This window comes from Danio rerio, chromosome 22 (genome assembly GCF_052040795.2).
Source record: "Danio rerio strain M-AB ecotype USA chromosome 22, GRCz13ab, whole genome shotgun sequence".
Lineage (NCBI taxonomy): Eukaryota > Metazoa > Chordata > Actinopteri > Cypriniformes > Danionidae > Danio > Danio rerio.
In genome coordinates this window covers 16,777,501-16,845,000 of record NC_141042.1, presented here as the reverse complement: position 1 = coordinate 16,845,000, position 67,500 = coordinate 16,777,501, and the positions used below count along the sequence as shown (strand labels likewise).

The following is a 67,500-nucleotide window of genomic DNA, read 5'->3' as shown; positions in this document are numbered from 1 at the left end:
GTTTTATAGTAAGAGGTGTTTTGCAGCACAAACACTGAGTAGGGTTTTTGTCGAAATAAACAAGAGCACTGAAACAAGGGGCTATATGCACAGCTAGTGTTTTTCAAACTTCTGGTGAAAGCTTTATGTGACTGTTTTTAATTTCATAAGGTTCCTTTGACAGTATTGATGTTGTAATGTAATTAAAATATAATCAGTTAAATAGACTTAAGCATCCATTTGGTTGCTTAAAAAAAAACGTTTAATATATAACCGCAGACTAGTGCAGCAATTTCACTGAAAATACTGAGGTAAAATTAATTTCCATATTTTAAAGACATGGTGCGGAAAGATAGAACTGAATGCAGTGCTTCTTGTTTGGTCTGATACCCACTTTATATTGTCAGCTAGGCAGTGAAGATCAATGTTTTTTTAAAGAAATCAGATCTTAAATGTGGCGATTTGTATGGGATCACAATTAACTGGAAGCCCTGGGGCTGACTGACTGTTTGAATGAAAAGTCCATGCGCATATAACCCATTGCTGATGAGAGATGTGCAAGACGCGGCACAAAAGCAGCAGAGTTTTTATTATGGCACAGACAACCGCATCTGGTTCTCATGACCACATGGAGAAGACGCAGCGCTCTTTTATCATACTAAACACACTTTAGGGGTCTGTTTTAACGTTGCTCTTGCTTAAATAATACATGTATATTAAAGCATCATTGGCATTTCTATGTTTAATATAAATCAAAAACAGAAATTTAAGGTGTATGACATCATTAGCAGGTCACTAGTTAAAATTGCTTATTTCTCAAGCTCTGGATTTGACTATTCTTCAAAACATTCAGGATAATGCAGGTATGTATGTCAGCAAATAAGCCACTTTTCTAATGTTTTGGATAGTTAAAAAAAAACAGACATTTTGTGTTTCTATATTAAGTAACGTTATAAATGTCCAATGCATGAAAAACATGTACTGAGCCTTATCATTTCAGCCATTAGTTTAGTTCCTCTCAGACATACACACCAGACAGAGCATCATAGAACTCGTCATCGCTGAGGACACTACGCGGCGATGAGCCTTTGACCACCGACTGCTCCAGCTCATGATGTTCAGTGGCCAGAGTCTGCAGAGCCTCCGACAGGATTTTATTCTTCTCCACCTCCTGCTCCAGTTTCACACTGCGCGCCTGTATATAAACAGACACACTCTATTAATAATAAAATCAAGTAGATCTCATCAAATCTGACCTGACAAAAGACTGAAAGGACTGGGCGATTAATCAAAGGGGGTATTTATTGGTGTTTTGTCAGTAAAGCTAGTTTTATAAAACCTTTCATATTGAGCAGCATTTACTTCACTGAGTTGAAGTTCACTAACAAGCAACACAATATCACGATCAACATCGAAATCGATTTAATCAAACTATAATGATAATTGTTTTATGATAGCAACAACTGCTTCTCAGCAAACAATAGCTGTGTAGTAAACGCTGCACGTTAAAAATACAACATAAAAACAGGTTTTTATTCCAAACTCACTTTAGAACTTTTGGTTAATGTTTAAAATTAATCCTCATGTGAGATGATTCAGTAGTCGTGTGATTATTAGTCACGCTGAAATCAATGACAGCAGTTAAATCGTCTGTTTACAACACAATGCTATGGTAATTGTCCTGGGTTTCTTTTTCATTTCGTTTGGAGTTTCCACACAAGAGCGCCCTCTGCTGTTCTTTGGAGATTTACAACTGATCACAGAACCATGTTTTCCTGACAAGATGTGCATGACACTACCAGTTTTTAAAAATTAGTTTCGATTAATAGCTCAGCCCTCAATTAGGTTACGGTAACTTTTTATACGTTTTACATTTACAGTATGTCGACATTACAAAACTTATCAAATTATTCTGTTAATGTTATCTTGGGTGTCTGTTTTCAGAAATTCACTCACAAACCACATTATCCAGTTCATCTCCTCACATCATAAATAGGTATTTTACCCAAAATCTAAGTAATCTAAGTTCATGCATCATTCGAGCTGAAGGTCAGCCAAGTAGTTGTCCATGCACTCAGCAGCTGCCCGCATTTTAAGAAATATACAAAAACAAACCAATCTACGATGGCTCAGTAGTGCACAGCACAACAACATTTCAAAAACCAAACTTTAATCTCACAAAACAAAGACATTAAGATGAAATTGTAACAATATTTCAATAAGCAAACATTAAGCTTACAACACAATGGAAATTCTCTCATTTACTAGGTGGCAGCGAAACACCAACTACTACTTCTTGTTCTGTTTGAATGGCGAGTTACAGTGATTACCCAATGACGCCACAAGAAATGTGTCACAATACATTGCTACCAAGGTGTAAGAAGCGGGTTTTTACCCCTGGGCATACCCATCTGCAATGTTCACAAAATGAAAAAAAAAATATTTGTGAGATGCGCGTACAACTGTCCGTTTGTGGACTAACAGACACCTAGTGGTTGGGAGCACTTCCATTTTGTTATGAGCTTAATGTCTTTGTGTTGTGAGATTAATATTTGCTTTTTGGACTGTTTAATCCACTTTATAAAACATGCGTTAACTCTGGCCAAAGAGCTTAGAATCACCAAGAGGCGACATTCAATAGAACGCTACATTGCAACAGCAGCGCCCAGCAACAGCCCTGCGATTCCGCCATTTTGGAGTGAAAGCGATCGGCCGTTTATTGGATCTTATTGCTGTCGCAATGGCAAGCAGCTGCTTTGTTTTAAAATTATTTATTTAAAAAGCCCATTAAAGCTGAGTTACATGACAATACAACACTTACTATTACAATCATCAGCACTTTCAATAGTTTATTTTATAGACTTATAATATGCTGTTTTTCTTTTAGAATTTTTATTCCAAAATGGCCGCCGCGTGACACTAGCGGCATCTAGTGGCTGTTTCAAAATCGCACTAGAATGTCGCCTCTTGGTGAATCTATGCTTTTTGCTTTGGCTTAGTTTTACGTTGGATTTGTGCGCTTTTGGATGCTTCAAAATAAACACCACTGTCCAACACAATTATACAGTGTGGAGGAGCCAGGATAAACATTAAAACTACTCTGACTGTGTTCCTCTTACAGAAGAACATTATATACTGTATACAAGGATGGCTTGAGGGTGTGTAAATTATGGAAAATTTTTCACTTTTGAGTGAACTGTCCCTTTAACCACTCAACATATCAATGTATGCGTCCAGTGAAATGAACACGCACTCCTTCTTGTCTGGAAAAGAGCTCCAGACACCGGTGCAGTGAGGAGCAGCTTTCACTGGAGGCTTCACAGACATCCTTCAGCTTCTGAATGACCGTCACAGGGATTTCTGTAAGAATATAAAAAAAAACACTGCAGCTTTAAAAATGTTGATTTTTTGGTTTCAGCCAATCAGATGCTGTGGATGATTTAAGGTCTTACTTTCCGCCAGGCCGTCTTCTTTTACCATGGACAGGAGACTCAACACCTCCTTCTCCAGTCTCTGGTGACAGGACTCGGCCCGCTGCCAAACAAAAGAGGAACAAAACAACAGAAAAACATAAATAGGATGTTGTGGAGCAGAAAGTGTATGACTGCAAGAAAGGGTCAGGGTTAGTCAACTTCCTAGTTGCCACTTCCTGCGGTTAAAAAGCGAAAAGGGAAGCTAAGTGAATCTTGTTTTTACAGTAGAAATATTTAGACATGAGACATAACCGTGTCTATTTATAGCACATTTTTGTGCGGGATAGAATTTTAGTTGCTATGATTATGAAATGTAATTAATTAATGTAATCATGGCTAATTAATATAGTTAATTTATATTATAGTACTGTTATTAAGATAATTATTACTAGTTAATTTACTTTAAATGTTTTACACGGTAACAGCCATTTTTAAATAAAATCTGTACTGTATTCAATTTAAGTCCTATAAATATTGAATAAAATGAAAGCAAAATTTTAAAATACATTAAACATTTTTTTTTATTTAAAACTTTTAACATTTATATTTCATTCAAATTTTTAATTATTATTATTAAGTAATTTACTTTGAGTCATTTTAAAATAGCATCTACAGTGCATCTGGAAAGTATTCTTAGCGCTTCGCTTTTTCCATATTTTTTTGTTACAGCCTTATTCCAATATAGATTTAATTAATTTATTTCCTCTTTCTACACAAAATACCCCATAATGACAATGCGAAAAAAAGATTTTTGAAATGGTTGCAAATTTATTTAAAAAAAAAATACAAAAAAATTAAAAATTCACATGTACATAAGTATTCACAGCCTTTGCCGTGAAGCTCTAAATTGAGTTTAGGTACATTCTGTTTCCACTGATCATTTTTGAGATGTTTCATCAGCTTAATTGGAGTTCACCTGTGGTAAATTCATTTGATTGCTTGATTGGTTGATTTATTTGAAAAGGCATACACTTGTCTATATAAGGTCCTAGGGTTAACGGTGCATGTCAAAGCACAAACCAAGCATGAAGACAAAGGAATTGTCTGTAGACCTCAGAGACGGGATTGTCGAGGCACAAGGCTGGGGAAGGTTACAGAAAAACTTCTGCTGCTCTGAAAGTTCCAATGAGCACAGTGGCCTCCCTCATCCGTAAGTGGAAGATGTTTGGAACCACCAGGACTCTTCCTAGAGCTGGCTGGCCATCTAAGCTAAATAATCTGGGGAGAAGGGCCTTAGCCAGGGGTAATCAATAGCCAGATGATCACTCTGTCTGAGCTTCAGCGTTGTCCTGTGAAGAGAGGAGAACCTTACAGAAAGTCAACCATCTGTGCAGCAATCCATCAATCAAGCCTGTGAGGTAGAGTGGCCAGAGGAAAGCCACTTTCCACCTGAAATTTGCCAAAAGGCATCTGAAGGACTTTCAGACCATAAGAAACCAAATGCTCTGGTCTGATGAGGCTAAAATTGAACTCTTTGGAGTGAATGCCAGACATTAGGTTTGGAGGAAACCAGGCTAATACCATCCCTACAGTGAAGCATGATGGTGGCAGCATTATGCTGTGGAGACGTTTTTCAGCAGCATGAACTTGAAGACTAGTCAGGACAGAAGGAACGATGAACACAGTAATGTGCAGAGACATCCTGAATGAAAGCCTGCTTCAGAGTGCTCTTGACCTCCAAAATATCAATGGAGTGGCTTCACAACAACTCAGTGAATGTCATTGAGGGGCCCAGCCAGAGCCCAGATGTAAATCCTATTGAACATCTCTGGAGAAATCTGAAAATGGCTGTACACTGTGGCTTACCATCCAACCTGATAGAGCTTGAGAGGTACTGCAAAGAGGAATGGAATTCCCAAAGACAGGTGTGCCAAGCTTGTGGCATCATATTCAAAAAGACTTGAGGCTGTAAATGCTGCCAAAGGTGCATCAACAAAGTATTGAGTGAAGGCTGTGAATACTTCTGTACAAGTGGTTTTTCAGCTTTTTTGTTTTTATTAAATTTGCAACAACAAAAATCTTTTTTTACATTGTCATTCTGGGGTATTGTGTGTAGAATTTGTACTCAACTAAATATTAAAATTGTTGAAGTAAATTAAGTTCAGTTTCAGCCAGACTCAAAAATCTACAAATTAATCATACTATTTAATTCACAGTGCTGAAAGTAGTAATAATAGTAGTGTGAAATATAGAACGTAAAACCATTACCAATGGCAAAAAGTCACCTCAGAAAACAAAGATAATAAACTCAAAGCGTCGCATGATTAAGCTTTCAAATCAACATCTACATCTTTTCACAGAAGAGAAAGGAAAAACAGCCGTATGCGTATTTAATCAGCTGATGTGTTGATTTATCTGGACTAATGTGATTTCTCACCTGAAGTGACTCAGAAAGCTCATTCACAGACACAGCATTGTCCTCCTCTTCCTCGCTGTCAGGCTCCTGTGAGCAGTAATGAGTGCTGAAGGCCGAATGCTCCTCGATGGCCTCCAGCCACATCTGAAAAACACAACACACATTATTGAGCATGTTTTTTTACATGCACACTAATACACTTATAACTTAAAAAAACAGATTAATGAAATAACATGTTGTCACAATTTACATGCAGACTAATAACCTCCTAATGCAAGTAAATCACACATACAATACTTCATTAGGGAGAGTCTAGAATCGTAGGTACAACTGTTTTGTATAATAACACAATCTAGTCATGTCTTAAACATTTTTTATAAGTGTATTTAGCAACATTTCGTTTTAAAAATATTAACTAAAAGACTTCCAAAAAATGGTTAAAAGTCAGTAACAGAATCAAATGTTTTGCCTTATTTTGCATTGAAAATGAATTCAGTTTACCATCATTTTTATATATATATTATTCAAGATTAAATAAAATGATGGAAAATACTTGAAATGTCTGGAATCTGGACAAATCTGGAATAAGTCAATAACAAAATGAATTATTATGCCATAATTAAATGTCATCTACCTTTATTTGCTATATCAGTTGTCATTTTTAATAAATAATTTAATGTATTTACATTTACATAAGCTGATCATGCTTTGTAAGCTGATAATGCATGTGTTCATTCCATTTTAGCTAGATTTGTCCCTTACATTAATTTTTCCTAGCATATAAAAGTGTTTATCTGCTTTCTGTACATTAATGTGTGTCAAATGGGACCGAATACGTTGCATTACCTCACCATTTACTAACACTAAAGTGGTTGTAAACTTTCTTTCTTTTGTTGAACACAAAACAAGATATTCTGAAGAATGTTGGGGGGAAAATGCCACTGACATCCACAGTACAAACTCAAAGAGTCAATTTTTCCCAAACATTCTTCAAAACATCTTCCTCAACTGGTTTGCATATTTTTGGGTGAACTGTCCCTTTAATCGGGTTCAGAATGTGCAATCATACACACTCATTTTTTCCAAACGGACACAATACAGACTGTTCTGGACAAAATAAACAGGCCGGGAGGAATCTCACTTTTCTGCTTTCTTCAGGGTTGTTCTTCTGGGTCACTTTGAAATGGTGAACGCTGTCGTCAAAGCATTTGACCGTGAAATAGCAGTTATCTTTCGCTTTAATCTGAAAGTTGCACAAATTTAAAAAGAGCAGATGCGTTAAAACAACAAAACAAAAATGACTAATTTATAATTGACACAGATGATTAAGTGAGTCTTACCATGCAGTGTGCTTGTGTTAGTGGTTTACAACCTTGCCGGCGTGTGTTTGAATCCGCATCCGTCCTTGAGGAGATAAATTGAAACAAAAAAAACAGCAGTTTATTGAAAAAAACAAAAAAAACAATAGTAGTATAATTTACACATATTTATTTATAATTGATTAATATAATTAATATAATTATTTTTATAAAAAATAATAGTATAATTTTAGCAATATAGGTATTATCTATTCAGAAGTAGATGCGTAAAAAAGATTATAACATTACAATGATAATTAGTAGTTTATAAGTGTAATTACTTTTTATTATTATTACATTTCATCATTACATTTTCAGAAATGTGTTTTATTTTGTATTTATTGTGACGTTAATGCATTAGAAAGAATCAAACACTGCAATTAAACCATTTTTAGACGGTATCTTCTGTAAATGTTTTGTCTTTAACTGCCATCATTAAATGCTATTTTCTTCTAAGATCTTGATGCAAAAACAGGATGAAACAAACAAAAATTAGTTTTAAATATTTTTTTAGCACATTTTGCAATTTTTCTATACAGCTTAAAGTGACATTTAAAGGCTTAACTGGGTTAATTAAGCTAACTAGGCAGGTTGTATAATGATGATTTGTTCTGTAGACTATAATAAAAATATATAGCTTAAATAGATTAATAATTTTGAAAATGATCTCAAAATGGCTTTAAAAAAATGTTAAAACTAATTTTATTCTAGCCAAAATAAAACAAATAAGAGTTTCTCCAGAAGAAAAAAAATATTATTAGACATACTGTGAAAATTTCAATGGTCTGTTAAATAATATTTTAAAAATATAATAATAATAATAATAATAACCTTGATGTTTTTACAAAATACAACTGAAGGAAAATACGCACTGTTTAGGGTACCATGACAAGACCCCGTCTTGAAGAACCACCCAGTAGGAGCGCCAGCCAAAAAACCTTGAACTCTGGAAAACAAAAAAGAAAAATTACACAATAAAAAATAATATAAAAAATACATAGCCATACTATAGATAAACACTTTAAATACCTTCCAAAGAGGCCCTTCAAACATTTTAACATGCCGTGTCATGCCCTGCCAGATTCAAATATCACAAAAAAACAAATTCATTGAAAAAAGCAGTCAAATTCGCAAAACAAAGAATGTTTTAGTATGATATGAGAAGGACAATGGTGTTTTAAAAGTGCACAACATGCATCACATACATTTGTGACACTGAGACAGAGCTCCCTAGCTTAATCAACCTACTTTCACAACATTTCCTGCAATGATCTGCTTCATTTCTGCATCGTTAGTCAAGTCAAAAACAGTCTGATCTGAAAACAACAAGTGCATGAATTAGCTTCAGCTCAGCTTCAACCCAATCAAAAGTGAGTCACAATAAATAGTAATTACAGATGTAAACAAAATCTAAAACATCTGGAGCTTTTCCACTATAGCTCTGTTTACACCTAGTATTAAAATGCATTTTAGTAAATCCAATTACAGCAATTGCAGGTATTAACAGTGTATATAACATTTGGAGTCGGTAAACATTTGAACACTACAGCCCTGTTTTTAATTAGTATAAGATGCACCTCAGTAAATCCAATCACAAGTGAATGACACCAAACACCTGGGGCCTGTTTCAGTAAGGAGGTTCAAACAACTCGGAGTTTAAACTTGAACTCTGAGTTGATTTACCGAGAGAATAAAAACTCTGAGTTTTCGGTTTCAGAATAGCTGATCTGAGTTGGGTCAATCAACTTTGAGTAGACCAACTCAGAGTTAAGCGCGCACACTGTGACTATAAAAAGGCATTATCAATGGAGCGCAGATATTATGAGTGACCATGGCAAGATCTTAAAAAAAGAGATCAGCATTTCTTTCCCCAGCTGAACTTGATCTGCTCATGCAAAGTTTTAGCAAATATGAGTGTATATACTTAAAAAGAAACAACCATCAGTGAAACAGAGACAGTTAGCCTGGGAAAACAGCTGCTCAAGTTAATGCGTAATTTTTTATTTAAATTATTTAAACATTTAAGTATAATAAAATAAGTAATATAATGTGTGACGTTTATACTTTTTTCTAAACTTTTATACACGTTTATCAGTTTTAATATTTTAACAGTGCACTTGTGTGTCTGCCTTTTTATTGATCAAGTGTTAGAGGTTGATATAACATTAAGAACCTAAGCAGTGCTAAAAATAATTTTTAGACAGAATAATAATCCCATTAATCTAGTAACAGTACATGTCGAAGGTTAAGCTAAATATTTATGAAAAAAGACAAGCCTTGTACGTGACTTTGTTCTGTGTGTGACAAAAATGTAGGCAATAGCTGTGTTTCCATCAAAATATAGGCTATTACATAAATTTGTGCAAAACTGGAATAATGCCTAAAAGATGCGAATAAAGCAGCGTTTTTATCCAACGAGTCGAAGAGAACACAATCGTCACTTCCTGATTAACTTGCGCCAAATATCAACAGTAAAAACAGAATTTACTGCGGTAGAACAAGCTGCGTTAATGATTTTTTATTTAATACTTGCGCCTCAGAAGACACAATGAACACGTGGGGGCGTTTGAAGCCAGACGCGGTGATCTTGACACGCTCCAGACGCTCGGAGGTAATTAATAATAGACACTAATACTGAAACAGTTAGGGCATTTTAGAATGACTAAAACAACATTTAAGATGTTCTGCAGTGTGCTCAGTCTGCTGGTTTGTCCATTTACACACATTTTCATCATCATCTCTAACAAACTTTTTTTAATGTAAATACTGTAATTTGTTAAGTGCACTTCGTAGTTTATGCGCATCTTTTCTTATCAAATAAAAGTTTAACCAACTCAGTTATGCAAATGTTTTATTATGAATATTTTCAAAAGTTATGTGAATCATGACGTTTCCATCAATCGTTTTTATAGCCATCTCCAAAATGAGCTCTAAAATAGGTGTGTGGAAATGTAAGGCTAATGCGAGAAATACGCTTCAACTTTAAAAAAGGGGAGGAGACCGACAGAAACTCAGAGTTTAGAGAATAAAACCTGCTCCAGACCAGGTTAGATTCACAGAGTAAGTTACCACAGTAACTGACTCTAAGTTAAAGTTACCTTTATTTCAGAAACAGGCTTGACTTATGATTTTTATGACCCTGATTTGAGTTTAACAAACCTGCTATTTTGAAACCGAAAACCCAGAGTTTCTCTCATTTCAGGGTTAAAATACTCTGAGTTTTCACTTAACCTCCTTTCTGAAACAGGCCCCTGGTGACAAAAATATCCAAAACATTGAGTTTGTCCACTTTTGACCACCCCTGCCCTGTTTTCAATTGGTGTTAATATGCATTCTGTCAGTCCAATCATAAGTGAATGATACTAAATACAGATGATATAGGATTTAAACCATTGTGAGCTTGTCCAATTCTAACCAATTCTACAGCTAGTCAAAAAGGTAGACACACGTTACCGTTTTTATTCTTGACGTTAGGATTGGCCTTGTGCTGCAGAAGTTTGACAGCGCACTGTTTCTGGCCTCTGTAAGCGGCGCAATGCAGTGGTGTGTTTCCCAGCAGATCCGTGCAGTTTATATTTGGAGGTTTCTTCAAGTTCAGCTACACAAATAAACAAGAGTTACAGTATGCAGGTCATACCGAATTATTGCTAAATGACGGGTAGAATGATAACAGATTAGAACAGGATAGTTTTAATTCAATATTTATTTATGTATTTAGGTTTTAATGCCATGTCAGGCTATATTCATGGTAAAACCTATACTAAATAAACAATATAACATGCAATCATATCGGCTTATTAATAAACATCCACTGTACAAACAAAAACACTAAAAAGAGTCAAATACAATATTTTAGTTGGATTAATGATAAATATTCTACAATTCCTCCAGAAAATACCTTTTTATTTCCCTTAAAATATTTCCTGAATAAAAACGTTCTCTAATTTCCTTTAAAAACACACATTCTATTAAAATATGTTTTATCCACAAAATAATCGTACACAAGTTACAATTAGGTTTTTCTTCCCCTTTTAACAAGTATGATAAGTCTTGAGTGGCCGATTCTACATCTCGTACGTACATCCTGATCATGTCTATTTTCAAAGTGGTAATTATTTCTCAGTTGTTTTGAGTCAATAAATGCCATGCGTGTGTAAATAAAATATTACTATCAACATTTACAGCTGATTTGATCATTTTTCTATTTCAAACTATACATGTATATGTTCTGAAATAAAACTTGAACCAAATCACGTCTAACTGTTAAATGTTGATAGTAGGGATTGGATTGCACCTAAATGGAAATGAAAATGATCAATAGACTTGACCAAAAGCCAAACTAAAAAATGCTTTGTAATAATTGATTTAATGACTTTTTATTATTATTCTTTTAAAAACACAAGCCAATAAAACAGTTGCATCATTTTACCCACGTTGGCATGGCAGCACAGTAGCACTATTGCAAACAACAATAAAAATTACAACATAGAATTGTTTTGTAAGTGCAATATTTGAGAAGAGTTTTTTTTCCCGGTGTGTGTCAACACAACTTTCTGAACTTAAAAAGATTTTCTGAACCCAGAAACCATCCACCCAAAAAAAAAGTTCATGCATAGATATGTGCTTGTGTGTGTGTGTACATATATACAAACACTATTATTTTGCAATATAGCAATTGAAAAACTACACATAATAAAGTTAGTAAGGTTACCAGTCTTGTGAGTGTAGATACGGCTCCTTCTCGCGCCGCTTCCAGCAGCTGCTCCTCCAGTTTCCTCTCTTCTGTCCTCTCAGTAGCTAGTAAGTTTACATTTAATAGTTTAGCAACAAAGGTAGATTCCACAGCACTGTCATTCTTTGTGTTGTTCAAGCTTACCCTCCAGCATGCTTTTAATCTCGGCACTCTGTGTAATGTCTTTAGGAATCTGCGCCATCCCATTGATAACCGAAGCACAAGCGTCATGCTGAAGGAGCAACATCACAACCTCCTAAACAGCACAATCAGCATTCAGTTAGTATTCTCAGTCCAATCAGTGTTCAGGATTCAGCATCCAATCAGTGTTTAACATCAAATTAATGTTAAGCATTCAGTAAATGTTCAGCATTCTAGGTATATAGGTTAAACAAGTCATTCCCATTATGAATATTATATTACTATTTAATGACTACTATGATTCTAAGAAGAGAAAAATATTACTGATTAATAAACTACGGCAATTAATTTTGTACAACAACAATAAAAAAAAAAATTTTAAATAATAATTATAATAATGATAATAATAATAATGATAATGATAATATTAATAATAAATGTGCAAAGTATGTATGTATGTATAAAGTATTAAGAGTATTTTACTAAAAGTATTTTTACACTAATAATTGCAATATTATGAACAATATTATGATATTTATTACTATACTAATTTAGTTTTCACTATAAGTATACAAAACAAGTAGTTGTCAATAAGTCTGCAAAACTATTCTTATACCTGTAATATTATGATTTCCATAATAATAATAATAATATTAGAAGTTTTGTAGTTGTTATTACATTATAGTTGCTATATTTATGTTTAATCAAATTAAGATTGATATGATATGATGCTAGTTTATTTCTATGCCCATTGTTTTGTGTAACCTATATTGTATGGTTGATTTTTTTCATGATAATAATTTAAAACATTATTAATAATTAATATTACCAATATTATATTAATAAAGCTCAATTCCACTGTTGAATGTTTATAAGAAACCCTCCAAATGGGACCATACATCTCCATTAAACAATATTATAAAACATATAATGATATATGACGCCATAAATACACACTTTTCTCCCTGTGAATGCTGCTTTATGGAGTGGTGTATCTCCAACATTATTTGGCAAATTGGCATCAGCTCCAGCCTGTAGGACATGCAGATGAGCTTAAATTAGACAATAAGTTCATCTTCAATTCATAAACCAACACATATATAAGAAAGCGTCTTAATATCAAAAGCCTGAGACGATCACACCTTCAGTAATGCTTCAACAACATCTCTGTGTCCAAAATAACAGGCCAGATGAAGCGGTGTCCAGCCATGATTTGATTTGCTCTTGCCTGAAATGCAATACAATGCTTTTAGAGGTGCTCTAAAACATCTGGTACATTATGAATGGTCAATTAAACCTAAGGATGTGTTTTACCCTTGCAGTTGATGTCGATGTTGGCCTCCTCCTTTATCTTGCACATGAGAAGCCTCTGGATGCCTTCTAGGTTCCCGTTCCTGGCATCCCTGAGGAACTGCTCCTCCGGATCCAGCTCCTCCATGACTGCAGAGATTAAATGTGACAGCATTCAAACTAAAGACCTGAGCCCAGAGTTAATTAAATGAAGAACAGGGGTCATGGATTACTCAATTAGCTGGATTTAATTATTGACTATTTGACATGATCCAGAATTGTTTCGTTCTTCAACACTCATTCGAGAGCTGTTGTCATAAAAACAGGTCCGGTAGCTCAAACCTGCTCGGGAGCAGGCTCATTTCATATACAGGATATATATAGTTTAAAACTATATATTAATAAAACCTATGCAATCTGCGCTCCAAAAAAAAAGAACAATGAGAAAGGTAGTTTAAAGATACGAATGTGTACAATCGCTTTCGTACAATTTGTGTATGATAATATCCACAATATTCTACTTTTTTTAAGCAATAATACACTTATGCAGTCATGAACATGTTTTGACACCTAAGATGGTGATTTGATGTTTCACAAAAGTTGCAGACACCTTTACCAACATAAAAATGCTTTTGTGATGCTAAAAAAATTTAAATATACAGTTATTCTTTACACCGATTAAGAAAGCAGCTACTCTATACTACTATGGCTACAATAATAAAGAACATCCGCTCTAACTGTAAAACTTAATAATTTGCTAAATACTCGACGGATGCAAGTGCAAAGCCTGCAGCCCACAACAAAGGTGGAAAGTTATTGCGTATCATATTTAACAAACCGTTTCCTATGAATTTTATGTTATTTTGCTCACATGGATAATTGAATATTAATCAGATGATGTCATTACGCTGATGTGCTGTCAGCCAATCGTTGCAATGCTGATCATGATTTCAGGGATGGATAGATCTGTCCTTCATAACACACGGAGCGATCCCAGATCAGTTCATCCAGACATTTTAATCTGATTCACAACTTGTTTGAAGAACCAAAATTAGCCAGAGATCAGTTATCAAGATGAACAGATCCAGGATCTGCCAAATCATCTTACATCAGGGGTGTCAAACTCAATTCCTGGAGGGCCGAAGCCCTGCACAGTTTAGTTCCAACCCTGCTCCAACACACTTACCTGTAGGTTTTAAACAAGCCTGAAGGACTCAATAAGTTTGATCAGGTGTGTTTAATTAGGGTTGGAACTAAACTGTGCAGAGCTGCGGCCCTTTTGGAACCGAGTTTGACACCTGTGTCTTAGATCATTTAAGCGAGGTACGCAGAATGAACCTCAGGACTGCAAGGACACCCTAGCAAGTTAGCAACTTCATAGCAACATGCTAAATAACGGTCATAACAAGTCAATAGCATCACACACAAAAAAATCCCTTACTTCTTAGAAACTACACAGAAATGTGTTACATTACATTTTAACAGCTACATAGCAACGCAATTAAAAAACAAACACTCAAAACACCTTAAATTCATTGCTACAAAAACAACTGTAATCCAGCATGGTAATAGCCACATTTATACATTCTGTCTGGTTCTTGAATTGGCTGATAGCCGTGCAATATTCTCCCAGTAACAGCACTCGACAAGCCTCTTCAACTTTTACCCTTGTGTAATACTCCGCCCACATACAGCAACAAGCAGAGGACACTCTACAGTTTTGACAAATATTGCAGCTTTTGGACAACACAATGTACATTTGAGGCTTTTTTTAGTTAAGAATTTAGTTGTTTAGATTGACGCTTTGCAGTTTATTCATAAGGATAGTGCCTATTTTAAAATATTTATATATTTTGAGAGAGAGCACATTGCCTGTCTTTGAGAAAAAACGGTTGTTGATGTTCATCCACAAGATAGCGACAAACTGCATAATAAGCCCTAAGAGAAAACCAGCGTAATTTCAAACTACAACTGATCAAATCAATATTAAACACACACCTCCTTACTGTAAGAACACCCCAATAACCACTGAGAATAACATAGCAACTCCATAGCACCCCAAAAGAATAACAACATGCTGAGAATTAGTTTTTTTAACAACTGCATAGCAACGACACTAAAAATCCTCCAGAACACCTTAGTAACTCCCCTGTAATAAGGAAAAATACATGTACAGCACCCTAGCAACCACATCGCAAAAAGCTAAAACATTTCAAAACATAATCTGCATCTGAATGTCATTAATACTCCAATTTATTTGCCTTTCACTTTTTAACAGGAGCAATTAAACTAAAACACGAAGACAAATTCAAATTCTTTGAAGCAGCTGCCATGTGATTTCCTTGTTTAAATAGGAGGGAAAAGGAGAGCAGCACATGACACAGCCTTGCTATGCAGGAATGTTCTGTAGAAAATGCTCTGTGCTAGCATCAGGAACCCCCTTGTAATATATGAACCACCAGAGAAAACCTCTATGACATTTTAGCTAATCCTAAGAGCTCAAGAAGCCAGCTTGTTCAACCAAGCAGGGAAAAAAAGGCTGGATATGCAGATTAACCACGTCCCTTTTAACGCAATAGCAGTTTATTAAAACATAAAGCTTTCTTTGTGTTAAATTTAGGTCAACACCCTAAAGCTAACACTTATTTACATGCCAAACCGAGTCTTAAGCACAACTTAACTGTGTGAAACGGTTCATTTATGCACACCAGTGTTTCCAATATCAATAGAATACATCAAATTCCTACATCTGAACTAGGTATGGCTGTCGATTATTTCCTGAAGGAAGTTACACTACAAGTTTTGCAAGCTTGTAACGGCTGAAACTAATAGACAATAAGCTGGTAATGATTACAAAACTAATTACATGTAGGAATATGTGGAATCATCATAACTGTCATGTGACATTCTAGACATCTCAAGCCTTCCTTCAAGCACATCTGAACATCGCTAAATATTCTGAACAATTTAATTAAAATGTTTTTATTTAATGCCTAACGTTTGAGTAGAATGAGATAAAAGCCATTAAATAGAGGCTTAGGTTTCAAGTTCATAAATGTCTTGTCACCAGGATGTGGGTTTATCACTCATGACTTCAGAGTTTAGTCTCATGAACTGAGCTAAACTTGGTTTTATATTCGCACATTCAGACATTCTCCTTAATAATATAATTTCAGACAAGCATTCTTTGCAATATCTGAATAGGGAACTCATATGATCAGCCAGTGACTATCACAATAGTCAATTAAATAGTGCTAATGTTGCTTTAAAGTCATACTTAGATGGGATTTCAAACCCAATATTCAAATTACCCTGGTAAACAATATAGGGAGAGTACAATAAACGAAAATAGGAGTAAAAAAAACAACTTTATCTTAATGACTTATGAGCGGCTGGAGTCAAATATGTATGCATGAATGTAGCATCAGTAGAAATTAATACAAAAACTATGAATATGTATATTATAGATCAATTATATGGTTCTTAAATCATATAAACCTGAGCAAATTTAAAGTAATATTCAGAAATTTCAAATATAACTTAATAAAAATTTAAATAAAAAGAATTTTAAACTTTTTAAGGCAAATATAGTTATATATTTTAGTTTAAAATAATAATAGAACATGTAAAAGATTTATTATACAATATATTATGATGTTTTGACATTTTAGAAATATAAATATGAAAAACACTTGCCTGACTTTGGAAGTTAAAGCATGGCTCATATTATCAGCCAGTGACTATTACAGTACAACATAGTCAATTAAATAGTGCTAATGTAAACGATATAATAATGTAATGTTAACAATATAGGGACTGTAAAATGAAGGAATATTGGAATATAACTGAATGACTCATGAGCGGCTGCAGTCAAATATGTCTGCATGAATGTAGCTTTAGTAAATAAATAAAAATGCATATTATAGATCAATTATTATGTTCCAAGATCATATAAACCTGAGCAAATTTCAAGTAATATTCAGAAATTTCAAACATAACTTGATAAAAAAAATGTAATAAAAATAAAATAAGAAACATTTTGAACTGTATCAAGCAAATAAAGTTATATATTTTAGCTAAAAATAATAATAGAACATGTAAAATATATTCAATAATACATGTATAATGATGTTTTGACATTTTTTAAATGTAAACCTGAATATCACTTGCCTGACTTTGGAAGTTAAAGCATGACTAATATGATCATCATTAATAAAAGATTTTAGACCCAATATTCAAATTACCCTGGTAAACAATATAGGGAGAGTACAATGAACGAAAATGGGAGTATAACTCAAAGACTCATGAGTCATGAGTGGCTGAAGTCAAATGAATACAACTAATGTAATAAAATTTAAAAAGAACTTAACTGTATACGGTAAATATAATTATATATTTAAGTTTAAAATTGTAATAAAAAAAAAACATGTAAAACATATATTAAAAAATAGACGTATAATGATGTTTTGACATTTTTAAAACGTAAATATAAATAACACTTGCCTGATTTTGAACGTTAAAGCATGACTCGGTCCTCCAAAAGATGTGTTACCACCCCTTGTCAAGAATCACTCCGGAACAAATAAATAATAATAATAATAAATACATCACAAAGTTCCATAAAACTGTGCTTTTATCAGAGATTTGACAAAGCATGTGATGAACTCTTCCCGTCTGTGTAACTCACACATTTGAGGCTTTCCTAACAGAGCAAAGTTCTTTAAAAGCATCTTCCGCAAACATCTTTTAAGACTGTTGTGCAACTTTCTTGTTGCTCGTGAACTGAACGCACACACAAACTATCATACGGCAGCATGTAAATGACCAGCTGACTGACATAACACATGATGACGGTGCACTTCCGGTTTCGTTAAAGACCGTAAACAACTACAATAAAAGTCAACTACTACTTCTACTACTACTACAACTACTACTACTGCAACTACTACTACTACTAATACTACTACTACTACTACTACTACTACTACTACTACTACTACTAATAATAATAATAATAATAATAAATGGCTTATTAATGATAATAATAATAATAACAACAACAGTGTGTTTGTTTGTATTAGAAGTACCCAAACTTTTTGTTATGAAGGGCCAAAAAGCAAACTTGATTGAGGCTAACGCTAGTGGGCCGAAGATAAATATAGTTGCCATGGGTAATTAATTTCCTAATTTATTTAATAATATTTAAACATGGTTAGGATGATATATACTAACCTTAATAATATACTAATCCTTAATATAGGATTAACATAAACACTGCTTTATATTAACTAATACTGTTTTTCTTACATTTTATAATCAACTTATTACAGTAAAAACAAAACACATCTCATTTATAACACAATTACACAGTCCTCTGTCCTTTGAGTGACAGCATTTTTAAAAATCTGATTCTACCTTTTACTGAATCCATCTTTTTTTAATAGGATTGATAAGGATTTATGACATTTTGTCTAACAATTGCACTTCTGCCTGGCTAGGACTTGAGGATATTCGGGAGAAGGATATTGGCCAAACTATTGAAGAGAATGACTGGGACATTGTATATGATAATACATACCTGAAATATACCTCTTTTGGGATCCATGAGCTCAATTTGACATTTATATCTTACACCAGTTCGTATTAAAAAAAAATGTGTGCCCATGCCACAGACTTGTTTCAAATGTAAAAAATATAAAGCATTTTGGACGAAAATACATACTGGAGGTACTGGAAAAAAATTCATGAGCTAAATTTTGATATGACCCCAGCTTTGTATTTATTGAATCGTAATGTGAACAATTTGCATTCCAGTTATTTATTGTCCTGGTATATTTAGCTCAAAAATGTATTTGGTCTGCATCTGTCAAATGTGTCAAATGTGGATATCACAAATTGCTACATGGCTACCATTAGAAAAACTTACCTATGACAAACATAAAAAATCTGACAGATTTTGGTCAATTTTGTCTCCCCTTCGGGAAAAAAGCTCTCTTTAATTAACACTGGATCCTTGTAATTCATTTAGAATTTTTGTTCAATCTTCACTTATAGACTGCTCTAAAATGGTGTGATTAAGCTTTCTTTATATTTTTTATGTGTTTTTTATATTAATTTCTTTGTTATTTTCCATTTTAAGGCTGTACACTCTGTAACGCATTTATACATTTTTATGTTAATAATTTGTGAATGTGGGCACACGATAAAAAAAGTCTGATTCATTTATAACATTTTATTGAAACATTTCATTTCAGTCTGCTTTTTTGTAGCTCAACAATAAAAGAAACAAAAGGGTTACGTCAAATTAGAATTGACGATCTCTGTTACTGGCATTCGCCCCCCTCTTCATCATTCTCATTCTCCTTTCAGATGGGTCTGTAGGCCAAATCAATGGTTACGGGCCAACTTTGGCCTGCGTTCTCTACTTTGGGCATCTCTGGTGTATATGAATTTATGAGTGAAATTATATGATAAAATCATATCTATTTACCTTTAAAACAAAAAGCATTACAGGACTATATTGGATATAATCTGTTAGAGGTTACAAAAGTATAGCCTATTCAAAAATCTTTGTAACAAATTAGTAAAATGTGAGCACGATTTACCTGAAATTTAACATATACGAATGTAAAATTGACCTAAAATTATGTAACATCTGTTTATGAGTTACCTAATATGGCATTAGTGAAATGTGCATACAATTTACCAAAAATGCAGTAACATATTAGTAACACATATGATTTTCTAAAGTGAAATATGTCCATGACTTACTTAAAATGAGGTAATGTATTAGTAAAATGTACATAGGATTTACAGAAAATGAGGTAACATTTTAGAAAAATGTGCAGTTTAACTAATTGATGTTTTATTAAAACACATGCAGTATTTAACTTAAGTATTAGTAAAGCATGATTACAATTACAATTACAATTACTGAAAATGTGGAGTAAAACATACTGTAGATAGCACAATAACTCTGTAAGACATATTTTTATATAATAAAATAATAATAATAAAAATACATATATTTTATCAAATAAAATTTACATAATGCTTCATATTGTTTTTTCTTTTCTTTTTTTTAGCTTTTCTGTTTCTATTGTTACCATATTGTTTAATCTCCTTTATAACATGTTCACAACTTGACTTAGCTTTGGCCCATTTCTTGATATGTATATGGAATTTTCCAAGTAACATTAATAGCTGTATAGGAAAATAAGTTGTACATTTGAGTTCATTCGTTAACATGACACACATTTTTCCTGCATGTCATGCAAACACGACTCTTATTATGAAATGTTTTTGCGGAAGTTAGTTAATGACGTCATCAGAATGGAGGGCTCCACAGCTGACGGCGTGTCGGCACCTTTACCTGGACGATGTGCTTTTTATGTTGTAAAAAAGAAACGATATTGCAAGATGGTAGTTGGGAGTGGGAAAACCTTCTGCGGGGAGCATGCAAATGCTGTATGTAATGAAAATATGTCATACTACCAATGTTTATCTACTCTAAATGAATGCGACCAATGAGTTGACCAACGTTAGGTACATATTCGAACTGTTTGTTCAAACCTTTATTTTACCTTCACGTAGGGTGAAGAGGGTGAGAGAAAACGGATACCCTGTCCTTTGGACAACAAACAGTAAGTTATTTATTCTTCTAACGATTTTGAGAAAGTTTTTGTAACTTAGTTTAGAGAAGTATGAAGTGAATAAGTGGTGCTGTCCAAACTAAATGAAGAAGTTGTTTTAGCACTTTAGATTTAATGTATGCGTAAAGAATATTACAGCAGCTATTAATTATTTAAAATCATGGCAAAGTTTTTATTTGTTTTTTGCCAAATCTGGAAACTGTCTAACATTGTTTCAAAATATTCAGCTTTGTCCGTTTTAAGTCATAAATAAACTATTGTCTTAATGGCTTTGGTATATTAAAATAAATTTAACTATTTACTGCTTTATTAAATAATAATGTAATATAATACATAATATTAAATAAATGTGTATTAATTCCATGTGAATATATTTTATACGTGTGTGTGTGTGTGTGTGTGTGTGTACACACACACACACACACACACACGTGGAATAACCTTAATTTTTAATCGAAAAACCTCTAAATTCTAATATTTGATAAGAAATGTTATCAGACCAAATGTTGCCAGATACAGCAGACTTTTTCCCAAACACACAAAAAAATTATATATATATATATATATATATATATATATATATATATATATATATATATATATATATATATATATATAATATTTTGGTGTTTTTGTGTGTGTGTGTATATATATATATATTTATATTGATAGACTGTGTGCGCGACGTGTCTGAAGAGCGAGGAGGGATCCGGGTGAGAAAGGTGCGCAACTTATTTGAGGACCGGGCGGGAGACATGCGATTTCTGGAAGATTATCTCTCGTGTGCAGGCATTATGATTCCAGCAAATGCATAGAGACTCCCGGAACTTCCGGGAGACTTGGGATGTCTGAATATCATGTTTAACAACTATAATAACATGCGATCCCGCCAGCGGTACATCCTTGATAAACTGTCCGACGTGCACTGCTCTCTGGAGCTCAGTGGAGTGCATGACACTGTGTGTGTGTAGCTGTGTGTGTGTGTGTGTGTGTGGTCACGTGATGTGCGTTTTCAGTGGATGGGGGGCTGTCCAGAAATGCTAGGTAAAACGGTATGGATGTGGGTAATTTTCGTTATAAAATGCCATTTTAACATTAAGAAGTATTAGTGTAAACAGGGCCTGAGTGTGTATTTTTCACGAGCGGGTTTGTGACGGAGGCGGGCGGAGGATCGGACGATGGCATCATCTATTGGCCCAACCCTAATAAATATAAAAAATAATATATGTATATTTTTTTTCTTTTTTTTTTTGGAACCATACAGTAACCAACCCCAGCAGTCACAGAACCTTAACATAACCAGATCACATCGAAACACTGCCCCCTCTCATCCACACACTGCACTGCAATTTTGTGTAGATTACACTACCTATTAGAGCAGTGGTGTCCACACTCGGTCCTGAAGAGTCACACCTGAATCATCTAATCAATCATGACTAGATAGACTAGAAACCTCCAAGCAGGTGTGTTGTAGCAAGTTGCAGCTACACATAGCAGGGCACTGGCCCTCCAGGACCGAGTTCGGACACCCCTGTATTAGAGTATGTTTTACCTACTAAATGGGGTAAAACTTAGTCCCATTTAGCATTTTAAATTCTTCTGAACATAATTAGGTGCTGCTTGCCAATCAGACAACACTTCTATGTTTGTTCTTGCTGTTAATTGTGGACAAAATGATCAAGTGTCATAATAAACTGCTGTGAGTTTAACTGCAGGTCATGCACGTGAAAAGGAGATTGATTTGTCCATGGAGTCAGATTTTGATATAACTTTCCTTCTAGTCTTGTGGGTGGTCCACGTGGTTTGCACTATGCACTGGTCACCACTAACTGAATGGAGTTGGAGCAACAGTTTTGTTTTGGAAATAATTTGCATATAAAATTTATGTTTCAAAATTGCCCAAGTTTTAACCTGCCTATGCCATTTTTTACCCACACCATCAAATTCAAAACCGCCCAATCTGGCAACACTGATCATCAGACCTGTATAGTATAGTATAGTATAGTTTCAAAGGTTGTTTGAAGTTTATCTTTAAAAAAGACAAATGAAACTACATTTATGATAATCACTGCTAAATTGCAAAATAAAAGTTTATTTTTAGGAGGTCTATGTTTTTTACAATTAAAAATGGATTAATTACTGTTTGTGTTTTGAACAGCACTGTATTTGAAGATAATTTGACTAAACACCTGAAGAAGTGTAACTCCAAGGAGAAACCAAAACCTGTATGTATAAGTAACACGTTGTGGCAGGATTTTTATTAAATTATGTTTTCCTTTCAGCATTATAACAATATTAAGAGTCATGTGGTATAACACCATGCTTGTTGTGCTAATGACCTTTATTGTTTGTTCATACTAGATTTATTACGTAAAGGATATTAATGCTGGATGTGCAAGTGAAGATGAAACGATTAAAGAGGTGATTTGACTTGTTTAAAGCTTATGCAATAAACTTTCCTTGTTTAAAAAAAATTAATGTGTTTAATGATGATTCTTCAATGCAGATATCCATTGCTGATCGAACCAAAGAGGAACTGGATGACTTGATTGTGAAGCTCAAAAATGCATTGCAAGGTTTGCAGCTATCATTTAGTTTTTAGTCACATGATATTAATTCACGCATTATTAATTCAGTTCAAATAAACATTTTTTTGTTTTGCTTCCTCAGGACTAAATACTAAGCTCATTGAAAACACACTTTCACATTCTGCTCTACACGAGTCTCTAAATGATCCAAAGAATGGAGACTCTGCCTTTAAACACCTCAAACAACAGGTAAAGCACTGCAGTGGGGTATACCAAAAAGCAGGTTGAAAGATGTACTCAGATAAGTTTGAGGATATTTAAATGGGTAGTATCTGGTTCCAAACAGAGGTAACTTTTAGGGTATAATATAATATACAATTACCAAGCTTTAAAGTCCAAGTGAACCTCAAGTTCTGAAATTGACTAAATATTTATTTCAGTATGTTGATGTGCTTCCAACATAAATTAAATATTGAGTAGTGGGTGGGGCTTTCTTTTTGCGCATCATTAGCCCCTTTCACACATACAGACCTTTCCGGAAAATTCCCGGCAATTTTCCGGAAAGGTTGTATGTGTGAACAGGTCCTTTTTGAAAATACCGGTAAATTCGTTCTGGCTATTTTCCGGAAAGAGAAGTTGTAACATTACCGGCAATTTGCTGGAATGCTGCGCTGTGTGAATGCAGAAGGAAGATTACCTGACGTGAGACGTCTGCTTTAGCCAATCACAACAGTCAGACGCATTTACGTCCGCGCGGTTTGTGAGAATAAAAACCTTTGAATATTTTTCCAGACACATTTAGCTGCTAGAAGTCAGTCAGATCATGTTTATATGTTCTTCTTTATGCCAACTGTGTAAATAATCATCGATGAGATGCTTATGATAAGCCGTTGTTTGTTTACCTTTTAGCTTTGCGTGTGCCTTTGAAACAGCCTGTGAGCGCCTGCACACGCACATGTTATGAACATCTCGACATGAGAAAGTGATCCTGCGAAAGTTGTTCACAATATTGATCATCCACAGAGTTTGTAATTTAGTCAAATGTTTATAAATACAAGCGCAGCCGTTTAAAGCTCATTTGTGGTGAATGATGTCAGAATTTACCGGTATTTTGGAATGGATGTGTGAATGCTCTTTTCCGGAAAATTTCCGTAACGTCCTCGTCTGTGTGAACAGCGCTTTTTTGAATATACCGGTAAAGTCGTTACCAGTATCACTGTGTGAAAGGGGCTATTATCTTGTAGCAGACTTGCATTAAGAGGGGCATGGTTAAGAATAGAGGTAAGCAGGGTTTAGCAGATGGTAAATTAGCCTTACTTTCTGGAACACATCCCATAACTGTCACATTGTATTTACCATGTATATACGGGTTTGGTTTATTCTCATTTTCAAGAAATATTCATAATACCTGGTTTCGCAGGCTTCTATCCTTGGAAACATGGAGGCTTTGGAACTGCTCAGCCCAAACAGATGCTACATAGAGTTTGGAGCTGGGAAAGGAAAACTGTCCCACTGGATTCACATCGCTCTTAAATCAGCGGAAAATGTCCATTTCTTACTTGTGGAAAGGTCCAGTACTCGCTTTAAGGTGTGGTTTCATTCACATGAAGCTTTCCTTTCGTCATATACAGAAAAATATTGCTCTTCCTGCTCCAAGTTGAAGTTTCATTCCTTATTAAGGTAGACGGAAAGCACAAAAATGCAGACTCCACTTTTGACCGGCTTCAAGTGGATATTCAGCACCTAGATCTGCGTGAGTATGGTGTTAATATGTTATGATATTCTGTCTTGATCTTCATGAATAATATATTTCCTCTTTATTTTCCATTTCAGGCAAAGTTCCTCTCCTGAGAGAAAAAGGACTTCCCGTGATTGGTGTTGGGAAGCACCTCTGCGGTGCAGCAACTGGTAAAAAAGAAATTCAATAAACCTTATAGCTTGACTATGGTATCAGTACTGTACGACTGATCCAGTATCAACTTATTCCCACAGATCTGGCTCTGCGGTGTTTATTTGAGCACAACTGCACCAGCAAGGATGATGAACCTCCATTTAAGCGTGTAAAACTTAATCAGGCAGAGGGTGCTGGTGGAAAAGATATGAAGCCTGTTCCCTCAACTGAAGGCAGGGAAACTGGTAAAGAGATTGTAGTGTCAGGACTGGCCATTGCTTTGTGCTGCCACCATCGGTGCGACTGGAGACATTATGTGGGAAAAGAGTTCTTTAGGGAACGAGGACTTGGACCTGAAGAGTTTGCGGCCTTCCAGCGCATGTCGAGCTGGGCCACTTGTGGGATGAGAAAAGCAGCAGAAACGACAAGTGAACATAAAAGAGACGAAGAGAAAGAACATGAGATGAGCGATGAAGCTGTATTGGATACCCTCAATGGGTGAGTTTTTTTTCTGAATAACCAATAGTATGATCGTTGCCAATGGCGTAGGGGTTAGTGTGTCAACATAAGGCACTCCAGTGTTCACGGCGACCCGAGTCCAATTCCCCCCCTTGAGGTCCTATGCCAATCCTTTTTCTCTCTTTGCTCCCCACACTTTCTTGTCTGTTATTTTTTACTGTCCTATAAATTAAAGGTGAAATCCTTGAAAACATATATCTAAAAACAATGAACTATTATTAAGATCATGATCTCATTTGTAAACATTCCTTCTTGCAGATTTATGTCAGTTGAAGATCGGGAACAGATTGGACGGCTTTGTAAACGTCTGATTGATCATGGACGAGTGCATTACCTCCAGAAGAAAGGCTTTAAAACAAGCATGAAGTACTACACCAGCAGAGACGTATCATTGGAGAATGTGTTACTAGCGGCAATTCCTATAGTTTATTAGAACCAAGATTAATCTAAACCACTTAATACACAAAAGCGCAGGACACATATGCTTCTTTTTATTTGTTCAATGTTTATGGATTTTTATATTTGATTTTATTTTGGTTTTAGCATATCCACAAACATCAGTTATACTAGCAAGATCAAACAAAAGACTCAACAAAACAATCAATACAAAGAACACAGGACTTGACGAAACTTGACACGACGGACTGGAAGATCAGCCCGGAAAGCGGACAGAAGCCAACATGCAAGTCACAAAGACTATGCCGTTTCTGACACACCCTCCAGCATCACATTTAGCACTGAAGTGAAATTTTGGGATCCTGCAATGGACATATAACACAAGAGATGGTCATTAAGTCTCTTAAGACTTTAATTTCAGCAACATTTTATTTATGCAATGATTTAATGATAACATTTCTGTTAGCAGCTTTGCACACAGTACATATTGAGTATGGCATAACCTCTTTTCCGGGCCTCTTGGATGTAGAAGTTCATAAACTCGCGACCAAACATCTCCCTGTCGTTCTCTTCCTCCTCTACATCCTCATTTAAATCAGGAAGTGTCACGTCATACGTCAAAGGGTTGTCTCGAAAGTTCACAAACCTGCAGAATGAGAATTTTAAGGCTCAATAATCGTGTTAGGTTCAGTCTTAAAAATATATAAATTCACATTCTTGCATTGGCTTATTTACCTGAGGTTGCTCATGCCCTCCATAAGCGGAGGAATGTCTCGTAGTTTATTTTTGCTCAAAACTAGCGTGTCCAGACTTTTCATGCGACTGATATTGTCTGGCAGGTATTCAAGTTCATTTCTTGGAAGCCACAGTGTGTGAAGTTTCTCCATTCTAGAATAAAGTCGACAAAGGTTATCGAGTCCATTAGACATTATACTTCTATTTTAAGAAGAAGTAGTGCTTGTAGTAATATTTTAATATTAAAATATTGTAGTAATATACCTGTGAATATTGTCTGGCAAAGTCTCCAGTATGTTGCTGCCCATGTCGAGCCACTCTAGGGAAGGAAGGTTGACCACACAATCTGGAATGGTGGTGAATTGGTTCATGGAGAGGTCCAAGTGGGACAGCTTCTTTAGATTGCTAAGCTAAGAAAAGTAAATCAGAGCAAACACAGATTGTGTGGCTATATGGAGTTATAGACAAATTACATTGTGCATATTAAATGTTATTAATACCTGAGTGGGCAGCTCGTCTAGATCTCGATTCATTGCAAGTTCCAGTTTTTCCAAATTTTCACAACAACCAAGCTCTTCTGGTACGTAACTCACTCTGTTATAGCTCAACAACAGCTCTCTTAACCGCGTTAATTTACCTGTTAATTATAATTGCACAAGAGAAAATTACTAAATCCCTAGAAGCTCATTCAAATTTGTAAGAAGTGCACTAGTTTCTTACTAACCGATCTCTTTAGGAATCTCTGTGACTGAATTACGAGACAAGTCCAAGACGATTAGGCTCTGAAAGCTTGAGATAAACCGTGGGATTCTTTGAAGTCCAATTCGATGTAACTGCCATTCTTGAATCTGGGAGAGTTGGACCAGAGCTGGAGGAAGAGTCTGCAAAAAACAAACATCATCATGAGTATGAACCGCACTACTTAAAAGACTTGCAGCTGCAATTGTTTCAGTACTTTGATGGTATTGTCCTTGGCCAACTGATAACTCTTTCAGAAAATGTACCATTGGTGGGCAACTCCAGTAGTGATGAGTCGTTCTTAAACGATTGATTAATTTTGAACTAGTATTTTTGTATGACTCGAGGACGATGAATCCTCTCAGGAAGTGATTCGTTCATTTGCGCATGTGCACATTTGTGCAGGTGGAGTAAAAGATTAATTCATTTTTTCGAGTCCTTTATTAGGTTTGAGTCGTTCCTTCAACACATGAAAGACAGAAGCCAATCATATGCATTTAGAGCCAAAAATAGATTTGATCTGTTCATTTGGTGTAGATGCGTTTTGAAACAACTCCTATCATTTTATTAGTACTTTGGCAAATTAACTGAAATGACTCAAATTTGTTTATCTCACTGATTGAGACTCAAAAATCTGAGTCAGTAAAATGTTCTGAACTTCCCATCACTAAACTTCAGTCCTAGATGACAACAAAGTTCTGTTTCTAATGTTCTATTTTAATGTGTTTCAAATAGTATACAATGACTAGTGCCACTGTCCGTCAGATGTTAGGGTCCCTAGTTTGAATCTGGGCTTGTGAACCTTTTCTGAACCTGAATCTTCTGTCTCCTCTCTAACTATTGTTCTATCAAAATAAAGGCCAAATTTATTTATTTTTTTCAGAAATTGGTGCTTTAACAATGTAAAGCAAAGCTGTAGGAACTTCACCCTCCAGAATCAGTATTGAAAAGACAAGCGGTAAGTGTTTTAGAGTGTTAACATTTTACAGATTATTATTAATTGACGCTTTAATGTGATCTGAGAATAATTCATAGGACGTTCAAGGCAAATATTAAATAACCTATGGTGAGACTGTTTAAACTTGATCCTAGTGGGTATGTTCTTGCAAACTTCAGAATTACTAGAAACCTCTGATCAGGTATGATGGAGCAAACGAGGTAATCTCTGCACAAATCTGGCCCTTAAGGAGCAGGATTGAACACCACTGCAGAGCAAAGGTCACTTGGACACAAATCTTTTGCCCATCGTTTAGGACATGAGATGTATTTTATTAGGATTCAACAATTATGCACCACCTTTTCTAGATAACAGCTGTGGTTATTAACCTCATATTAGAAGGATTGAAACTCAAATAACAGATCAGAGACTTGCCTTCCACTCCTCTTTTTCAATACGTAGGATAACACGTCCTTCTTCTGTCACAATTTTTTCCTTTAGCTTGGCCAAAATGATTCGATCCTCCCAGGCACCTGTCAACCTACAACAACAACAACTTTAAACTACTTAAAAAAATACTTTATATAACACGTGTTAAAGAATTTCCAGGATAAACAAAGCACAGCTGGGGATTGGTTTTTACATCAGGATATAGAGTTGACATTGGACAATGTTTTTAAACTTTTTTTTTTTTTTTTTGCCTACTTTAGTTTTTTCATTTAATGCTGGACTTCCCTCTACCAAGTAAATAAATCACATTCATTCATTGTATTGATTGACTGTATGCTAAACCTTTGATGAAATGTTAATCATTTTTAATGATCATCATTTGGTTTTAGAGACCTGGGCACCTTTCTTTTAAAATAAGTCCTTATAATAAGGAATACAAGACCGTTGTGCACGTACCTACCCACTGCTCTTCTGTCTTTTTGCTCCTTCTCTTTCTTCAGGTCATCTTTGGTTTTCTTTATCCTGGTTTCCCATAGAGCCTTGATGGAATTCACTGTCCCACAGCACACCGTGACCCCCGTCATGATGATACGGAGCCGCAAATTTCACTTCACACTCACATTGTGCTAGGGCAGCAGATAAACCAATTTAACAGTGTAAGTATTGCACTTCAAAATTGTTGGAATGTTTGATTGGATCCATATGAATTAGGACTCTGAATTACTTTAAAGCAGCAAGCTGTATGGATTCGCCAATACTTACCACTCTCATTGGGTAATGTTGTCCTTCCAGTTGTTTTGTATCATTTTTGTATGTCGATTACTCCCATTTGGTACACATTAGTTTAGTCACCAATACTACACCAGCTGTAAAATTCCGCTAACAGTTCCAATTATTGTTATCAGTGTTAAGGGACTTGACTTTAAAGCAATTATTCTCTTACTGGTTTTCCCTCTTGAAGCGCAACTCTGCCAAGAGTCTATATTTAACTAGAGACAACACTGGGAATGGTGTGCTGGTCACATGTTAAAGTTGGCACAAGAGCAGCTGTCGGCTTTTGAATACTTTAGCAACAGACGTATTCAGGAATAGAGTGACATTACCCTGATTAACAACGACGCTTTGGACCATTTAAAAACATCAGTGGTTGTTAAAAACTATGCCCACTGCTTTAGTAGATCATTTTATCTGTTTGTTTAAATGTTGACCAGAATATATTGATATGTTCAATTTCAGGAAATTATGTTTCCCATTTTTATCTAAAAGGTCAAATCAAAGACTTGATTTTCCTCACAATTCAGAAAAGAAAATATAGAATTGCATGATTGAAGACTAAGAGACAAGGTTAGCCTACTTTGCATTAGGCTAATTACTGTGAAACAAATTGTGAGTTTATATATTGGTATTGCAAGAGGTAAACTCCCAATTGCAAGAAAGTCAGTATACACCACTATGATTTTGTTGTTTTTATTCCGTCGTGAATGTACTCAGGATCATTTGCCGAGGCTGTGGGCTAAGGGTAATAATGTTGTCAATAATGTCAGTTTATTTTTGCACAAATCAAGCATTTACTTAGAAGCCATTTGTTTTTAATATACCAGTTTCAGCTGAAATTAATCTTTAATGTTCCACTGAAACATCACTCATCGTATAAATACATGTAAATTAACAGCAAACTGTGAGCTAGGCTATCTAGAAGGGCTCTATACTGTAAACATATTTGACAATTAAATGGCTTTATCTTGTGTTTTTAACAGTTTAATAAAACCAATTAGAAAGATCTACAGTAGTCATGTTTAATTTATTGAATATGTGATGCATTTTCATTGCTATCAATATTCTTTCCTGACACAAAACTAGCTAGCCTGCTTTATTTGACATTTAGCCTACTCTTTATACACCGCAAACAAGATGCAGACAGCAAATAAAGATCTGTTTTTATAGATATATTCAGTAAAAGTGTCAGAAGTGGGACACCAGATGGCTCTACTGCCGCAGTTCACCATCGAGTCCTTCAGTTGTCCGATGGTCACACAACAGACTAGTTTATATCGATCGTACATTAACTTCTTTACTGCCGCTTTAATGCAGTCGGAGAGCTCTTTGGCGGTAACCGCGCATGCGCAGCTGTACTCGACCGTCTCCAGTCTTTCGTCGACAATGCGTTTTATTATTTCATACGCCCGGTCTCTGGAGAAGCGTCTTTCTGGGACGGACTGGTAGATGAACTGCTCGGCTTTGACTTCTGCTAACTTTTGGCTTCTTGGTTCCTTCTTTAGCGGTTCTTTAATTTTCTTTTGCATGGGATTTAATGACGAGGTGCTGCTTTTTCTTTGAGCGTCTTCCTTGGATGTTTTACTTCTGAGGGTGGTTTTGCTTTTCTCTTGTGGTCCTTTCCATTGTTTCTCCTCTTTCTTGGGAGAAAAAGTAGTATTTACTGTCATTTGAAATTGTTAAAACATATCCTATCTTAACAATTAACTTTATTTTAAAATCTCGCAAAGGCTGCACTTTGAGGAAAAATACAGCAATATATTATTGGAGTTTAAAAATATCAGTTTACAGTTTTAGTAGACTGCAAAATATAATCTTTTTTTCGTGACAGGTACATTTTCTGCAAATTGTTGACATGTTAAAAGTCCTCAAGGATCACAGCCCTAAAATAACAAATAAATGTTGTCAGGTCTTCATTTGATCCAATATTTCAAATCTCTAGGTTTATCTTTGTATACAATACATGTTTGCACTTCTGTTTATTTATGATCACTTATTCCTTGATATATTTTAAGTACAGTTCAGGAAAAGTTTCATTTTTTAATGTTTTGATGAATGAGTGAGCAATATCTTACGCATATTTTGGTTATCTTATTTTCTGAGGACATTTCGACGCATTAGGCAATTGAATTGCATTTAGTTTTGTTTATAAATTAAAAATGTTACATTCTGTCTCTGTACTAATTTTGAATGTTTAAAATCAGTTCATCTGAATAAACCAAAGTTCTTTAATGTACATTTAAAATATTGAATTAGTATACAATTAACTAGGTGTAAAATAAGTTTCTGACGAGTTATTTTGACGCAAGACATTTTACTTGCATTTAGTTTTACATGTTTATAAAATTCAGAAACAAAAATATTGTCATAGACAGATGTACTAAATTTGAATGCTTAAAATCAGTTTATTATGAATAAACCAATGTTAAATGTATACATCTACTTATTTAGCAACTAATTTAGTTGCTGAATAAGTAGATATATAAGTTTAATAGTTTAAATGTACATTTAAAATATTGGATAAGAATACAATTAACTAGGTGTAGCTAAGAAAATCTGTCTTACCTGCATTTTTTTCCGTAACAGATGCTTCACAAAACCCCACAAAATCTGTGCTGAAGAGATGGAGACACTGGAGCTTTAAACTGAGCAGAGAATGAGACACAAGCTCCGCCCCCTACTAAACACTGTTTGACTTGTCAAAGAATCATAAATCCTACTAGATTTACCAGCTGAGTTCATCAGGGCTCCTACAGTTGAATCTCGTTTTAAGATGGAGTAGTAACACACTCACTGTTTTACAGTTTTAAATGGTCTACAATACAATGGCTCCTTAAATGTACAATTTATTAAAACACTAATTTGCAGATTCGCACACACACACACTCACACAAATATCCAATGACGAATTTCCCATCATTCAGGAGTGGCAGAACACGCCAACTAAATCATCACACTGGAGATGAGAAAATGTCTCAATGCAGATTCCCCACAACCATTTTGAATCACATATATTTAATAAAAACAATGACTGGAAAGAAAAGCAGCACTGAAAAAACATGAATCATGAACATGTCTCATTCCAAAAAAAGAAATTATATTTTGCGTCAAGAAAACATTTTTAAATACAACGTTTTAAAAAGACATAATAATAATAATAATAATATTTCTATAAACTTTCTTTTTACAAAATATAATTTCTTTTGTTTGATTATAGGGTGACATTGTAGACATAATTGCTAGCTCATAGCTGATTTTAAAACCCTTGTGCAACACCATTGGAGATTTTAAAGTATGTAGAAAATGAAAAATCGTGGGTATGCGATATTGCTACATTAAGTTCATATTCTCTAACATTCAACAGTTCACAATACGCTCTGGTAGATGTAACATCTTTTATCAGTAAGGCAACGAGAGGAGAATAAACCACAAGAAAAAAAAACAACAAAACGCCAGTTATTAGCTTGATGCCGTTGTGGAAATTTTCTTCAAACGTGTCATGAAGATTCAAAAAGCTCAGTGTCCCAGTAACGGAAAAACTCTTTAGTGGCGGGATATGGAGTCACACGGAGTCTAGATGTGGTTGGTGGATGTATGCTTTCTATTTCAGATCGAGGACCATGGAGGCAGGGTTCTCCAGGTACGATCTCCACAGGTTGGAGAAGCGACACATGGTGGCTCCGTCGATGATTCGGTGGTCTGCAGACCAGCTGACGTTCATGATGTGTGCTTTCACTACCTCGTCCTTGTGGTTGAAGCGAGGTAAAACCTGTGGAAATGCAACATGTAAATTTAAAAATTAGGCTCTGTTCTAAGACATAGTGTACCTACTGCATATTTAGTTAGCTTATTGAGTAAATGCAAGATTAAGTAAGCGATTTGGAACCAATTTAAAATGTAATTTTCACAATTCACTTTTGACCAAATGCAAAATTAGCATGTTGCCAAGTAGGGTTGGGTTGATAGATGATGCCATAGCCCATAGCTGATTGCCAATTGACATTACGATGCTGAGCCGGCATTACGATCCTCCTTCCTTCCCCTGTCGCAGCAGCAACCCTCTCGCAAAAAAAAAACAAAAAAAAAACACACGGCCCATTTCTGCTAATACATCTTATTTTAAAATGGCTCCTCAAAAGATCTCTCTAGCGACACTATACTGCTGAAAATGCACATTATGAGACCACACAAACACACTCAGCACATGACGTTTGAGCTCCAGCAGTCAGCGGGTGCTTTAAACACAAAACCCCAGACACGTCGGACAGTTTATCACGGATGTATCGCTGGATCGCTTCTCACTATAGTTGGTAAACATGATATTTAATTCATCTTGTCTCAGTACACCACTTCAATCTTTTACTTTTACGCTTGTACTTAGTAATTTTAGCGAAAACCTCAGATACTGTTGGTTGGTTCCTGTTTGACAACACCATTATAACGACACAGATCACTCCTAGGCCAATTCATGCCAGAGGCCTGTGGAAAAAGTGATCGACAGGTGGAAATTTGTGTGTAACTTATCTTTATTTAATTTGTGATTTGGTTATGGGTAAAACAAAGACCATGCGGGTCAGGTAGATAAAACAGTAGGCTACAAATAATTAATTAGTTATGAATGAATTCATTATTCATAAATAATTTATTCACCGTCGCCTACAACAACATCGGCCATCGCAATGTTTTATAATAGACATCGTACGATGCCAAATTGGTAGACATCGCCCAACCCTACTGCTAAGCTAACTGCAATACTGTAGTGTGGGTTGAAATGCAGGAAACATGAAGCATGTTTGAAAAAACGCAGTAGCACTGAGTGAATAATTACGCAAACAAAAAGTGAATTGCTTTTGTTAGCCATTTAGGATTTTATACCAACCCTGTCACGGTGCGTTATCTGATTGCCTAAGCATATGATTCTCCCTTTAATCTTGATGAAAATTGAGCCATTCACATCTAATTTCAAGTATTGAATAGGACTGAATGACAGAGTAATTTTGCACTCAACAATTAATTATGTAATTATGTATTGTTGGCCATTTTGTTTTTGTTTTTATTCAAACCTTATTACAGTGCATTATAGAATTAGCTTAGCATAATTGATTCTGCCTTAGACCTTGGCCAAAAATGACACCTTAGATGACAACGAAATGTTTTCTACATAGGGAACTGTGTTTTGAAAGTGATCCATAGACCAACAAGGTATAATAATAAGCTGTATTATGAAACAATTTTTCATTATTCCAAAGCCCAATTCACAAAGCACAAAAAGAAGAAATTCAACTTTACACACCTGAATTTTCCCAAGGGCACCAATAGCAACCTCAGGCGGCAATATGACCGGCTTTGCATAGGTTCCTCCAATCTGTCCAAAAGCAACAACATTATTAATGTTAAGTTCCAAACACCCCTAATTTTCACCATTCCTGCAGCCCTAAACCTACTGATCCAATGTTTGAGAGTGTGAACGTTCCCCCTGTGAGGTCAGAGGTCCCCAACTGTCCCGATGCTCCCAATATCTGAAGGCGGTTGAGCTCCACTGCGATCTCAAAAACACTAAGCATCTGTATGTTCTTGACATTGGGAACCAGAAGACCTTGACTTGTGTCCATCGCCAGTCCGATATTATGAGCAGCCTGGAGAAGAAGACCGATGGTCAATGATCTACCATGTCTGAGTCCAACTGATCTTAACCTGGAAAAAAAACCTTACTTTATAGGTGATACTTGTGCAGTTTTCATCCAAAGACGAGTTGAGAATGGGAAAATGGAGAAGGGCGAGTGACGCTGCCTGTTTACAAAGAAGATACCGATATCAAAAGAAAGTATGATCAAGGGTTTTTCCCACAACAAATTGCTTTCTTTTGTACCTTGATGAAGAAGGGCATGTAGCTGAGCTTCACTCCTCGTGATTCAGTCAGACCTTTGAGTTCAGAGCGCAACCGGACCAACTGGCTCAGATCAACTTCATCTTTATAGCCGAAGTGAGGGATCTTCAGTGCTGCTGACATGGTCTTAACCATCGCCTTCTGAAAGCCTTCGTCAAACAAATTTCATTAAACATTTCAGTAAATGAACCGAGTTACAAATCAAAACAGGCCAGCAAACAAACCTTTAATAGGTTCAGTGTGGTCTTTGCCCGTAAACACAGGTTTAGGGATCACAGGAATAGGTACACTCGGTGGAGTTGCCTTTGCAGATGGAGTTAAAGGTGCTGCAGCCGCAGGAGGTGGAGGACGAATCTCCTGGAAGGGTGCTGGAGGTAAAATGGCCCCAGTTTGTTTGGCGATGAAGTTCAAGATGTCTTCTTTGAGAATGCGTCCATCTTTTCCAGTGCCGACAACTTCGCTTAGTTTGATCTGTAAGGAAAAGACATTGATGCAAATGGAGCATTTTTAAGTACATACAACAACTTGCATTACATATCAACAAGACTGAAAAAGGATAAATACTGCTAATATTAGTCCCCTGTATGTGTACGTCTTGTTACACTAAAACACAGCTGCTGTTTTGACAGGCAGGCAGTCACCCTATTAATATACACTTATTTCAAATGTAGTTCCTCACTGAGAGGCCAACAGGTCTGATGTGCGTGATGTTGACCAATAGGAGCACAGAAGCTTTTCTGTTCACGGTTTTGTGGACATAGGGCTGTCTGAAATCTCCTACTACTCATTTTGTCGTGATCATGTTACCCATCCACGTCAGTTGCGTCGCTTCAATCCCATTCATGAATTCTCTCACGGGGCATTATGGTATAGTGAAGCATCCATTCGATGCACACTTCGGAAGTAGTAGGTCATCCGGGTACTTCTCGCATACTGATTTTTGAATTCTTCGAATTTAAGGGTCACGAAAAAAGTGAAAATTGGTTGTTTTTGCGTTATTTCGAGCAAATTCGTTCTTCCGGTTTGAAACAAATTTTTGAAGCTGCGTCTCGGCCATGAGATTTTAGTGTGTATTCCAGCGTGTAGACTGGACGTCTGTACCTGGGAGTACCTTGTTATGTCTCTGAGTGTGCTGCATTCATTCATGAATAAGACTTGGTTCAAACCAATCAGCGCACTCTATTGTGTATGCGGGGCAACTTCATTAATATGCATGCTAGCTTCGAAGACTTTTTTACCTGAAACAGTGTTCAGACGGCAGAGAGACGACATGTTGTGTTGCCAAAACAAATGGGAAAAGAAGATGAATTGTTTGGAGATACGGGTCGTCAGTGTTGCTTTTTTAATGTGCTGCAACAAAGGTTTTGTTTTCATTTTCCAGCTATGAGAGCACAACTGGACTCACATGTGGATCAGTGCATGCGACGTGGCAGAAATACGTTTGTACGGAATATTTTTTACCCCAGAGCTTTTCGCATCCGGATATTGTGAAATCTGGATTTTCTGCTCGGCTTCTTTTAAAAAAGATACGGCTCCAGTTGGTGTTGATAGTCCTGTCTCTACAGATTTGGTAAGTGTGTGCGATCAGTGCCCTTTCTTTGTTCATATAGATGGCAAAGTTGTAGTTTGTAACGTCAGCAGTATTCTTTCAGTGTTTAAAGACAGACCTTAGTCAAAATGATTTTTTAGTTACTTAGTTTACAGTACGTTAATATCACTACAATATTATGGACTGAAAGATCTGCTTTAAATGCTGCTCTCCGAGTGTAAACATGTAAAAACTGCAAGCAAACTATTTTCGACCGTCGTGTTGAATTTTCGCCGCATTTTGTGACATGACAGTCTACACACACACAGCTTTCCGACCTACCGAGTGCATCTGAGTTACCGAGAAATGCAGAGATTTTTTATCTTATACGACGTGCAGTATCAAACATTCCACTGTCGTTAAACACAGTCACTATCTTTCCCCCTGTGCGTGTGTTTGTTTTGCCTCTGTGAAAATCAGCACATGCCTAAATTGAAACTCCCATTTTTAATCAAATCTTTCCCTCCCCCGACACTCCCACCTAAACAGAGCTAGACAAACCCACTTTGCTGACTTTTTCCAAACTAGAGGTGTGAAAACACCCTGCTGAAACAGGGGGGTTTCATGGTCCTTTAAACCTCCACAAATGTCACCGAGTTACAACAGTTACAACCATTGTTACTTGTAAGTAGTATAATAACTAAAACCTTAATATATGAAATAAAAAGTAATACCTTTTAAACTTATTTAATGTTTACAATGCAAATCCAATTAGATCCACTTTATTTGGTAAACAAAGCAAGTCTCATTATAATATCTCTACTAAAAGACAGAAAATATTACTTCACAAACTGTATTGTAAATAAATCTGATGAAAATTTTCATTTTAGTCAATAATATTACTGTATTTCATTTAAAAACTGAATAAATATAAATGTACACTCATTTACACAAGTAAATAGACTCAATGATAGGCTAGAAATCTGCAGATTTCTGGGCACCCAGACTCCGTGTGGGCCTACAGATGGGCTTAACGGATTTATTCTAGATCTAGGCTTGTCTGATTTGCTACACACTTCACCCTGCCCCCTACTTGTGGCCATGGTAACAACACCAATTCCTCTAACTATGTGATGCTGACAGGCTAGCCATCTTATTTTCTAGCACTCTCCACAGAGGATGTATGACTGTCTATAGAAAGAAGCTACATCTCATGACGCTGATTTATAATGCTACTCCACTGCCTAGCAACTTTCCGTCCTGCGCTCGAGTTTACGACCCCTGATGACAACAGCGAACAAAAAAACCCCACCGATGCTGATTTGATTTCTGTTCGCTAATGCCCAACTTTCAAATGTAGTTTATATTAAAACATGATGTAATTGAGATTGAATATTCAATGGGAAATAAGGTAGGACATTACTTGATTTTATACACCAGGGTTTGATTTTGCTTTGGTTTTTACATAATAATGCTGTTGTTTTTAAATGTCTGTTTTATTTAATATAATTTAAGTTACCCTTTTTATTTGAATATATTGATTTTCAGGTTTTAGTTACTGTGTAATTACACTTATATATATATAGGCCTAATAACACATCTTGTGTTCCAATATATATAATCTCTTTAACTCAGATATGCTTCAAATATTAACAAATACAAAGCTGTAATATATATATATATATATATATATATATATATATATATACATATATATATATATATATATATATATATATATATATATATATATATATATATATATATATATAAAACAAGGTTTCATGAATTAGTTCATTTTAAGCTCACCGGCCACTTTATTAGGTACACCTGTCCAACTGCTTGTTGACACTAGTTTCTACTCAGCCAATCACATGTCAGCAACTCAATGCATTTAGGCATGTAGACATGGTCAAGATGATCTGCTGCAGTTTAAATTGAGCCTCAGAATGGGAAAGAAAGCTGATTTAAGTGACTTGGCATGGCTATTGGCGCCAGACGTGCTGGTCTGAGTATTTCAGAAACTGCAGATCTACTGAGATTTTCATGCACAACCATCTCTAGGGTTTACAGAGAATGGTCTGAAAAAGAGAACATGTCCAGAGAGCAGCAGTTCTGTAGGTACAAATGCCTTGTTGAAACCAGAGGTGAGAGGAGAATGGCCAGACTGGTTTAAGCTGATAGAAAGGCAACAGTAACTCAAATAATCACTTAGTTAACTAACTAAATACTTCACTAATGTATCATTATTTTAGTTACAAAGTTTTTAAAACAAATGTTTGTTTTTTGCCAGTTTTGTTAACTAAAAGACAGCTAAAAATGTAAAATAGAAATATTTTATAAACCTATAACACACAAATAAAAAAAATATAAAATAAGAACAAATAAAGTTAAAATGAGGTACGGAAATTAACCAAAACAAAAACAATATCTAAATAGCAATATTTAAATTAATAAAATTAATTAATTTCCTGAAAACAAATAGCTATGTTTTGATAAACTAATATAAATAAATACAATCACAATTACACATATAAAAATACTGCATGTCTTTAACTTTAAAATAAACTAGATGTATGTAAACGTTTTTTTTTTTTTTACATTTACAACCAAATCCAGCATTTACGTACATTATTCTCCATGGCTAGGCGTCTGACCGCAGGAGTGGCTTGAGTCTTGTGTCCTTTGATTTCCTGATGCGTGTGCTCTTCCTGGGACACAGCAGGCGTCTCCACCACGTCCTCCTGAGGACTTTCAGCTGCAAGAGCCAAAGAAAATCTCAAACAACTCATTACAAAAACCAACACTTACTCAAAACTGTCAACTGCTTACCCTGACCGCCGTCCGTTTCGATGTCCACGAGAGGTTTACCGACGAGGGCAATGGAATCGACATCGTAGTAGAGCTTGCGGATTACTCCGTCATAGCGGCTGGTGATGGTGACAGAGGCTTTGTCACTCTGCACTTCACAGATACTGTCGAACTGAGAGACTTTATCGCCTTCTTTCACATACCTGATGATGGGAGTATAATAATGTGGATAATGGCGCCCACTGCTGGTAGATATTTGTGTGTTAATGAATTTATTAAATAATAAAACTGACCATTCTTTAACCGTCACCTCCATAATTCCTTCCCCAATGTCGGAGAGTTTGAACTGTACAATTGGTCGAGCTGCGACTGCAATAAACAGCATAAAATTATTATAAACACATTCTGCTAATTAGAAATAATGTTTTTCACAGGTTTTTAAATGAGTATATTAGGGCCGTATGAAATTTTTAAAGATTTTTTAGACATTTCCTGTTTTGAAAACAATTATGTGATGAAGCTACTTTAGGTGTCAAAAATGTTTCTTGTACATATTTGTAAATATTATATCATGACAAGAACTGTAGGATATATTTAACCTCTAAAATTCAGACGGAGTTTTGTTGATAAAAGTGTCTGTGTTCCAGCTGACAAGGAAAATTTAATTATTTTGTCTGTTGAAAGTGAATTTTTATGCTGGTAAAATGTGTTTATTTTTGTTTTGTGTTTTTTGGTTTGTTTTATTAAAAGTAACGACGCAATGGGCAACGCAGTGGTGCAGTAGGTAGTGCTGTCGCCTCACAGCCCGAAGGTTGCTGGTTTGAGCCTCGGTTGAGTCAGTTGGCATTTCTGTGTAGAGTTTGCATGTTCTCCCTGCGTTCGCGTGGGTTTCCTCACAAGTCCAAAGACATGCAGTACAGGAGAATTGGGTAGGCTAAATTGTCCGCAGTGTATGAGTGTGAATAAGTGTGTGTGGATGTTTCCCGTTCCGTTCTGCTGCGATAACGGCCCTTTCCCTCCTCCGCCTCAAAATCATTTTAAAGTTGGCCGAACTTCGTGTTGTAACTTTTGCTTTTTGTCACTTTTAATACACACACTGCGGGCTACACATAGAACAACTTTATTCTCTCTAACACCAGTGCGCACACAGGCAAGGCTACATCTTCAACTACACACACACATCAGGGCCATGCCATTACATAAACTGCTTGGGGGTAAATCTGGACTAAACCATTCACTGCTTCAGACTAATTTATACTTCTGCGTCAAACGCACGCATATGCTACGGCGTTGACGCATAGCCCTATGCCGTGGCCGTCAGCATCGCTGACGTGCACCTCTCAAAAAACGTAACTACACGCAGCAACAATGCGTAGCGCAAGCTTTGTAATTGGTCGTCTTGGTAGTGCTGACAAGTCTGGGTGGGACAGAGAGCCGCGTGAATGGCGCGACCCCGATGGAGCGATTATTTACAAGTGTGGAGTCCCGTGAAGGAGCTCCGGATGGAAAGTGTTGTTTTGTTTACCTCATAGTTAACGTTGTTGCACGTCCGCCGGTTCCTGCCTCAAAATGAGCAAGTTTGAGCCACTTGTACAAACAGGAAGTGTTCAGGAAAAGCAAAACACAGGCGAAGAAACTCGACACAGAAGAACATTTACACCTCACTGCCAACTAGCGTTTCGGAGGTGTTAATGCAGACCAACAGAGACAGTGCGCAGAAGTATAAATGCACAGCTATGCGCGTTGCATGCGCCATGGGTTACGCCGGTCACTTGACGCAGAAGTATAAATCAGGCTTTATACTACACTTTGCATATTAACAATATATGCAAAGTTATAAGCTAAAAACAAGACAATTTCTTCCACCGTGGCTAGTGTGGCACAGATGCTAGAACAAGCCTTTATGCATGTGCGACATTGTAATTTGTATGGCAAGTGTAAACGCATGAATTGGATTTCGGTCACAATTAAAACAATGTGTAAACAGACAGGCAAACAAATCAGATATAGGCAACAAATTGGAATTGGGCATCAAGACCTGACAGTGTAAAAGGGGCCAAATAGTCCACATCAGCCACAGATGTATTGTTGGTTTGAACGGCTAACCATTTTTGTATTAAATCAGAAGAAGGAAAACAACTGAATGAAAAAAACAAATGAAAAGATTTTTCAGGACATCACGACAGCAGAAGCCCTACTAAACTGCTGTAGAAAAGGAGTATTTCTGAACAACACTGTGGAAAAGCAACAGAAATGTATCTACACTGTGGTAAAAACGTTCACATTGTAAACGTTTTCATTTTTTCACGTTCACCATATGGTTTTGAGCAAAAAAAAAAAAAACGAGGCTTAAAACAAATTATTTAAAACTCACCATAGCTAGTGTGAAAATAGCGATGCTGCCTTCCAGCAACGAGGGAATACGAGTGAGGTCTGAGTACAAGACAAGCGGCTGGCAGTTTAGAGCAGCAGTTTCTGTGCAGGCGTGCAGAGACCTAAAATACAGCACAGAATAGTATAAATATACACGTTTACATGCACTTTAAATCAAAATTGCGGTTTGAACTAGTGTCTACATGTTACTCTACAAAAATAACAATTATTTGACAGAAGAGTGTACTTTTGATGATTATGACAACATATTTTGATCAAGTTGGGTTTATATTCGCACATTCGTTCATTTTTTTAACACTAAAAATTTTCCCAGGCTTCCTTTATTGATTACCGTGATAACTAACTTTAAATATTCGGTCTGAAATAGCATGCAAGCATAACTTTATAACAACATTAGCACAATTTAAAGGGTCACAGAACACCAAAACACATTTTTTGACAGTCATATACGTGTCCCACGTTGCTAAGAACACTATTAGGACACATCTATTTCACTGAAAAGTAAAAATCTTCTTTTTTTGCGTTATTATTACAAAATTCTTCTTCGGGTTTGAAAATACATTACGAAACAATCACGGCGATGAGATCATTTTATAAATTCCAGCATGGAGATTAGCTGTCTATACCGGCTGGTGCAAACAAAGTGCTGTCATAGAGTCTTCATCATTAATTCTAGAGAAAGACTTGGTTCGAACCAATCAGCACGCTCTATTTTGAATGAGGTGCAACTTCATTAATATGCTTGACAGCTTCGAAGACTGTATTAACCTGTTACAGTGTTTAGAAAGACGCCATGTTGTGTTGCATTTATAAATGTGCCGCAACGAAGGTTTTGTTTCCAATTCATCATAATGAGAACAGAGCTTGTGTGTGGATTACAGTGCTCTGCTAACACGCGACAAAAATATGTTAGTAAGGAACATTTTTCACCCGAGGGCTTTTCGCATCTGGTAATGGTCAAATCTGGATTTGCCACTCGTCTCCTTTTAAAAAAAGACGCGATTCCAGTTAGTGTTGATTGTCCTGTCTCTACAGATTTGGTAAGTGTGTGATCAGTGTTCTTTGTTTATGTTTATTCAGATGGCAAAGTTAATTAGTATCGTCAGCAGTCCCCTTTCAGTTTTTAAAGACATAGCTTAGTCAAAATGATTTAGTTACTAATACCTACTAACTACAATATTATAGGCTGGAAATCCTCCACTTCCACACAGTTCTCACATCTGCTGTAATTTAGCTTTAACTGACTTTGAGCAATGTTGTACTTTGACAGTCGTTGGCTGCTAATATAATTTCCCTGTTTATAATTTTCCAAAGAATGCTATGCTGAAATTATATTATTGAGGAGTAAGTCTGAATGTGCGAATATAAAACCAACTTTACCTCAGTTAATAATAAATGCCACAGGATGTGCTACTCTTTACCACAGCATGAATAATAAATGCTCATAAACACTATTTGATGACTAACTAAACACTTAGTTTAAGCATTTATACAAAGTGGACTCATCATTTTTGAGTTGTGTCATTATCAGCAACAGTTTGGATTTCCTAATGTTGTTTACACCTTGGCAAGTCTCCACAGCTCATGCATGCCCAGTGTTCGTCCCTTCTCTTTTATACTCGCTTAAAGACGCTGATTTGCGCACAAATTGTGTTTAATTTAAGCACATGCGTTCAGACATCATTGCAACTGTAAGGTGCGTGCAAAATAAATTGAAAAAAAAAACTTACCAGGCGTCTCATAAACACGAATGGAGCCCGCACAGTAATGACCGCCGCCATCTTTCCCCAGCGATTTGATGTAACCGGAAATGACGTCACTCGCACGCCCCGCTTTGCTGACCAATCCGTGAGTTTTTTGGCCAAGGGCAAATTTTTTTCCAGACATTTCTGATATAATAAAAAAATACTAATAAATTAAAATTTATAAATAATGAGCAATTATAGAGAATACATCAGTAGATGACTAAATGCATTTTTTAAAATTTTGCATTCATTCTATAGTGATTATTTAATATATAATGAATACCTCTTCGTTGACTTTATATTTATAATATAAAAGACATATTTGTTGAAGTATCGCATCAAATACATATATTATTATCATTAAGGAATTCGTGTATTAATTGAACGAATAATAAAAATGAACAAATACAGTTTAAAAAAAGCTTAAAAATAAACAATCTAATACACACATTCTTAAAGCAATGAAGGAACATATAATAGTGTTATCAAAACAATAAAACATTCAATAAATATTCAATAAATATATTCTATTCTATGTAAATAAATGTTGATTTTAATTAATATATCAAAAATAAACATTCAAATTGAGACTAATAATTGAGTCCTAATAAAATACAAAAATGCATGTGAATGGAAAATTATATAAATAAAATTGTGCGGTGCAAAAATTAATCTCAATTAATCACATCTAAAATAAATATTTGTTTTGGCATAGTTTACAGTAAGTGTGTGTGCTGTATTTATTTATTATTTATATAAATACACACATGCATGAATATATTTGAGAAAATGTGTATTTATATTTAGATATAAAATGTATATGATACAAATGATATATTAATATAACTCTCTATGTAACAAAATGGTTTTGTTACTGTTTCTATGTTCGTGCGTATCACATATACATATATACAATACACATATTATGTCAAAACAAACTTTTATTTTAAATGTGATCAATCACGATTAATCAGCACTAAAATAAAACATTATTTTCTTTATTTAATGCATAGATTTTTAAGTAAATTACTAAAAATTTATGATTAAAAAGTAACTGAAAGACCAGACATTAAATTAATACAAAATAAAATAAATTTCGCTTACTAAATCGCTTACCAAACAGTTTAGTGAGTCAGTTCATATGAATCATCCACAAGATTAATCTCTGACCGGCACTAAAAGAAAACATTATTTTTCTTTAATTAAATACATACATTTTAAAGTAAACTACTTAAAATCAACGATTAAAATATAAAAGAAAGGCATTAAATTAATATTAAATAAATATTGACAGAAATATTATAAAATATTATTATAATTGAATAAATACATAAAACACTGATTTGTTTTCTGAAATGAACAAAAAAATTAAAAGTTATTATATTATTATTAAACATTTATATATATATATATATATATATATATATATATATATATATATATATATATGTGTGTGTGTGTGTGTGTGTGTGTGTGTGTGTGTGTGTGTATTAAATTAAACGTTATTATTAAGTACGTTTTAATTAAATGAAAAAAGAAATAAGAAACAAAGACAAAATTATATGAAACAAATCTATTATTAATAATACTATTTTTTAAATGAATGCAAATTCATAAACAAAGACGAAATAAATAGAAACTCGTAGCTGTATGATTAAAAAATACAAAATAAACAGAAAGCAAAGTTTAAAAAAATGTTAATAGTTAAAATATCTAACTGTTTTAATGTTATACATTAAACCATATTTATTTGTCAGAAAATATAGTTCAAATTGATTCTCCTTTAATTGTCTGTTAATTACGAATCGGACAAAGTTTCGGTTCAGTGAATCAGTCACACTAAACAAATTATTATTGTTTACAATTTTTTTTGGTAACTTAATTGTCATATGTTAAATCCACTTAAGTTTGTTAAGTGAACATAAATGGATTTGTGTTGAGAAAACGTAAATGATTTGTTTAGAACCCAGCATTTTTAGTGTGGTTCACAAATCGCTCACCAAATTCTACTGAGCCGAACGGTTTGGTGAACGGGTTCATACGAATCACCAAAAAGATTCAATTCAGCAGAACGACTCGTCAACGAGTTGGTCCTCGCTCATCTGCGCATGCCCAAAGCCCGTCCACCATAGCAGTGTGATTGGCAATACTAGTTGCCAGAGTGTGACCGTGCTGCCAGGAAATTCGCTCATTTCTTATTTGTGGGCAAGTCAAGTCCGTCTGCGCTTATTTCTGTCGACCCAACTGCGCGTCCAACTTTAATTCCTCTTTAAATCCAGAAGAAGAGTTCATCTCGTGCCTCAGCTTTTGTTGAGGAGTTCGCGTTTATAGCGGCATTGTTTGCGGCAATAAGCCGGTTTATATTAACTTTCACACCGAGTAAAAGTCGCGCTCGGTCTTTTCTTATTTCCACTCGCACTTTAATACATCCTTACAATTTCTCGGTTTTCTCGAAAATGGCCGCAACTACGTTCGAGATGGACGGAAGTGTAATGGAAGGGGTGAGTGAATTTCCACTCTTTTTGTTGTTTAATATCTCCCATTAAAGTTTTAAATGGTTCGCATGTTATCATGGCATCGCCTACATTTGATTTGCCTGGTGTCGCTAAATATTTGGATAACTAAATTTCGATGTTTGTGTTGAAAGGGAGGACAGATTTTAAGGGTGTCTGCGGCGCTGAGTTGCATCCAAGGGGCGTCAATCAAAATAAATAAAATCCGAGCCGGTAGAAGCACACCGGGTCTGAGGTAATGACCATTTTGCTTTATACATTGTAAATTTGTATTCCCATGTAGTTTTATGTGGGATTAAACAGTTGGTTTTGTGTGTGCCTAACATCCTCCATTTGCTCCCCCCTTTCCTATTCAACAGTGAATCATGAAACAAAGCAAAGTTGGTTGTTGGAGTCTAGTTACTCAATTACGCGTTACTTTTAACGTCAACCCCATAGATAAGTGACTGCTTGTCAGTTAAAGTTGTTTCATGTTGGTGTTTATCCGACAAAAATGCTGTTAAATACTTTTACCATGAATTTTTAATGGGCTCCTTTGTTAGTTGGCACTGAGGCACATGGCTACTTTCCATGTTGAGCTTCACATTTATCTCTTTAAACGATCTGTATTTGTGTCAGAGCTTTTTTTAACAGCCCATACTTTGTTGCTTGTTATACATTATGCCTAAATTTAGATATGTTGTCAACCTGAAGAGTTTGAAACCCAATGTGGAGTGATTCACTGTCAGCAAACAGAATTAATTAGGTTAAATTTGTAAGATTTTGTTATACTTCTGATGCACTAGCTAAGGTTCCAGAACCCTTCAAATTGTGTGAATTGAAACTGGTGAGTTAAAAATGCACCCAATGGAAACAAATTTCTTACAAAAAGTCCTATATGCCTATTTCACAAAGTTTTTCATTAGCATATTGTGTTTTTACAGGCAAATCGAAGAAGAAATATTTCACAAAAGTGCAATCGCACCAGTTTTGTTTTCCTGACAGATAGAAAAGTCAATCATTTTATGTTTTTTTTTTTTATCAACGTAAAGGAATAGTTTAACCAAAAATGAAACTTCTATCGTCATTTACTCAACATTTACTTAATTTAAACCATTATGAGCTTCTTTCTTTTGTTGATGTTTTGAAAAATGTGTGGAAACCTGTAGCCATTGACTTCCATAGTATTTGTTTTTCTATTAACTAGTTTTCTGATGGTTAGAAAACTATGAAACCATAGAAAACTACAGTGTTCTGTTCTAACTGGTAGTCGGTGGTTTTCAGCTTTTTTCGAAGTGTCTTCTTTTGTTTTTAGCGTAAGGAATAAACTCCTAAAGGTTTTAAACCACTTGAGAGAGTAAACTTTACTTTCTAAGTGAACTGTCCCTTTAATGAAATATTGCAACAGTTTTGTCCAAATCTTTCATGGAAATTTGGCTTAAATATGTAACAACAATACAGCAAACAACATTAGCCCCATTTCCAATTGCTCTTCAAAATTACCAAATTAAAAGAATAGCCAATGGAAACTACCATATATTGCAAAAAATAAAGTTTTTACACTCACATAAGATTATTTTTCAGGAATTTTGAAAGTATATTTTCCAGTGATTTTTGCAATGACTGATCCTGAGGACAAAGGTCATTTAACGGCATAACTTTGGTCAATGGATATAGTAATTTTCCAATCATTTTTAACTATATTCAGAAAACATCAGAGAAGTTTTTCGGAAATGTAAATGTATTTATTTGTGTTTCAAGTACAGACTACAGCATTGTCAAAACGATTTCCACTCAAACTTAACGACAAATACAACTAAAAACGTTATGTTGTGCAGGCTATGCCAGTAGATGGCGATGTACCGCTACACGTATGTACGTACACGCGTATGTACAAATGCAATTTTTACATTTTTTTTTTATTTTACAATGTTTTTTGTGGTTTACACCGCAACAATAAAGTGCAAAACCAAACAAAACGTGCTTAGGGCTAGCTTAAATAATGTGTCTGTGTTTTTTGGGTAAAGGATTAATCAAATAAACAGTTAAAGTCAGTCCAAGGTGCTCAAAATGTGGAAAAAAATATTAAAAGGCTTTTATTGACATGTCTATTTTCTAAATCTGCATCAACACATTTCGGCAAACACTTGCCTTCATCAGGGTAACGGAGATCATGTGCATCTGGAGTTTTTTTTTTTTTTTAACACTATGATCTCATGACTCATTAGAATATCTAAACAATACTAAAATAGTATATTGAACACAAGGTCAACTCAACCATCAAAATTACCTTGTTTTTGGATTATTTTGTTGGTATAAATTGAATGTAATAAACCTTTTTGATTAGTTGTTGCTATCTATGTGATTCATCTTTATTATTACTATTTTCTGTATATTTTTGATTTATCTAAAACAAATTATTCTCTTTTTGTCAGTGGTTTGGTTGATGCATGTTTTGTTCTCCCGTATTGCACAAAATTGTCACAATATAAATGTTACGTATTTCAGTCCCTAGATTAACATTGAGGAGTTGTAACAACCTGTCAAAACAAAATTATAGCTGTTTTAAAACAAATGCCATTTTGAGGCTATCAAAACAGCGTTGTCCAGTAAATCAATAGCCAAAATAAAAGTTTTCAGTTGTTCTTTTGAAATCTGTTATGTAAACACCCTCCTCAGTTTTCTCTTCAATTGTTACCCCCTGTCACACACACACACACACACCCACCCCTCACCCCTTTCCTATTCAACGTCACCAGGCCTCAGCATCTGTCAGGTCTGGAGCTGCTGAGGGACATGTGCAACGGCAATCTGGAGGGAGCCACAGTGGGATCCTCCGAAATTACGCTCACTCCGGGGAAAATCAAGGGCGGGAATCACATCGCTGACACCCACACGGCTGGGTAAGACACTTTTCGTTTTTTTAATCCCCACTAAGCCATACTTTGTGACACCATGACAAAGCATTTTTTGAGGGGGGGAATAAGTCTGCGTTTGTGGTCTGTCCTGTAGAAGTGTGACTCTGCTGATGCAGGTTTCGCTGCCGTGTGCCCTGTTCGCTCAGGGGCCGTCAGAGCTGTGCCTGAAGGGAGGAACTAACGCTGAAATGGCACCTCAAATCGACTACACAGTGAAGGTATCTGTAGATATAAATTTGCATATTGGCTCGATTCATCAGTCGGATGTCTTTGTAATTCTTGTTTAATCCTTCTTAGGTCTTTAAACCAATAGTGGAGCGATTCGGAGTTCAGTTTGACTGCGATTTAAGAATGAGGTATTTAAAGAGGATTTTTGTTTTATCTTAATTGGATTTGATTGTAATTGTTAAAACTGAAAGCTAATTTTGTTGTTGTTAAAAACAGAGGTTATTATCCGAAGGGAGGTGGGGAGGTGGTGCTCAAGGTGAACCCGGCAAAGGAACTGAGTCCTATTAATATGACAGAAAGAGGGAACATCACTAAGATCTACGGCAGGGCCTTTGTGGCTGGAGTACTGCCATTCAAGGTAGAATAACAGAAACTTTTAATTTAATTTAATGTAAGTATATATATATTATGCTTTTTTTAAATGTAAATTGGCTACAAAAATTTTCGGTCCCACTTTATATTAAGTTGCCTTAACTACTATGTACTTGCATCAAAAAATAAATACAATATACTTACTGTGTTTATAATGTATTTGAGAACACTTGTGGTGCTTTTGAGTTGGGATAGAGGTTGGGTTATGGACAGGTTTGGTGGTATTGGGTAGGTTTAAAGGTGGGTTGAGGTGTAAGAAATGGTCAACAGTGTATTTACAAATGTAATTATAAAAGTTATTACACATGTAATTATATACATGTATTTACATGTGTACATACATATTAGTTAAGGCCGCTTAATATAAAGTGGGACCGTATTAGAGAATACCACGTTGCATAGAGTACAATACAATGCAATGCAACCATTTTTTTTAATGCATGTTAGACCATCGATTTCTAGCTACCAAAATGGTTGTAAATTCATGTACAGAACAAAAAAAGACATCCTTAGGACATAAAAGAGAGAAAAGAATTATAATAGATAAAAAACAATGAATACAATAATAATAATAACAATTAAACATTTAAAAAAAAAAAAAGCATAAAGTGGAGAAAGAAAGAAAAAAGTGGCCTCGCTCACTGATACTCCTTAGTTTAACTTTAATTATTGAAGATTTAAAGACAAGACAGGAGAACTTCTCTTTAGGAAAGTTGTTTTGTGTCCTATTTATGATCTAAACCATTTCTACAAAATGAACTTAATGGATCCACAACAATAAAATAAATACATAAAACAGTTTTTTTATTACTAGTGACTTATCACTTATAATGGAGTATAATTTACAAAATACTGTACTTTATTTAAATTTTTAATTTTACGTTTTTACATTTTTAGCTTTTTGTCATTTTGTTAAACTTTTTTTTTTTTTTTTTTTGCTATATAAGCAAATAAAAATCCTATATAAGTTTTATTTATTTGGGTGGAACTTCTTTTTTATGTAGCATAAGGGCAAAAATCAACCATAACTTGAATAACTTCATAATTTACACAACATATTGCACATGATTGAATGATGGACAAATTTGTCAGTATGATGAACTACTATAGTCATCCCCTTTTTTGATAGAGTCCAAGCATGTGCTAGCTTAAGATTAATTAAGTTACATTAAGTTAAGTTAATTAAGTGTTACAGAGAAAGATAAAGGAAGTCATTTTTATCAACAGTTATCAGATTGTAGAACCAAAGTCATACTAGTTGCATTATGCTAAATTGTAATGGCATTATATAATGAGTAATAGTAATTCATTTGATCTATTTTTTAGTATGGAGAGCTCTGCTGTTAATAAATTTCCCTTTGGGATTAATAAAGTCTAACAAACAAACAATAATGTAGAAAAAAACATTTATTTTTGTAAATAGTTCATTTTTTTTGTATATTGCCCAAACAACACATTATTAACCTCCACTACATAATGTATCTTTCGTAAGTGACTTTTTAAAACGCTCAACATGCTTTTGTTTTATTTTTCTAATGAGATAATTAGCATTTCGTTCAACGCTATCTAGCATGGATAACCTCGAAAAAAAGCATGTTAACCCTAACATGCTTTGTCTTTTGCTTTTTAATCAGCATTGTTTAGAGAAAAGGCCATAGATGTTTATAAAACACTCCACGTATTTTTCAAAACTGCTCTTAGCTTCGATATCAACTTCAGTCGCTTTGTTCTTGATGTTCAGCTGGCGAAGGACATGTCGACGGCAGCCATTCGCACTATCAGGAAAGAAATTAAGGATTTGTACATCAACATCCAGTCTCTGCAAGAGAAGGACAAGGCCTGCGGCAATGGCAATGGGATCATGTGAGTTCATCCCACTTTAAAAACGTCCGCCACAGTTGTTTTGCGGTTTAATTTTTAACTAACGTCTGTTTATTTTCCGTCTCCTGGCAGAATAATTGCAGAATCATCCACCGGCTGCATATTTGCAGGCTCATCTCTTGGCAAAAAAGGTAAGTGTTTGTCTGCCTGCCAAGTCCTGAAATTAATTCAGTGTTGTAGTCTTGGCACTAGAGGGCAATGCGTTACAAAGAAAAAGCCTACGGGCAAGAGGACAGCCTTCAACATGTTCTTCTACTGATTTATTCATTTTTTTGTAGTGATTAATTGAATTTAAGACCGTTTAAATTCAACTTTACTTCTCTTTAGGTGTCTATGCTGATAAAGTTGGCATCGAGGCAGCAGAAATGTTGCTTAGGAACATCAGACATAATGGTTGTGTGGACGAGTTCCTGCAAGACCAGGTTAGAGATGCAAACACCCGAACAAAACTATTGTGCTTGTCTGAGGAGTTGAGCTGTGGAAGTTTTAACGTGTATGACAATATCCTAATTGTTATAATCATGTAATATGCGAGTTGGCTATTCCTATAAATTTTGCTCAAAATAAACAAAAACACCTCTTGAGACTGCTAAAGTATTTACTCCTTTATAAAGCCTATTATAATCGGGGTTTCTAGTAAAATTTAAGACTTTAAGACCATTATGAATGGAATTTTAGACTTTTACAAATGCCAATGATTTTTTTTTTCGATTATCCCAGTTAGAAAAGATTTTGCCCCATCAAAAAAAGTAATACATTTATAATACAATAATAATTTTGTTTGAATTTTATGTATTTATTTATTTTTTATATCATTTTCAAATGTATCCATTCATAAACCCTATAACTCTTACCAAGATTAAAACAAAACATAGCTGTCAATTATTTTAATCTACTATAATGGTAAATTAATAATAAAAAATATATGTCAGGATAGTATCATCTGCAGTAAATAAATGGAGAACTTTACTGTGCAAACATTACTGTGAGTTAATAAAAAGTTTAAAGTTTTATTGAGATGATTTGTTGGCGATTGTTTGGGTGTTAATGGCCAAATTAGGTAGCTATACATGAACAAAGGAAAATTAAGCTGTTAAAAAAAGATTTAAGACCTATAACACGACATTTCAGTAGATTTAAGACTTTTAAAGGCCTAAAATTTAGCTTTTGAGATTTAAGACATTTTAAGACCCTGCACACACTCTATAAAGCAATTTTAATTAGCCATAATTTGTTATGGGAACAAAAATGTCCCTGAAATGTTGAGAGATGATGGTTAAAGGAATATTTCAGTTTAAACTAAACTTTCTGACCCTCAAGCAGTTTTCTTTCTTCTGTTAAACACAAGTGAAGAATGTTGAAAACCAGACAATTGGTCCACAGTGAATTACAAAGTGAGGGAAAAAAGGCTACCATCAGCTGTTTGATAGACAATATTTTTAATATTTACTTCTGTTTAACAGAAGAGAAATACTGGAACAAATGGACAGTGATTAAATGATGACCGAAAACACAGTGGGTGCTGTATTGATTTGATACAAAATTTCAACAGTCAAAACAATACTGTGTGTGTTATGTTTAAGACATAGAATTGTCTATTTTTTGTGTTTAGACAAATCAGCAATGTTTAAGGTCCTTTCCAAATTCTATTTTTGTACCCCTACCCCTTCCCTTTAGCCCTTACAATCGAGGGTTAAGGGGAAGGGCTTAAAAATTTACCCCTAAGAATTAGGACAGCACTACACCACCTGCACACGTCATCATGTCCTCGCGATCTGATGCTTCATGTGAGATTAGACGATCGCGACAGCTGTAGTTATTCCAGTTGCGTTATTTTTTGGTATTTATCTTCAGGAAATCACTGAAGGCATATATCATGTCATCATAACAATATAATGTGGCAATAAGATCGTAACTATACTGTGTATTTACACAGTGGCCATATTCATCAATGTAAACACACCAAAAACAACATTAACATTATAGCAGACACTAAACAGCTCATTCCCAGCCACTAGAAATTTTCTGACAGGGTATTCCAGTGTCATCGTGTGTCAGAATGTTGTGGGACTGCTGTACAGAAGTGATTATTAGGGATTATAGAGCTTTTGATGTGGCGATACAGTTCCCCTAATAAACTAAATAAAATAGTCATCAACTTAAATATACAGAAAGAACGAACTAACGGAAAATGTTGGTGGTCTTAAAAACCTTGACTTTTCCAAACCGCAGTAAACCTTGTAAGCGGTTATCATGCCATGCCTAACTGCAAGTTCATAAAGTTTTGTAATTAATTATTTTATTTTTTATTTTATTTTATTTATTTTCTTTTTACAGCTTATTATTTTCATGGCCTTGGCAAACGGTACATCCAGAATGCGAACAGGACCAATCACTCTCCACACGCAAACGGCAATCCACGTCGCCGAACAACTGACGAATGTAAGTGGCCATATTTAAACACAACCATTTGTTTATTTTAATCAATTAAATTAACTAATTAATACATTTAATTATCTTATACTTAAGTTCTGATTTCTGTATCTTTTACAGGCAAAGTTTGCTATTAGCAAAGCGGAGGACGAAAACGCCAACGACACCTACATTATCGAGTGCCAGGGAGTGGGCGCCACCAATCCTAGCTTGTAAACGCACAGATCGCTCGTCAAAAAGGAGGACTTGTAGCACAGACACACTACTACTGTAACTGACTGGATGATGCAAAGATATCTTTACGTTCTTCGCGATTGATGATTAGTTTTGCTCTGACCACCAAGTCAGTCCCTATTTGTCGCGTCCCCCTTTTGTTGATACTCAGGGTTTTGCCTTACACTGTAATGAAACATCACCTTCAAATAGTTTTCACGCAATATTCGCCAGTCCGATTTGCTTTTTCGCACGCTAACATGAGCCTTAAAGTTTCATTCAACACTTCAGATTCTGCCGTTAACTATAACGATAGCATAAGCATTTTGCATGGCGTAGTAAAATACATGCATGTCACTGGTAAATTTAGTGCACTGTGTGTACAAGGAGAGAAAAAAAAGATTCCCATTAAATTTATGGTTCCATGTAGCTACTTTTTTTTTTGTTTTTTATATTTGTTATTTAAGGCCTTGCGTTGGTAATTTCCCAGATTTCATTGCCATCTCTTTCTGTGCATTGAATTTCTTAGACATGCACAGTTGGGATGTTTGTCATTTTGATTCATTTGTGGTAATTATTTTTACTTGTTATTTATAAGATGGAACTGCAGACGTTTCAGTTTTTTTTGCGCAATTGTTTCTGTGCCTTTTTCTTTGGTTTTGCTACTCTAGGTGACCATGTTCATTTGGTATTTGCATTATTAAAAAAAAACTTTGGAGGAAAAAAATAAAAATAAAAAAACAGTGATAGACAACATCGATTCTGTCATTTATTCAGTTTAACTGTATTTTTAATACTTTTATTTTAAGGGTTTTAAGTACAACAGAACACAACAAACAAACAATATTGTCTTGGAATATAAACACTTTGCAGGTAAATATATGAATTGCCATACATGTGGGTTCAGCTGTTGGGGATACAAAATGTAGCGTTACACAGTATGTAGACATCAAAAAGTCCTATAAGGTAGTGTGCCAGTCAGTTTTCATGAAGGCTGCTGGATTTGGATAGAGCACGGTTCAGGTCTAAGTATCCAAAAAGAAAGGGTTCCCAGGTAGCAAAGAACTTTTCTTTAGAATTAGACCTGATAAATCTGAGCCTTTCCAAGTGGATAACGGATCCATATCCATTATTAACCAGGTTCGAAAAGGAGGTAAAGGAGATTTCCAGTTTATTAGTATTAGCTGCTTGGCCACAGTCATGGCTAGAGTAAGAGCTTGTTGTAGATGTTTTGAAAGGGTGAGGGAGTGTTCTGAAACGCCAAAAATACCAAGCTTTGTGTCCGGTTGGAGGGAAATATTATAGGCCTTGGAGTAAAAATCAAAAATGTTTGTCCAAAAATTAAACAAAGTTGGGACATCAAAAAACATGTTTATCAGGCATACATTCAAAATTACAAATTTTAGATTTCACATAGTGCCTTATTTGCAAGTAACGCAAAAAGTTTAACTGTATTTAATACTGCTTGATAATAAGTGCGAACAAAACCTAATCTAGATTAATATATTTTTATTAATTAATTATGTTTTGTACGTTTATTTATGGTTTAAAAGATGTGGTTGATATGGTTTCTTCCGTATTATGTTCTTCAGTTTATTTCCAATCACTAATTAAGTCTTAATCCAATTCTAATAAAGTCTTTTTGTGTATGGTAAACTAAGATCTAGAAAGGTACTTATAAAGGTTACATTTTTGCACAAGTCCATAAAATACGGAGATGTACATCAACCTTCCCAGTTCCCACATGTTCTCCAACAAGTTTGAGGTGTGGATAATTTTAATTTTACATTTTTTTAATAAAAATTTTAATAAAATAAACGTACCAGATTTTTTCAAGCAAATTCTTTCCACCTCTGCGAACAGGTTTGTTGTATCTTACAGGCAGAAAACCATTTTTCAATTGGAATTTCTTCCGCTAATTCTCTTTCCCAAATCTGCCTATGTAGTTTGTGGAATCTTTTCCACTCTTGCTAAGGGCTTGGTAAAAAGAAGAAATTCTTTTACAATTATTTTTCGTATTAGTTTTATTAATTCATTCAAATCTGAAATGTCCTTTGCTCTATCTATATTCCCTTTTCAGGCCCGTAGCCAGGGGGGATTGGGTGGTTCTAAAGACCTACCGCAGATTTTTAGCCACTATTTTCTCATTTGTCCTATTTGTCCTGACTGCTATCATCAATTGTGAAAATAACCCATTGAAGGTTTTAAGACCACGCAGAATCTGACAACTGAAGTCAACATGCGCTATTGACCTAAATAGAAAACACATTTTACAAGGACTTTTATTCTAAATCTTGGAGCTTATTCTTGAAAGCAAAATTGAAGCACCAAAGGTGTCCCATATTAGAGTTAATTTTAATCCTAATTAGGCTGTTGTTCATAAATTTTCTAAATTTTCCGGACAGGCTAGAAAAAAGCATGACACTTTACATTATTGTTATTATATTTTTTATAGTTTTTTATTCAAATAGCCAAATTCTGACTGAGGAAAGTTGAATGTGCTGGCCAGTTTGTTATTTGTCTAATAAATGACAACAGGATTTTTTTTCTAATGATATATGATGAAATAAATTTGAATTATACAGTATTTTGTATTTTTTATATTTCTTTATTCTACATTTTTAGGAAATATTTTTGGTACATCAAAAGTTGTGGTTTTGATGACCATTCGACAAACTAATCCAGCTATAATATTGCTTAAAGAGGCACTTAAGATTTAAACCGCATAATTAAATAGAAAATGAGGCGAATAACTGCAAAAACTTACACTTTATGAGAAAAAAAACACTGCTTTCACCAGGCTGGCTACCGGCCTGCCTTTCAAAGTAATCTCAAATTAGATAGCGGTAAAAGTCTTTATTATCCAAATTATTATCAATTTTTAATTCTGAAACACATTTAAATTGTCCTTGAGCCACAAATGTACATAAAGCAGTTAATCCTTGGTTTATCCATCTCTTGAAACCGGCAGACCCCATGTAAAGTTATGGTCCAATGCCACCCATCTTAGCATTATCTTAAAATTATGATTAATGGAAATGTTTTTTTTTTTTTTTTATGGTTCATTGAATTTATGTGTTTTAATAGTTTATTTTATTTGTCAAACAATGTAAAATAAGGAATTATTTTAACTTACAAACTTTAGAAGCTAGTGACTGGAAAATTCACTACATGAAAAACATAAGTGGAGTTATTAAAAACTAATAATTAACTAATTTTTATTTATATCATATTTTATCATTAATATAAATAAATTTTATTAATGGTTAAATTTGTCAATTAATAATCTAATTATTTTTATTTTGTATGTTTGTGGCTTTAAGAGCACTTACAAAGCACTTTTATGCGTCTCAAATAAGAAGCAACTAAACGACTTGTTTGTGTTAAAATCTCCACATCGAGCTCACCCCAGAGACGGTCTACAAGTGTCAGCCGGACAGGAGAGTCTTTCGTCGGCTCTTTTGTGCCCTAGACCGGCACAATTACAGCCGGCAGATGCCAGGACAATAGCAGGAGCAGAAGAGAATAGAAAAGCCTTGTGAGGAGCCTTGAATATTCATTGAACCGCGGGTCTGGAAAGGCCATTTCGACATTGTTAAAGCGACCGGCACCCGGTGGGGGCCGGGCTGTGGGCGGGGCTTCTTGAACGCATTCTGCATGATCATTGGCTCCTTGACGCATCTGTTGCGGCCAAGAGTAATTAAATACTGGAGGAGATGAAAACAACATTTGGTATGGGAGATCACTCAGACAAATCATTCATTCATTTTCTTTTCAGCTTAGTCCCTATATTAATCAGAGGTCGCCACAGCGGAATGAACCGCCAACTTATCCAGCACGTTTTTTCGATTTTATAATTGATTCATTCTTTTAAAAGAATGTAGACCTAATTAAATATGAGAAGTTTTCCTGACATAAATCTTTGCAAATAATACAGCCCTGTCTTATGTCCTCTCCACGTATATAGCCTACAGTACAATCATGCAATTATGATAACGCTGTGGTCGGCGTGAACATAAACTACTGTGTTTTATGAGTTTGCGGTTTAGTGCAAACAGATGACGTCACGGGTGAAGGCTAATTTAGACACGACCGGTTACGTCACTCTGTTTTATTAAACTCGAACAGTGTGTTGGTTTTTAATAACCGTATGGACTTCACTCTTGATGTAGATTGGATGTGCTGACAGCAGCACCTCACTGTATTTACCACCCTGCTGAAAAATCCAGCTTAAACCAGCCTAGGCTGATTGGCTGGTTTTAGCTGGTCGACCAGCCTGGTTTTAGAGGGGTTTTGGCCACTTCCAGGCTGGTTTCCAGCCATTTCCAGCCTGGTCTTAGCTGGTCAGGCTGGGAGATGACCAGCTAAAACCAGCTTGACCAGCCTAGCCAAGCTGGTAGTCCAGCCAAAACCAGCTATGTCCAGCTTAAACCAGGCTGGTCAAGCTGGTTTAAGCTGGACATATCTGGTTTTGACTGGACTACCAGCTTGGCTAGGCTTAAGTCTCATTAAACTCACGAGAATGTAACGTCTGGCAAATGTTTTATTACAATAAACCTTTACTTACTTTTTTAATTTGATATATATACCATACCATATATATTTTTTTTATACTTGTTAAACAGTAACAGTATTTATTTAAAAAAAAAAATAGTTTATACTCAGTATTCTTCCCCATGGAAATCTTTAGCAAAAGGTATATAACAATCTGAGGAAAATCATGAGTGTACTAACAGTAACTCATTTTAAATGTGTTTTTTTTAATTGTGTGTTTTTAATTGTGTTGTTTTAAAAATTGGTTAAACTTGTAACTAAACCACCTAAATTAACTAGCATGCTCAAACACAAACATTAGACTTTTCTGTAAAAGACCCCAAAATACACAATAAATCCACTTTCATCTTCGCTAACTCTTTCAGCACCTCCCCAAAGCCCATAATTTACTTGTTTGCTAGCTTTTCCATGACATCAGAGCAGCATGTGTACAGAACCAAAACAAAAGCTAGCATGCTAGTACAGACATACTATAGATACAGTGCCTCACATACTGGCACCCTTGGTAAAAAGGCATTTGAGTTTGTTTTAGATCAAAATAGAGGGGTTTTTGTGTGACTCTTTCAATTTGCTGTGATGTACGTGAGGTCATGTAGAAGATTTTCTGACCCAATACCCAAACTTCTGAGTTCTCCAGCTGATTTTATAGTAATTTTGGCCAGCCGATCTGTCCTCCTGACAGTGATAAAGGTAAAACACAGCCTGTTCTAGATAATTCATTTAATATAATATTCATATTCATAATAACATTAACAGTTGAATGAAATTTCCCAAGGGCCAAAATTCAAACTTGATCGAGAGCTATGGGCCGAAAGTAAATATAACAAGCTGTAAAAAGTTGCCATGGGTAAATTCCTAATTAATTTCACAATATTAATCAATAGTAAAATTTACTTCAACCGTATTAACTAATGCATTAGAATGTTTTGAAAATGTATTACTTTAACAAACTTATTACAATTAAATAATTTGTCCCCTATTTGTTAAAGGACAGTATGTACATTTTTTTTAAATCTTAATCTTTTACAACATTTAATTGAAACATTTATTTTCAGTTTGCTTTTTTTTGTAGCTCAACAATAAAACAAACAAACAAACAAAAGGTTTGTAGAAATGAGAATCTCTGTGTTCAGGCATTCCCTAACCCTTCCCAATCATTTTCCCTCTGGTGGGCCAAATCAGTGCATTCAAAGAGCCAACTTTGGCCACCTCTGGTTTAAAGGGATAGTTCACCCACAACTAAAAAATTGTCATAATTTACTCAACTTTCCCTTGTTTACCCTGTTTGAGGTTTGTTGTTATTGTTGAACACAAAATAAGTAATTTTGAGAAATTAGTAACCACTGATTTAATTCCCAGTTAATGGGAAGTACATTTTCATTCTTGGGTGAATTATCCCATTAACAACACTCAATACAAGACAAAACAAGACACAACAGATCTATACAGCGCTTAATAAAGATACAATAGCTAAAAATAAATTAATTTAATTATTTAATAAATAAAATATGAATAATAAAATAATAAATAAATGTATCTATACACGAGTTGACACAGAGTAAATATAAATATATACAAAAAAGTAATACACTGTGATCATAATTTCAGTCTGCTTTGGTGTATTTTTTATATATATACACAATAAAGTTTTTTGTCCTTCATATTTACACCCCTGTGAAATAATAGGTCGTGGTTGAACATTTTCCCTTGTATCGTCACCAAGGTATACAAAATGATGGAAAATACCAATGGAAAACACTTATATTGCTCATATAGTGGTTTTACACTGCCTAACACAACCATTTGCTCTTTGATAAAACTGTGTTGCTATTATTAGTTTTCAATGAGTTTTTGTTAATATTATAATTTCAAACAATTAAAATCTGCTTGAACCAGGTTCCTGAGAATTTACTTCAGTATAATAATATATTTCTGTAATATTAGAAGCAATTTTATTTTAAGCTTCTCCTCTCTCATCTTTCACTCACAAGCCCCTTTCACACATACAGACCTTTCCGGAAAATTACCGACAATTTTCCGGAAAGGTTGTATGTGTGAACAGGCCCTTTTTGAAAATACCGGTAAATTCGTTCCGGCTATTTTCCAGAAAGAGAAGTTGTAACATTACCGGTAATTTGCCGGAATGCTGCGCTGTGTGAATGCAGAAGGAAGATTGCCGGAATAAGCGCGTCCACGTCTAGAACGTGCTGACGTGAGACACCTGCTTTAGCCAATCAGAACAGTCAGACGCATTCACGTGCGCGCGGTTTATGAGAATAAAAGCCTTTGAATATTTTTCCAGACACCTTTAGCTGCTAGATGTTAGTCAGATCATGTTTCTATGTTCCTTCTTAATGCTAACTGTGTAAATAATTATCGATAAAATGTTTATGATAATCCGTTGTTTGTTAACCTTCAAGCTCTGCGTGTGCCTGTGAGCGCCCGTAGCGCCAGCACACACACACATATCATGTACACAGTGGTGGTAAGAGTACAAAAAAAATGTACTCAATTACAAGTACTGTTACATTGCTTAAATTGTACTCAATTACAAGTAAAAGTACTGGTGTTAAAAAGTACTCAAGTAAAAGTACAAATTACTCCTCGTAAAAACTACTCAAATTACAAAATTACAAATTACTTTTTTAGCTTGGCGGTATTGGTGGAATTATCCATGAATGCAGAGTCAGACAAGATTCAGGCAGTAAAACACATTTTACATAACACATTTAAAGATACTATAAACACTTTTAAAACTGTGCAAACAGCATTAATTATAGATTATATTTATAGAGCACCTATAGAGGAAACCCACGCCCACATGGGGAGAACATGCAAACTCCACACTGAAACACCAACTGACTCAGCCAGGGCTTGAACCAACAAACTATTTGTTTTGAGGCGATAGCAATACCCACTGCGCACCATGATTATTTTACAAAAACAATGTTTTGCCTTTTTTAGTATAAAGATAACAGAAATATGCACAAATGCACGACTTTTTATCATTTCAAATGATGCCTTTATATCTGTACAATCAATAGATGATTTAATAAATTAAAAAAACACTTGCAAATTATGGAGAAACTTTGTTAATTACCTAATTCGCGAACTGAACCGTCAGAAACCACAGAACAACACTGCCTAGTGCCTAAACATATTATTAATAAATTAAATATCACACAAATTAAGTTGTCTTCTTACCATGTTTTTTTTCAGATTATAGACTGAAGTCTTGTAAAAAAAAAAAGGGTTTCTGCAGTTATCATAATGTCAAATGTAATACGTTTTAAGACTACGTCATATCTTTAATATTGTTCAAGATTTTAAAAATAATTATTTTTAATTATTTTATAATTTATTATGATTACAAAGTTGGGTAACGGGTGGGGCAGTGGGTAGCGCTCTTGAATGTTGCAAAAAGGTCGCTGGTTCAAGCCTTGGCAGGGTCAGTTGGCATTTCTGTGTGGAGTTTGCATGTTCTCCCCGTGTTGCGTGGGTTTGCTCAAGATGCTCCGGTTTTCCCCACAGTCCAAACACATGCATTTTAGGTGAATTAGGTAAGCTAAATTGTCTGCTGTTGTAAATGAGAATGGGTTGCAGCTGGAAGGGCATCCGCTGTGTAAAACAATTGCTGGATAAATTGGTGGTTCATTCCGCTGTGGCGACCCCAGATTAATAAAGGAACTAAGCCAAAAAGAAAATTAATGATTATAAAGTTTTATAACTATTCAAGATTTTTTAAATCAAAGTTTGATGCATCACTCACTTTTGTTTATATCTCGGACAGTTCTACCTATTAAAGTTACATTTCAATGACAACAGAACATGGGTTACTCTACAATTATATTTTTTTTATTCTGGCAAGAATAATAGCAAAAAAAAAAAAAACATTTTTTGCCCACTCAACAATTGACACATTATTGTCTGGCTAGTTTCTGTCCTCTACTAATGAGCTGAAAAGGCAATAATGGTCCAACAATCCTGTCCATCATCACCAATAAAGCCTAGAAATTGGGCATCAGTTTACTGTAAGTCGATGGGTTTATATATTATTTTCCAGTTATTAAATACTTAATTTGTTACTTAATTTTTGTTACATTGCTTTAACTTCAAAATGATACATCAGTGTAAAACCTATAAATGGTGGAAAAACATATTCTGTAATCTTAAAACCACCTGGGTCTCCACTTTAGCCATGGCCTCTTTTTTGTTGTAACAAACTTATCCCCTTTTCCAAACTTTAACAAAACACTTCCTTTCCATGGCTGTTGCAATTTCTAGCCTAGAATTATTGGTCATCTGGTTATCTCTATGCTGATCACGCATGGTCGGATAGTTAAGATGTCTGTACAGTCGTACTGTTACAGACAAAATCTCTTCAAAGCGATTCAAATTCAACTCAAATTAAGCGCGGCGCCGCGCGAACTGTTCACCCGAAATCATGTCGCGCGCATCCAAAGTGAACCTCCGCAAACACGGCGATGACGTCACATTCGCCGCGCGCACTGAGCTATTGCATGCTGGTATTATTTGTAGTTTTAATACTGCAAATCACAATAGGACTAGTGAAATAAAGAACTACACCACCACGAAACCAAGCAACAACAAAAAAAAAAAAATTTAAATGAGCATTAGGAGTAGCGATACATGTACATCGGAAAAATAAAACCTGTGCAAACATATTTAAGACCTAGAACAGCAAATTTAAGACTTTTTAAGGCCTAAAATTTAGATGTTTATATTTTAGACATTTTAAGACCCCACGGAAACCCTGTGTAAGCCGGATGGCACAGCAGAGGGCGGGTTTCATCCACTTATTTTTGCGCTTTTTGGATATGCACATAAAAACGGTTGATGGAAACGCTATAATGCGCATATATTTTGAAAATGTGTGTGAATGGACAAACCAGCAGGCTAAGCACATTGTAAAACATCTTAAGTGTTGTTTTGGTCATTCTAAACCGCCTCAACCATTTCAGTATTATATTATATTAATAATGACCTCCAGAATTGTCAAGAGTGCCTGCACTCCGTGTCTCGCGCCTTCAAACGCCAGCGCGCGTTCACTGCGTGCAGGATTGCCTTCTGATGCGCAGGTCACTTATTAAATGAAGATAATTTATTCATGCAGCTGCTCCTACTGATGCAAATTCTGTTTTTACTTTTGATATTTGTCGCCAGTTAATCAGAAGGTGGCAATTTTGTTCTTTTTGACTTGATGGACAGAAAAGCTGCTTTATTTGCAGTCTTTTATGCGATATTCCAGTTTTGAGCATACATTTAATTAGCATTTTAGATGATAACATAGCTATTCACATCAGCGCATCTATCCCCTTTCTTCCCTATATACCTGTAGGTGAACAGCTCCTCCGGGTGTGGCCATAGGCATTCATCCTCTGCTATTTCTTCCTCATTTCTTCTGTCTTAAATCTCCATATGTCAATTGATAACTTTGTGACTGTATGATGACGGTCACGTAAATCTGCAGTAGCCTGAACTTGTTTTTCGGTTCAAATAATGTACCAGGCTTTTCATTGGTCCGTTAAGATCAGCTTTTTTTTATTGGCTACCGAAATGCTGGTCAGTGCGTGGCTGAAATATTAATTTATTTACAGTACTCTGTAACGAATTGTGATTTTAAAAGTAACGAAGTAGATTACTCAGCTTAATTTGTACTCAAGTACAAGTAAAATTACAGGCTTAAAATTCTACTCATGAAAGTACAATTACACCAAAAATGTACTTAATTACAGTAACGTGAGTAGTTGTAATTCGTTACTCCCACCACTGCATGTACATCTCGACATGCGAAAGTGTTTCTCTATGTTTTCATTGGAGTTGTTCACTATACTGATCCATCCAAAGAGTTTTTAATGCAGTCAAATGTTTACAAACACAAGTGCAGCCGTTTAGAGGTCATTTCTGGTTAATGATGTCAGAATTTACCGGCATTTTGGGATGGATATGTGAATGCTCTTTTTCGGAAAAATTCTGTTACGTCCTCGCCTGTGTGAACAGCGCTTTTTTGAATATACCGGTAAAGTCATTCTGGAAATTTTCCGGATATTTACCGGTATCACTGTGTGAAAGGGGCTACAGCAAACTAACGGTTGGAGGGGCGTGGCCAAGCAAAAAAACTGTTAGAGGGGCGTGGCTAAGCAAAACTGACCTCATCAGAGAAAGATTGCCTTTTCAGAGCAGAAGCAAAATGGTAGATTTTGATTCGTTTTTGAAGAAAAACTATATTTTCAGTGGATTAACTCACAGATTATTAGTTCACCTTAAATCTTGCAATTGCAAAATAAACACTGCCAATTTTGATTACTTGCAGAATTTTTAAAACAACCTTTCTTCCTCAAATATTGGTCCAAATATTACATTGTATAACAACATGCAGAGGAAGAAACGTCACAATAGCAAACGTCGTTCGGAAAAAAGTAACGTGAGGAACCTTGACAGTCACACCTCTGCAGGACTGAAACCCGAGCGGCTTGTGAGGAAACCTGAGCAGCCCAGTGAACCGGATCCTCCCTGTCCTGTTCCACTGGCACATGACGTACCTGTGGACCAGCGCACATTCGGATGGTCGAGGGTCCAGAGCCGGTTCTGCTAAACCTCCATGAAGGCATGTCAGACGCTGGATCCTGGAGGTCCCAGGAGAACAGCGAATGGAGCCAGTCGCCTGCCGCCGTCCACAAGGTCTGGATCTCCTTAATTGGTGGTAAGATGGACTTTATTTTGAAGATGATTCTTGTTTGTATATAGAGAAATGTGTGGGCGGAGCTACATCTGAGGATTGCTGAAGCTCAAAACATTCTGGTTTGAAGTTGATTTGATGACTGTCTTTGTAGATTTGATTGAGATTTCTTTTAATTTTAGAAGTTTTTTTTTTTATTGATGAATATAAGTAAGTTTCCTAGTGTTGGGTTGCAGCTGGAAGGGCATGCGCTGTGTAAAACATGTGCTGGATAAGTTGGTGGTTCATTCCGCTGTGGTGACCCCTGATTAATAAAGTGACCAAGCCGAAAAGAAAAAGAATAAATATAAAATAAGATTAGTATTTTCTTAATTAGAGAAAGTTGGCTCATTAAATTAATCCATGTTTATGTTTATAAGTCATGTTTGGACTTGCCTATTTAACATAACTTGTCTACACTGTAAAAAAACGTTTTTTTCACATTATTCTGATATACAGTTAAACATTGTTAAATAATTACAGGGAAATACTGTAAAAGTACCTATCCAGGGTAAAATCACATGAAAAACATGTTAATAACAATATTTTTAAAGTTTTTTTTAACATAACACTAATATATCACACACACTGACCCAGGGTGTTTTTGTTAATTATGGGGACTTGTCATAGGTTTCCATTGCTGTATATATTTTTTTATATTTCCTAATATTTTATTTACTGACTAATTATTTTGTGAAAAAATACTTGGCTAATAATTTATTCTTCAAATGGATATATAAATATTGTATATATTGTATGTTAAGACTGGGTGAATTTAATAGACCAGGATGTAAACAAAAACAATGGTCCCAACGTATTTCCTGTTTTATATTTTTAATTTCTATAACTTTCGATAATCCAAAAAGAGCCACATATTGATAAATATTGTTATGACAGCTGTTTTAACATTAAGTTATGATTAATTTGCCTCTTGCAACAGTTATAAAATAGTTTATGGACAAGCAGGAAATGTTTAAGGGGCAACGACATGACCACAATAAAATGGTCTATAGAGACGCTGATATTAATTGATATTGATAAAAATGTACATTGACCAATACTTATGTAACTTTTATATATTATCCATAATTTATGTTACTAGAAGCTACTGGAAATAAATAACTGTATCAAATCATTTTTGCATATGTGTTCTGAGTGATCAAGCGGATACATTTTAAAACATGATTACTAAAATTCCATTAATTAAATACATTTAAATAAAAGTTTTATTGTTCATTATTTTATCATAATTGAGATTTTTTAACTTTTTTATCTTTTATTGCTAAAACATTTATTCAGTTTGTTCTATTTGAAAACTTTATAAGAAGGCTGTATTAGTTAATGTTAGTTATTGTA

The 67,500-nt window shown here is 35.0% G+C and overlaps 6 protein-coding genes and 1 long non-coding RNA gene across 20 annotated transcripts in view; 3 read left to right on the top strand and 4 right to left on the bottom strand.

Moving 5' to 3' along the window:
* The window catches only part of osbpl1a (oxysterol binding protein-like 1A), a 32,011-nt gene extending 13,840 nt beyond the window's left edge, over positions 1 to 18,171 (bottom strand). For 2 of the 4 annotated variants that reach the window (XM_087304138.1, XM_087304140.1), the window contains exons 1-17: positions 18,017 to 18,171; positions 17,833 to 17,900; positions 13,354 to 13,479; positions 13,182 to 13,267; positions 12,997 to 13,071; positions 12,043 to 12,154; positions 11,878 to 11,963; positions 10,620 to 10,764; positions 8,415 to 8,482; positions 8,196 to 8,240; positions 8,039 to 8,112; positions 7,149 to 7,212; positions 6,950 to 7,051; positions 5,830 to 5,952; positions 3,432 to 3,513; positions 3,233 to 3,339; positions 1,012 to 1,174 (exon numbers count right to left, since the gene is read on the bottom strand). In XM_087304138.1, the coding sequence (XP_087160264.1) occupies positions 1,012 to 1,174; positions 3,233 to 3,339; positions 3,432 to 3,513; positions 5,830 to 5,952; positions 6,950 to 7,051; positions 7,149 to 7,212; positions 8,039 to 8,112; positions 8,196 to 8,240; positions 8,415 to 8,482; positions 10,620 to 10,764; positions 11,878 to 11,963; positions 12,043 to 12,154; positions 12,997 to 13,071; positions 13,182 to 13,267; positions 13,354 to 13,477 (1,456 nt within the window). In that variant the 5' untranslated portion in view covers positions 13,478 to 13,479; positions 17,833 to 17,900; positions 18,017 to 18,171. Of the gene's footprint in view, positions 1 to 1,011; positions 1,175 to 3,232; positions 3,340 to 3,431; positions 3,514 to 5,829; positions 5,953 to 6,949; positions 7,052 to 7,148; positions 7,213 to 8,038; positions 8,113 to 8,195; positions 8,241 to 8,414; positions 8,483 to 10,619; positions 10,765 to 11,877; positions 11,964 to 12,042; positions 12,155 to 12,996; positions 13,072 to 13,181; positions 13,268 to 13,353; positions 13,480 to 17,832 lie in introns of all 4 variants that reach the window. The other 2 variants (XM_087304137.1, XM_087304139.1) reach the window with 1 other exon arrangement.
* Positions 18,172 to 20,648: 2,477 nt separating this feature from the next.
* trmt13 (tRNA methyltransferase 13) lies at positions 20,649 to 26,862 on the top strand. The gene is given in 11 exon segments (NM_001014309.2): positions 20,649 to 20,796; positions 20,923 to 20,972; positions 23,140 to 23,206; positions 23,343 to 23,402; positions 23,488 to 23,557; positions 23,652 to 23,758; positions 24,930 to 25,097; positions 25,190 to 25,262; positions 25,343 to 25,417; positions 25,502 to 25,898; positions 26,178 to 26,862. Coding segments are annotated over 11 exon segments (1,377 nt in total). The 5' UTR covers positions 20,649 to 20,661; the 3' UTR covers positions 26,353 to 26,862.
* lrrc39 (leucine rich repeat containing 39) lies at positions 26,405 to 32,563 on the bottom strand. Of its 3 annotated transcripts, none has more exons than XM_087302721.1 (9): positions 29,938 to 30,148; positions 29,636 to 29,801; positions 29,161 to 29,266; positions 27,775 to 27,931; positions 27,551 to 27,687; positions 27,315 to 27,460; positions 27,051 to 27,203; positions 26,819 to 26,961; positions 26,405 to 26,677 (listed from the first exon to the last, which is right to left on the bottom strand). In XM_087302721.1, the coding sequence occupies exons 5-9, from the start codon at positions 27,581 to 27,583 to the stop codon at positions 26,616 to 26,618; spliced, it is 537 nt and encodes a 178-aa protein (XP_087158847.1). In that variant the 5' UTR covers positions 27,584 to 27,687; positions 27,775 to 27,931; positions 29,161 to 29,266; positions 29,636 to 29,801; positions 29,938 to 30,148; the 3' UTR covers positions 26,405 to 26,615.
* Positions 32,564 to 32,779: 216 nt separating this feature from the next.
* dbt (dihydrolipoamide branched chain transacylase E2) lies at positions 32,780 to 44,369 on the bottom strand. The gene is given in 11 exon segments (NM_001013515.1): positions 32,780 to 33,718; positions 35,243 to 35,314; positions 35,394 to 35,585; positions 35,662 to 35,739; positions 35,819 to 35,985; positions 36,061 to 36,307; positions 39,995 to 40,122; positions 40,197 to 40,378; positions 40,469 to 40,544; positions 42,550 to 42,670; positions 44,300 to 44,369. Coding segments are annotated over 11 exon segments (1,482 nt in total). The 5' UTR covers positions 44,351 to 44,369; the 3' UTR covers positions 32,780 to 33,550.
* Positions 44,370 to 46,452: 2,083 nt separating this feature from the next.
* Positions 46,453 to 55,605, top strand: rtca (RNA 3'-terminal phosphate cyclase). The gene is given in 11 exon segments (NM_199536.2): positions 46,453 to 46,815; positions 46,962 to 47,062; positions 49,566 to 49,709; positions 49,819 to 49,942; positions 50,022 to 50,080; positions 50,169 to 50,310; positions 52,066 to 52,187; positions 52,278 to 52,336; positions 52,533 to 52,627; positions 54,543 to 54,647; positions 54,759 to 55,605. Coding segments are annotated over 11 exon segments (1,092 nt in total). The 5' UTR covers positions 46,453 to 46,770; the 3' UTR covers positions 54,855 to 55,605.
* Positions 46,506 to 50,843, bottom strand: LOC147838483 (uncharacterized). The gene is made up of 2 exons (XR_015521828.1): positions 50,593 to 50,843; positions 46,506 to 50,467 (listed from the first exon to the last, which is right to left on the bottom strand). It is a non-coding gene; the product is annotated as an uncharacterized LOC147838483 (long non-coding RNA).
* A 10,215-nt stretch (positions 55,606 to 65,820) lies between the features above and the next one.
* cdc14ab (cell division cycle 14Ab) overlaps positions 65,821 to 67,500 on the top strand; it is a 75,350-nt gene continuing 73,670 nt past the window's right edge. For 8 of the 9 annotated variants that reach the window (XR_015521280.1, XR_015521282.1, XR_015521281.1 and 5 more), the window contains exon 1: positions 65,858 to 66,129. Coding sequence is in view for 2 of the 9 variants with exons in the window: in XM_087303076.1 (XP_087159202.1) it covers positions 65,991 to 66,129 (139 nt within the window). In the remaining 7 variants the exon portion in view is untranslated. Of the gene's footprint in view, positions 66,130 to 67,500 lie in introns of all 9 variants that reach the window. The other variant, XM_087303072.1, reaches the window with a different exon arrangement.

Coding starts and splice junctions, on each gene's coding strand:
- lrrc39 (XM_087302721.1), bottom strand. CDS start 27,583: ATGAATCGAGATCTAGACGAGCTGCCCACTCAG. Junction 27,461..27,550: donor TAGACGAGCTGCCCACTCAG/GTATTAATAACA, acceptor TACTTTTCTTAG/CTTAGCAATCTAAAGAAGCT. Junction 27,204..27,314: donor TTGCCAGACAATATTCACAG/GTATATTACTAC, acceptor ACTTTATTCTAG/AATGGAGAAACTTCACACAC.